Genomic DNA, 72,089 nt, shown 5'->3' with positions numbered 1-72,089 from the left:
TATATGTAGTATTTTCAATAAATGTATCATCTTGTCTTTGTTTTCCAGTGTGGGACACCCTGGAAAACTCACCATCGCAGACAACCACTCCCACACACAATCATGGATATGTCTATACATAACATGAGCTTTCCAGGGTGTCCCTCACCACCCTTTCTTTTTGACTGGATAAACATAGACAAGTTAATACATGTACTTAACTTACTTTACTTTACTACTAAGATGTAAAACAACATGTTTATGTTTGATTCATCATATATTTGTAAATGTAAAAACCTTTTTAAAATATATATAATCGTTTAATTATGGTGAAAATAATGAACATTATATATTTATTTTATTATAAATACATGTAAATTTTAAATAAAAAATGTAGTATATATTATGTATAGAAATATCCATGATTGTGTGTGGGAGTGGTTGTCTGCAATGGTGAGCTTTCCAAACCCACACTGGAAAACAAAGATGATACATTTATTAAAAGTACTCGCTTTGAGAGGTAAAATAAAATGTATATTTGTAACATACATATCCTTCAATTTTTAATACATTTTAATGTAAAACCCTTTTTTTAATATACATACAATTATTTATTTATAGTAAAAATAATGAACAGAAAATACATTTTATTTAAAAGAATACCATCTTTTGTATTTTTATATATATATATATATATATATATATATATATATATATATATATATAATTTACTTATACGTTTTAATTTAACATTTTAAACATGAAACATTGCTCTGAAATGTCCGTGATGGTGAACTTTCCAGGGTGTCCCTCACCATCTTACCCTTTTGTCTTTGACTGAAATATAAAGACAAGATAATAAATGTATTAAAGTACTCGCTATGAGATGTAAAACAACATGTTAATGTACGATTTATCATACATTTGGAAAATTAATTTTCTTCATTTAATGTTTAATATAATATATTTTAATGTAAAAACCTATATATATATATATATATATATATATATATATATATATATATAATACAATGATTTAATTATGGTGAAAATAATGAGTAAAAATATATATATATTTTTAATTTGTTAAATAACTTTATTTATTTTTCTTTATTTTTAAATAAAATAATGAATAGTTCTACTCATAGTTATACATATTATTAACAGATATATTGTGAAATATTTAAAGGATTGTTGTTGTAAAGAGTGTTTAAAATGAAATAAAACATGAAACACTGTCGAGGATGAAACTCGTCTTGACCTCCAGACGTGTTCGGTGAGTCTCAGCGGTTCTTAACTGTCACGGTCAACTGTGGCTGCAGCCGAGAAGGTCAGGATTATGAGTGTGTTTGCTGTGAGGGGCCCTCGTGACCTTCACCCTGCCCTCCACACACACACACACACACACACACACACACACACACACACACACACACACACACACACACACACACACACACACCGTCTAGAACAATTGATTGAAGTCAAGAACGAACTCGAGTCTTTCAAATTAACATCAGTAAATACACACATTTGGATTCTTCTGTCGCACACACGTCTGTTGGACACACACACATCTGTTGGACGCACACACAGGTCTATGGTAAACACACATGTCTGTGAGAACACACATGTCTGTTGGAAACACACATGTTTATGGGACACACGCACACATCTGTTGGACACACACATCTCTATGGTGCACACGGGCACATTTGTGGAACACACAAATCTTTCGGACACACGCATGTTTACGGTACACACACGTCTGTGGAACACACACACATCTGTTGGACACACACATCTGTTGGACAAACACACATTAGTCGGACACACACATGTCTATGGAACACACACAGGTCTGGTGGATGCACACACTATCTATTTTACGCACACAATTTTGTCGGATACACACGTCTGTGGGAAACACACATCTGTTGGCGACACGTGTCCGTAGGACACGTACACATCTGTGGGACACACACACTACTGTGTGAGAAACGCATGTCTGGTGGACACACATACACATCTATTTGACACACACAATTTTGTTGGATACACGCACAGCTATTTGACACACACATAAGTGGGACACACACACGTCCGTTGGACACACACACACGTCTGTGGGATTGTTGTGTGTTGATTATCAGGTACTTGTTTTCTTCATTTTCCCCTTTTGTGTTCATCAGTCTTTCATTCTTTTATTGTGTTGAATTTTCCTATTTTGCGTTTGACTCGTCAGTATTTTTTCTGTATATGTGTGTGTAGTTGTCGTAAAAATGTTGTGTGTTGTTCTGGACGTGTATGTTGGTGTGTTCAATGTTCTACATGGTTTTGTGTACCTTTTGTGTGTCTATTATCTTTGTCTTTGACACTTTTACATGTTGTGTTCTTTGTTTTATTGTGTCTGTTTATGAGATACTTGCTTTGTGAATTTTACATTTTTGTGTACATGTTTTTTTATTTTCAAGTTGATCTTTTTAGTATTTTTATTGTATGTTGTGTGTATCCAGCAGCCTTATGTGTGTTGGTTTTTTGTGCATGTTGGTTATTAAGCATCTTTTCTTTTGGTGTTTATGCATGTGTTTTGTGTGGGTTTTTGCTTGATCAACATTGTTGTGCGACCATTTTCTTGTTACGATCTTATGTGTGTTCGTTTTATTGTGCACGGTAGATAATAAGCATCTTTTTTTTGCGTGTTTTTGTGTGTCTTTTTGTTTTTGTTTTTGTGTGAGTTTTTGCTTGATCAACATTGTTGTGCGACCGTTTTATTGTTACGATCTTATGTGTGTTCGCTTTTTTGTGCAGGGTAGATATTAAGCATCTTTTTTTGCGTGTTTTTGTGTGTGTTTCTGCTTTTGTTTTTGTGTGTGTTTTTGCTTGATCAACATTGTTTTGCGACCATTTTCTTGTAACAATCTTATGTGTGTTCGTTTTTTGTGCACATAAGTTATTAAACATCAGTTTTTTGGTGGTTTTGCTTGTGTTTTTGTGTGTGTTTTTGCTTTATCAACATTGTTGTGTCACCATTTTCTTGTTATGATCTTATGTGTGTTCGTTTTTTGTGCACCTTAGTTATTAAGCATATTTTTGGGGTGTTTTTGTGTGTGTTTTTGCTTGATTAACATTGTAGTGTGACCATTAACTTGTGATGATCTTATGTGTGTTCGTTTTTTTTGTGAATGTTAGATATTAAGCATCTTTTTGTGTGGGTTTTTGCTTGACCAACATTGTTGTGTGACCATTTTCTTGTTACGATCTTATGTGTGTTGCTTTTTTTGTGCACGTTACTTATTAAGCATCTTTTGGGGTGTTTTTATGTGTGTTTTTGCTTAATTAACATTGTTGTTTGACCATTTTCTTGTGAAGATCTTATGTGTGTTGGTTTTTTGTGCACGTTATTTATCAAGCATCTTTTTTTTGGCGTTTATGTGTGTGTCTTTGTGTGTGTTTTTGCTTGATCAACATTGTTGTGCGACCATTTTCATGTTACGATCTTATGTGTGTTGGTTTTTTGTGCACGTTAGATATCAAGCATATTTTTTTGGGATGTTTTTGTGTGTGTTCTTGCTTGATCAACATTGTTGTGTGACCATTTTCTTGTTAAGATCTTATGTGTGTTGTTTTTTTTGTGCACGTTACTTATTAAGCATATTTTTTGGTGTTTATCCCTGTGTTTATGTACGTGTTTTTGTGTGTGTTTTTGCTAAATCAACATTGTTGTGCAGCCATTTTCTTGTTAAGATCTTATGTGTGTTGTTTTTTTTGTGCACGTTACTTATTAAGCATATTTTTTGGTGTTTATCCCTGTGTTTATGTGCGTGTTTTTGCTTGAGCAACATTGTTGTGTGACCATTTTCTTGTTGCGATCTTATGTGTGTTCGTTTTTTTGCACGTTAGATATTAAGTTTATATTTTGGGGTGTTTTTTGTGTGTGTTTTTGCTTGAGCAACATTGTTGTGCGACCATTTTCTTGTTGCGATCTTATGTGTGTTCGCTTTTTTGTGCAGGGTAGATATTAAGCATCTTTTTTTGCGTGTTTTTGTGTGTGTTTCTGCTTTTGTTTTTGTGTGTGTTTTTGCTTGATCAACATTGTTTTGCGACCATTTTCTTGTAACAATCTTATGTGTGTTCGTTTTTTGTGCACATAAGTTATTAAACATCAGTTTTTTGGTGGTTTTGCTTGTGTTTTTGTGTGTGTTTTTGCTTTATCAACATTGTTGTGTCACCATTTTCTTGTTATGATCTTATGTGTGTTCGTTTTTTGTGCACCTTAGTTATTAAGCATATTTTTGGGGTATTTTTGTGTGTGTTTTTGCTTGATTAACATTGTAGTGTGACCATTAACTTGTGATGATCTTATGTGTGTTCGTTTTTTTTGTGAATGTTAGATATTAAGCATCTTTTTGTGTGGGTTTTTGCTTGATCAACATTGTTGTGTGACCATTTTCTTGTTACGATCTTATGTGTGTTGCTTTTTTTGTGCACGTTACTTATTAAGCATCTTTTGGGGTGTTTTTATGTGTGTTTTTGCTTAATTAACATTGTTGTTTGACCATTTTCTTGTGAAGATCTTATGTGTGTTGGTTTTTTGTGCACGTTATTTATCAAGCATCTTTTTTTTGGCGTTTATGTGTGTGTCTTTGTGTGTGTTTTTGCTTGATCAACATTGTTGTGCGACCATTTTCATGTTACGATCTTATGTGTGTTGGTTTTTTGTGCACGTTAGATATCAAGCATATTTTTTTGGGATGTTTTTGTGTGTGTTCTTGCTTGATCAACATTGTTGTGTGACCATTTTCTTGTTAAGATCTTATGTGTGTTGTTTTTTTTGTGCACGTTACTTATTAAGCATATTTTTTGGTGTTTATCCCTGTGTTTATGTACGTGTTTTTGTGTGTGTTTTTGCTAAATCAACATTGTTGTGCAGCCATTTTCTTGTTAAGATCTTATGTGTGTTGTTTTTTTTGTGCACGTTACTTATTAAGCATATTTTTTGGTGTTTATCCCTGTGTTTATGTGCGTGTTTTTGTGTGTGTTTTTGCTTGAGCAACATTGTTGTGCGACCATTTTCTTGTTGCGATCTTATGTGTGTTCGTTTTTTTGCACGTTAGATATTAAGTTTCTATTTTGGGGTGTTTTTTGTGTGTGTTTTTGCTCAATCAACATTGTTGTGCAGCCATTTTCTTGTTAAGATCTTATGTGTGTTGTTTTTTTTTGTGCACGTTACTTATTAAGCATATTTTTTGGTGTTTATCCCTGTGTTTATGTGCGTGTTTTTGTGTGTGTTTTTGCTTGATCAACATTGTTGTGCGACCATTTTCTTGTTGCGATCTTATGTGTGTTCGTTTTTTTGCCCGTTAGATATTAAGTTTCTATTTTGGGGTCTTTTTTGTGTGTGTTTTTGCTCAATCAACATTGTTGTGCAGCCATTTTCTTGTTAAGATCTTATGTGTGTTGTTTTTTTTTGTGCACGTTACTTATTAAGCATATTTTTTGGTGTTTATCCCTGTGTTTATGTGCGTGTTTTTGTGTGTGTTTTTGCTTGATCAACATTGTTGTGCGACCATTTTCTTGTTGCGATCTTATGTGTCTTCGTTTTTTTGCACGTTAGATATTAAGTTTATATTTTGGGGTGTTTTTTGTGTGTGTTTTTGCTCGATCAACGTCGTTGTGCGTCTCATTGTCGTCTTGAACAATCGCCTCCAAACACGTTCTGAGTTCACGCTCTTTGTTTGCCGAGGCGCTCGCAGGCCTCCCGGCCCCGGCGGGGTCAGCGTGCCTTCCTGCCCTGGTGACCCGCGGGGGGTCGACCAGAGCAGCTTTTACAAATCCCGAGTTTATAAAAACACGGGGAGAAGGTCCTTGTGGGAATTATCTGTGCCCGGGCAACGGCAAACAGTAAATTACAGGGGGCTTACATGATTCCTGCGGCCCCCGGGGACATCAAACAGTCGAGGGAAGACTGCGTTAAAGTCGCTGCTCTCAGATCAGCTCCTCTCTTTTGTTCCGGCGCGTTAGTTCAATCCACGCAGCACCGCAGGGAGCAGAGACCTGTTTATTCCACTGTTGACGTGACGTCCTTCAAACGACCTCGTGTCCAGGAAAATACACAAATATATGTAAATACATGTTTACACAAGGAACCTGCTGCAGACGCACTGAAGACAGGAAATGAAAATTGTTTCTTTCTTTTTACTTCAAATAAATAAAACTAAAGGTGAAAAGAAAATGTGTAGCTTTCTTTGTCATCACTGTGGTTTGATTTTAGTTGAAAATTGTTTGATTATAGATGAAAATTGTTCGATTATAGTTAAAAAATTGTTTGATTATAGTTGAAAATTGTTTGATTATAGTTTAAAAATTGTTTGATTCCAGTTGAAAATTGTTTAATTATAGTTGAAAATTGTTTGATTATAGTTTAAAAATTGTTTGATTCCAGTTGAAAATTGTTTGATTATAGTTGAAAAATGTTTGATTATAGTTGAACATTTTTCGATTATAGTTGAAAATTGTTTGATTATAGTTGAAAATTGTTTGATTATAGTTTAAAAATTGTTTGATTCCAGTTGAAAATTGTTTGATTATATTGAAAATTGTTTGATTATAGTTGAACATTTTTTGATTATAGTTGAAAATTGTTTGATTATAGTTGAAAATTGTTTGATTATAGTTTAAAAATTGTTTGATTCCAGTTGAAAATTGTTTAATTATAGTTGAAAATTGTTTGATTATAGTTGAAAAATGTTTGATTATAGTTGAACATTTTTTGATTATAGTTGAAAAATGTTTGATTATAGTTGAACATTTTTTGATTATAGTTGAAAATTGTTTGATTATAGTTGAAAAATGTTTGATTATAGTTGAACATTTTTTGATTATAGTTGAAAATTGTTTAATTATAGTTGAAAATTGTTTGATTATAGTTTAAAAATTGTTTGATTCCAGTTGAAAATTGTTTAATTATAGTTGAAAATTGTTTGATTATAGTTGAAAAATGTTTGATTATAGTTGAACATTTTTTGATTATAGTCGAAAATAGTTTAATTATAGTTTAAAAAAAAATTAATATAGTTAAAAAAGTGTTTGATAATAGTTGAAAATTGTTTAATTATAGTCGAAAAATGTTTGATTATAGTTAAAAAATGTTTGATTATAGTCGAAAATTGTTCAATTATAGTTAAAAATGTTTTTAATATAGTTAAAAAATTGTTTGATAATAGTTGAAAATTGTTTGATTATATTGAAAATTGTTTGATTATAGTTGAAAAATGTTTGATTATTGTTCAAAATTGTTTGATTATAGTTGAAAATTGTTTGATTAAAGTTGAAATCTTGTACTATACTACTTGTACTATATACATTTATACAATAGTATACTTTTACAGACATATTGTAAATATATTTAAAGATCAATATATTCTAAAGAAAAATAAAATAATAATAATTAATTTAATCAAGAACATAACTTTTTTACAGTTTCTAATAAAGTACATAAGTATGTGTGATGTTTTTTTATTAATTTACAGTAAATAACTCAGACATTCTGACACGAGGGTTGAGAATACTATAAACTTGTTTTATTTAAACTTGCTAGAAATGACACAATCATGCCTAAAACACAGGTTTAATATGAGATAAAACCACTTGTCTTCACACTGAAGGATTGTGGGAAGATTTCTCCGCTGGTCTGGAGCCGCGACCTGGTCTTCGGGGGAAACAAAAGCTCGTATGTGTGAGTTTTGTTCTCAGCTCTTCATGGAGGAGATCCCACTGGGAGCAGATTAGCCTCTTCACGGGGGACGTGACGCCCAGAGAGGAAGTATCAGAGCAGGACAAACACGGGGACAAATTATCCGTCCGCCATTTAATATGCAGCTCAGACGGCAGGAGGTGAAGGGATTTCCATTTCTTTTCCTCTTTGTTGGCACTCGTTTATATCTCCATTAGGAAGTGACTCGAGGAGCCGCCATGTCTGTCGGGAACAGACGTTAGATTTCAACTTGTTTGGAAATTAATAAAACCAGTAAGAAGTTATAATAATAGCATTTAAAGCACATGATTGTTAGCTTAGCTTAGCAAACATTTAATAATACAAATGCTAGTTTCTCATTTTTACATGTTTATCCACCAAATACAATAACAAAGTTTAAATATTAATTTTGCGTTAAATATTTGAAGACGTACTTACTTACACAAAGTACACACATAGTACACTTGGATATACTTATTTTGCCAAGTGTTGTCAAAAGTAAACTTTAAGTAAATTATTTTAGTTTTAATATAAAAACAAGTATAATCAAAGTACGCTTAATTATACCTATTTTTGATAATGTCAAAGGTAAACTTCAAGTATACTACTTTAATTTTAGTATAAAAACAAGTTTAATCATAGTACACTTGGATATACTTCTTTTGCCAAGGGTTGTCAAAAGTAAACATATAAATTACAGGTACACACTTACACTAAAATTAAAGCAATATACTTGAGTGTATTGCTTTAATTTTATTATAAAACAGGTTTATTCATCATACACTAGAAAATACTGTTTCTTGCCAAGAGAAGCCAAAAGTAAACTTCAGGTTTAATACTATAATTTCAGTGTAAAACAAGTATACTCAGAGTACACTTAAATATACCTATTTTTGTAAAAAGTTTACTTCAAGTGATTAACTTCAATTTGAGTATAACATAAGTGAACACATATTACACTGAAATATACTTGTTTTGAAAGACATCAAAAGTAAACTTCAAGTGAACAACTTCAATTTTAATATAGAACAATTTTTCTCAAAGTACACTTGAATATACTTATTTTTTCTAATGGATTTCAAAAGTAAACTTCAAGTACACAACTTCAATTTTAATATAGAACAATTTTTCTCAAAGTACACTTGAATATACTTATTTTTTCTAATGGATTTCAAAAGTAAACTTCAAGTACACAACTTCAATTTTAATATAGAACAATTTTACTCAAAGCACACTTGAATATACTTATTTTTTCTAATGGATGTCAAAAGTAAACTTCAAGTACACAACTTCAATTTGAATATAGAACAATTTTACTCATAGTACACTTGAATATACTTCTTTTTTCTAAGGGATGTCAAAAACAAACTTCGAGTATATTACTTTAATTTAAATACCAAACAATTATACCAATAGTACACTTAAATATACTTCTTTTTCTAAGGGATGTCAAAAGTAAACTTTTTTCAAAACACAATCGGGTGTAATACTGCACTATGACCGACAGATGACGCTCAACACATTTCAAATAAAATCAGTATTTCATTACAATAACATTTAAAACTTTAAATCTAAACCAACGGGGTTGAAATAAACACCTGGCGCGCACAAATAAAAGTTGTATTATTGGAAAATATCCGCAGAGTTTGTCGCGGCTGCTTGAGAAAGTGATGGACAGGTGTCGAGGTCTGCTCAGTTTAGCAGATAATTAAAATATAAATCAGACAAAGAGCACTAAGTCGCTGGTTAGAGGTTACAAAGGAGGAGTTCACGTCCCCAGAGCCGGTAAACCGACACCGGATTATTCAGGCACAAAGACAAACATGGCCGCTGCTGCCAGCTGTTGACCGCCATTAGCGCCGAAGTTCGCGGGGTATCGGTGCTGCCTTCAGGGGCCGCGGGAAACTCTTGCGCAGGCAGAATGAATCCAAAATGACGGCGCGTTATGAATTACAAATGCATCTCAGCTGGATAGGATTAATATCAACATCCAAGCTACGGATATTAACCATTATTCCTGTGATATTAAATTAACTTAATTCCAACTTTTTAGTGGCGCAAAGATTTTTACATGTTGGCAACAAACTCAACAAAAGTGAAAATAGCTTTTAGCTAAACAATGAACTGCGTTATTCAATCAATTTAATTCAATTGTATTTTAATATCGGAAACCTATGATTTCGAGCAATAATATAACAATAACTATCACTTTTAGCACTTTCTGCAGTAACAACAAGTAACAACCTTTTCAAAAAGTACTACGGTACAGTATATTTATGTGTGGTGAACTAAATGTATACTTATTTGATACTTCTTCAGACTTAATTATAACATTTTAGGTTTACAGAAGAATACTCATTTCTATACCACCAATGTTCTAGGTATACACTCTGAGTCTATAGTCGACAGAAGTATACTTGAAGTACACTATTATCTATACTACCAATGTACTCAGTATATAATTCTATTATATATTTTCATAGAATGCACTACATTTATCAGATTCCCGTGGGACCCACCACTAAAAAAAGTATATTGTACTTAAAGTACATTTCATAAAGTATACTTGAGTATAGTATGAATATGCATCAGTGTACTATTTTAAAGTAAAATAGAATATACGTCTTTTTGCTATGGGATTTCAAAAGTAAATATAAAGTTTATTCAATTTTAGTACAAAATAAGTATACTCACAATACACTGGAACATACATATTTTTGCTGAGAGATCTGAAAAGTAAACTTCAAGTATACTACTTAAATTTCAGTATGAATTAAGTATATTCAGAGTACACTTGAATACACCTATTTTTGCAAAGGGATGTCAAAGGTGAACTTCAAGTATACTACTTCAATTTTAGTATGCATTTAGTATACTCAGAGTACACTTGAAAATACCTATTTTTGCTAAGGCTAAATATGCATCAGTGTACTATTTTAAAATATAGTATGTCTATAATACACTTCATGTATACTATGTATTAGGTGTAAAATAAGTATACGTTTAGTATACTTAAATATATTTATTTTTTTGGTATTGGTTGTATACTTCTTCAATTTTAGTATGAATTAAGTATACTCAGAGTACACTTGAATATAGCTATTTTTGCTAACGGATGTCAAAGGTAAACTTCAAATATAAAACTTAAATTTCAGTACAAAATAAGTTAACTCATAATACAATTTAATGCCTACAAAAAAATGAAGTATTCTGTAAGGAGAATATAAAAACATGTTATTTGCTATATATAAATATTTTGCTAGCTCAACGCCTCTTGCGCTAATGAGGACGGAAAAAAAATGTCCTGCTAAGCTAAGCTAACGACAGTGAAATACGCTTCATGTTTTCTCCGATACTTCGCCCGATGGTCGCCGGTTCACCCGCTCGGAGGGTGAGCGTGTTCTCTCCGGGGTCAGGCGGGCGGTCAGAAGTCTGGCATTTTAACTGGAGGGGCGAGAAAAAGGCGAGGCGTGATTAAGGTTTATAATTACTCACTTTAAACTGTAAGTGGTTCATTTGCACTCTGGTGCTTGAGCAGGATCCAGCGTTGGCCTCCCATCGACGTGTTTCTGTTGGATCCACACTCGCTGAGAGCAGCAGCTGTTGTGTCCTCTTGGCTCCATCAGGGTGTGTTTATAAGAGAGGGTTCAATCCCAGCCCTGCCGACTCCCAGAGATTATCCACTGTTATGTAACAGCTGTCGGCGATATGAATCTGCAGGCCTGATTAGAGGATGATTGACGGCTAAAAGCCGCAAATAGATGAGAAATATCTGAGGTGTTTGGCTTTGATGGGGGTGGTGGGGTCGGGGGGTGGATGGGGGGGTCTTTCTATGGAAACATCTCCATGATTGACGTGGATAATGTCTTAATTTACCAGATTAGTTTGTCAGAAATGACTTCTAAACATTGTTTTGAACATGTTGTACGTCTTTATGAGCCGCGGGCGGGAAGAGAATCTGCTCTTAGTTTACGATATGATGTAAAAGATGAGAGTTAAGCATCTTTTAATCAAAATAAACCATGAAAAAATGGTTTGAGTTTATATATTCTCCGATATTTGCGCTGGTTTCATCAATGGAAAAAGCAGGATAAAAATAACATAATAATACCACAAAAAGCAGGATAAAAATAACATAATGGAACCAAAAGGCAGGATAAAAATAACATAACACCAAGAAGCAGGATAAAAATAACATAATAACACCAAAAAGCAGGATAAAAAACATAATAATACCAAAAAGATGGATAAAAATAACATAATTATAACAAAAACCAGGATAAAAATAACATAACACAAAAAAGCAGGATAAAAAAATACAATAACACCAAAAAGCAGTTTAAAAAACATAATAATACCAAAAAGAAGGATAAAAATAACATAATTATAACAAAAAGCAGGTTAAAAATAACATAATAACACCAAAAAGCAGGATAAACATAACAAAAAGCAAAATAAAATGAAAATAAGAATACCAAAAAGCAGGATAAAAATAGCAAAAAGCAAGATAAAAATAACAAAACGCAGGATAAAAATAACATAATAATAACAATACATGGCACATTTTTAATTGAAAGAATCTGGTTTTTTTTGTCTAAAACCAGACAACCCCTTTTAAAGTGAAATATAATATGTTTGTTTTAAATAATAATATTTCCTATCTTTCCTTTTTTATCTATTAAAAAAAACATAACTTTCATCAGAAATGTAACTTCATACATTATTAATAGTAGTTAATTTATCTATTGAGTACTTATTCACTATAATGGCAATATAATGTTTTTTATTTTGCATTTGTATGTACTTTTCTTCCAGTTTATATACACTTGTAAATAAACATCATAGATACAAAGTGTATTAGACGAATATTTAGTCACACGTCACTTTTAACACAAAGTAGATGAAGGATGAAAGCACATATTATTTTAATTATATATAATTATAATTTTTTTTTTTTTTTATAATAATAAAGTCATAATTTTAAGTGTTTAGGAAGCAGCACGAATGACAAAATCGTTTTTTCCTCAAATTTTCCATTAAAGACCTTCTTCTTGGAGTCAATAGAGGGCGCTACAGGCTTCGATAGTGGCGCTTCACTGACTCCGAAACATGTTCTTTTGAAAATGGACATTCAAAATTTTTATTAAATAAAGAAAACGGGCACAAACACCTCTGGACATTTTTTAAAAATCCGACGATTTAGCTTTGTTATCTGAATTTTTATTTATTTATTTCTTCACTTTGAGCCCAAACTGAACTGGTGACTCATTCCGTAAAAAAAAACAAGTTCAAATTATTTTTCTGTCTCTAATAATTAGAACATAATGATTTAAAACTAGCAAAGAATAAAACGAGTAGCTTGTTTAATTTATTTTTGCTTTTATTTAATAAAAACAATACAGCATAGGATTTAAAAAAAACAAAAACTAAACGATTAATTCAAGAACGTGTTGGCTCAGGATAGTAAAGTTTTGATATTTTTAACTTTAGGTTTAGTGACGTCATATAGCAAAAACACATGTGTGTTATAACAGTCTTATTAATTTTTATTTATTTTAGAAAAGACCTTCAAAAAAAAAATCCTGAATCTAATTTATTTTTGGTACCGTCATCATTGAATCTTGATATATATATATATTTGGAGGTTTTTTATTTACTAAAAAATACCAAAAATAGTCACGTATTCATGTCTTAACCCTCACATTAAAAAACACGTTTTTTTCGGGATTAAAACATTTGTTTTTTTATGTTAATTAAAAAAAAAACTTAATTTAAAACCTAATTTCATTTTAAACTACATCGTGGCACATGAACGCCACATTGAACGTTGAATGAAGTGAAGGCTGGAGGCAGATATTCAACACGTCGTTGCTGTGCAGATGAAACAAGAAGTCCCAGGTGATCACAGGATCAACAGACTTGAGAAATTCCCACTTCATCTTTCAAGGGTTCATCACAGGAGGTGACGGTTCTTCGGGCTCCAATCGCAGGCTTGTTGAACTTGAGTCTTTAGCTCGAGTGGAAAATCTCAAGTGCTTCTGTCAAAATACCACCAACGTGTCTGCTTAAAGACGGAGAGGCCTCTTTGCAAATGATCCCTGGAAGATGAAAGCAATGGAGAGAAGAGAGAAAATACAGTTCGAGGTGTTAAAGAATTATTACTGAATGTGTTGATCTCCTCTCAACTCACGCTGGCCAATCACAACGAAGGAGGCGTGGCCAGGCGAGGTGTCTGACCAATATATATTTTTAACCAATTAACTAGTTCAACCATCATCAACAATGCAAGTTGATATCATGACTCACGAATAATTCATCTATAAAATTCAAGGAATATGTTGTAATTAAAATGGATTTATGTTTTAGTTTTAGACAGAATATAAAAATGTAAATGATAAATCAATATTTTTTCATTTAGACTCTTTTTTTTTGAGCCTTGAAACGTATTTTATTAGATGTTATGTGAGTGTTTAATGCAGAGTGAAATAGTCGTTCTCATAGTTGGACTAAGATGGTGTCAAACTGGCTGGCCAGGGGGCCAAATCCGGACCGTCAAGTCATTATATGTGGCCCGCAGGAGCTTAAAACAACTATTAACTTTTATTTATATATTTATTTTATTTTTACTCCTAACAACCAACAATATATTTGAATTTTTAGTCTTCAGTCACCAGTTAAGGATTTATTTTTTGGTGTTTTTCAACCATGGATGGTAACATTTTGATGAGAAGCCAAAAATAACGAAAGTTAAATAAAAAAGTTCTATTTAACCTCCTCCTAAATTTTTTGGCCCCTTTTGCTTGATGGAATTTGACGCCCCTGATATAAAATGTATCTCTTTTGGTTTGCGATTGTAATTTAGGATAAAAATACTTTTTATTTTGAGATTCTCCATAAAATAAACATTTGTATTTAGTTTATTTTAAAAGGTCAACTAATGTCAAACTCCAACTATCCTGAGTCTTCCTCTCCAAGATGCAGTACTTCCCTCATCTTGACCATGTTTTGAACTTATTACTTTAAATAGTTGCTATGAAATCTGGGCGAACGAGAGGTTACGAGAGTTCATTATGATGTAATAATGGCTTCACTCCTCCTCCAGCCAGCTGTAATCATGTCCCGCTTTGTTTATACAACGAGTCCCTCAGAGGTGGAGACTTCTGGGATTTAATGACGCTCGGTGACAAACCTCCATGTTTGACCAATCAAAGCAGAGTGGGTGTGGTTATGGTCAACAAGATTTAATTTCCAGAAAAACAAAGTGCTTTCAGTGGGCGGGGCTTAAGGTCATTTTCTAATGTCAATATTTTAATGAAAATAGAGTTTTGTGCAAACAGACACTGATGATACAATAGAGTCACACATCTATTTAATACACATTTAAATCAACACATTAGTGGTTTTCTATACCTTCACCACATCAATATACTCATGAAGTGACTGTCGGATCCTTATTGAATTGTCATTAAATAGATGTAGGTTTATTGGTTACAACACACATTGAAAGTCCTTCAGCACTTCATTGATTCCCTCACATGTCGACTGACGACTGCAGCGGCAACAACATGAACACGTCCATCAGTCGGAGTCGAGCAGAAACGCTCACTCACTGGCGGAGCCTCCAGCAGGTCAACCAAGTTCAGGCAGATTCAAGCTGACAGCTCAAGAGGGAACCAAAACCTTTTTTTATGCAACAAAGATCCACTGTTTTCAAAAACACAAGCCCTGACTCAGCACTTGTACGAGATAAAAAAAGAAAAACGAACATTTCAAACTTGACTGAATATCCTTTTTCAGATGAGAGGATACGTGAGTAAGAGCGAGGTTTACTCTACATCCTGGATGTTCAGTCCAGCGAGAGGAAGTAGGACGACGAGTGTCTTGACCCGAAGTCAGATGCGATTCGACTCACGAACCCGTGGAATCAGATACAGCCCAGGATTCATGACGGAAACATTAAACTACTTCTCTGACACGACGCTACACCCTCAACGTCTTTAAATGTTTCTTTATTTTCTCGCCACGACGTCGTCCACTCTTTGGTCTTCTGGATACGTTCCACTCTGGCTGCATTCTCTTCTTCGCCCGCGAAATGGTCAAGATTAACTTCAGAATTGTCCAAATCTTAAACAGGAAGTGAGTCACTGAGATAGCTGTTGCTAGCTTGAAAACTTAATACTCTGTTCATGGTATTTTTTAACAATAAAAATTCAAAAAACACACGAAGAATCGGAACTTCAAATTCTTAAAAGACTTTGTAAAGTTGTAATACTGACAAACATATGAACACTGTTGAATAATAACATGAGTTATTCAACAAAAACCCATGAAGCGGTCATTGTTTACATCACATATGGTTCGCGGGTCATTCTATTGTGTCTTTTTTTTTAGTGCCTTTTTAGTTTAGTTGTGTTAACAGCTGCATACGACATGTTTCAATGTCAATAGATAAAAAAAGATTGATTCACTCTTGATTCATTATTTCATAATCAAAATGTTATTCTTGATTTTATGCTTTGTTTTTTTTTAATAAAGTGTAATTTCTTATATAAGAATCATACTTACTTACCTGGGCCCTTGGAGAATCGTCCACTGCATATAAAAATCATGATTTACGCCAGTCCTGTGGTTTTAAAAAGGTAAACTGTTTATTGACATTGATGTAGCACAAACACAATGCTAGCTTCACTTAGCTTGATGAGGATTTTTAAAATATGAATGACTGTATTGGTTATTAAAACGTGCTATCAGAGATTCTCATCAATGTCAATTAAATAAATAAAAATATGACATGTGATTTGTGTTAATATATATTTCTAAAAAAAAATAGGTAGAGATGCTGTGCTTGCTAGCTTAGCTAAATTTCATTAGCCATTTTTTATATACATGGCTGTATTTCTCATTAAAATTTGAGTATCATGTTCTCTCAAGACGGTCATTTAAAAGAAGAATGTTAAATACGATGTGGGGTAATATATTTTTAAAACACCGAACAAAAACAGATGCTATGCTTACTAGCTTAGCTTAGCTTAATCATAATGTATCCATCTATCTATAACTGTATTTGTCAGTAACTTTCCGTTTTTTAATTAAAAAGGAAAATATTTATAATAAAGAAAATTGCAATACTGTAGTAACAAGTATATATGTGTAGTATTGTCAGGTACTTGACTCTGGTGTTGTAGAATTTACGGACCATATGACTCTTGACGAAGTCGTAACTGCTTTCATTTGTTTTCAAACCAAAATATGTCCAAACATTCGCTTTAAAAGCTGCTGGAGTCACTGTATCCTCTCGTCCTCAGTTGTATCTGCTTTGATTTATTTTCAAACCAAAATATGTCCAAACATCAGCTTTAAAAGCTGCTGGAGTCACTGTATCCTCTCGTCCTCAGTCATGGCGGGGATCTCTGGGGATTCCAGGGTTTCTTTTGCTAGCTTAGCTAAAATCTATATTTTATATACATGACAGTATGTGCTATTAAAATCAGAAGTACCTTTCGAATGAAGTTAATATGGATGCATGTCTTGCTAGCTTAGCTTATTTTATTTTGACATTTTTTAACCCTCTGGTTATCGCTTAACCCAGAGATAACACAAGGGATGAATATAAATAACTGTATTTTTTTGTTAACCATTTACTCTCAGAGACTCGCATGAAAGTCTTTTTTAATTAAAATGTTAAATATGATTTGGGTTACCAAATATTTATTAAAGTTAGTTTGGTCGCTATGCGTACTATCTTATCTTAGCTAAGACATTTTGAATATACATAACTGTATTTATTTAAATTCTACTCTCAGATACTGTCATAAATGTAATTTCGTATAAAAACACGAAATATGTGTTGGGTTATTTTATAAACACACACACATATATATATGTATATATACTGTATATATACAGTATATATATATATATATATATATATAAAGTTTATATGGATGCTCTGCCTTCTAGCTTAGCCATTTTTTTATATATGTATTTATTGTATGTATTTATTATCAGATACTATCATGAATTAAATAAAAAAAAAAAAAAAAATAGGTTTGGTTTGGTTAATACATATTTCAGAAAAAAGGTTAATGCAGGTGCTATGCTTACTAGCTTAGGTTATCTTAATTTAGATTTTTACATATATGTACAAAACTGTATTTGTTATTAAACGTTACTATCAGATATTCTAATAAATGTCATTTTGTAATAGAAACGTAAAATATGCTTTGGGTTAATCTATATGAAAAGATGGTCTGGAAAAGCACTGTATAAATACAAATTACTTACTTACCTACTTTATATGGATGCTATGCTAATTAGCTTAGCTTAGTTTTTTTTTTAAATATACAACTATATATATAACTATATTTATTATTAAAAGTTTACTCTTAGATACTCTCATACATTTTTTTTAATTTAAATGTTAAATATGATTTGAGTAAATATTCTTTTATAAAAAAATGTTTATATGGATGCTATGCTAATCAGCTTAGCTTAGGCATTTGTAATATACAACTGTATATATAACTGTATTTATTATTAAAATGTTAATCTCAGATACTATCATAAATGACATTTTTTCATTTGAATGTTAAATATGAATTGAATAAATATTTATTTAAAAAAAAAGAAGTTTATTTGGATGCTATACTTATTAGCTTAGCTTGTACTTAAAAAAAACAGATATTCTAATAAATGTCACTTTGTAATAAAAACGTAAAATATGCTTTGGGTAAATCTATATAAAAAAGGTTTATTATGGATGCTATGCTAATTAGCTTATCTTAGATATTTTTTAATATACAACTGTATTTATTATTAAAAGTGTACTCTCAGATACTCTCATGAATGACATTTTTTCATTTAAATATGATTTGAGTAAATATTTATTTAAAAAAATAAGTTTATTTGGATGCTATACTTATTAGCTTAGCTTGTACTTAAAAAATAAATAAATATGTATATATTTATATATATATACATAACTGTATTTCGAATTAAAACGTACTCACAAATACTCTCATGAATGTGATTTGTTTAAAATAAAAAATGAGAAATATTATTTTGGTTAATATATATCTTTTAAAAAAAAAGTTAATGCTATACTAGCTTAGCTTTAGTTCATACAGATGCTAACGCTAGTGCAGTTTATTGACAGATTCAGGAGTAGAATAATATAAATAAAAAGGTTAGTTTTCCATTTAAAACTCGTGTTCTCCGGGAGACTCTCTCTTCTTCTTGTCATCCGTGCAGCTGCTCAACTTCCTCCGCTGCAGGAGAAGGAAGGACGGGGAGAGAGAAGGCGTGACGTCGCTGCCCGCAGAGAGAGGCCCACACGGCGGGAGGAGCGGAGGAAGGACGCGCCGCTGCAGCAGCAGCAGCGGAAACTAACCGGCGGAACACGACAACTTTACACGCCGTAATGCGGCACCGCCCGCCGGCCCGGGAGCTGCCGTGACCCGCGAAGGAAGGAGAGGAAGGATAGGAGGGACATGAACTCGCTACACGAGGACCAGAAGTGGGTACCGACGCATGTCCAGGTGACGGTGCTGCGGGGCAGAGGACTCCGGGGCAAGGGCAAGCATGGCACCAGCGACGTGTACACCATCATCCAGCTGGGGAAGGAGAAGTACTCGACCTGCGTGGCGGAGAAGACCACGGAGCCGGAGTGGAGGGAGGAGTGTTCGTTCGAGCTGCAGCCTGCCGGGCTGGAGTGTTGCGGCGGCGGCGAGCTGGTGCTCACCGTCATGCACCGCGCGGTCATCGGTCTGGACGTGTTCCTGGGCCAGGCGCTCATCCAGCTGGAGAAGGTCTTCGTGGAAAGTAGATGCTTGAAAAACGAGTAAGTGCTTCTTCTTCTTCACCCACCACAGATGTCACGTGAGGTCAACGCTTATTTCCACGTTTAGTCACGAATGTAAACAATAGTTTCCCGGTGATGCTGCACCAGAGCTGCAGACACACCCTCCTTCCAAAACCGTGGCCCCCCCATTTTTTTTCCTTTCTAGAAACGTCCAGGAACCGGAGCCTCCACACAAGCCTAAATCCCCCAAAAATACTCCCACATGACAAGACCTTCCAACTTCCAAAACCATCTTGAAGAAACTTCCAAACATTTGCCAAGAACTTCCCACACTCCTCCTCCTCTGACTATTTTTGTTTTTCTAACTGGTTTTCTAGGCTAGCCTCAGGGGGGGTGGATTATAGCTCATCCCAAATCCAGGGATAATCTATCGGTTACATGTTCTTAGCGTGTAATAGTGTAGTATGTTTTTGTCTCGAAGGGATTCACTAGATTATCTTCCGCTGTCTGCATGTGTTTCATGTGAGTTTGTACCAGGAACTCACAAAAAAACGACATTTAAATAACATTGACATCTGTGACAACACTTTTAAGAAATACTCCTTGTGTAAGACTTATATTAACTATTGGTGTGCAACAATCTGGGGGTACTTATCAAGATACAGGGGCTACAATACAATATATTGTGATACTGTAGCGAAGTACCAAAATGTTGGTTGTTGTGACAACCCCTAATTTCTAGTAATGTCGGTGTACTTGACTCTGGCGTTGCAGAATTTACCCTTTTGACATAATTGTAACTGCTTTCATTTGTTTTGAAACCTAAATTTGTTCCAACATTGGCTTTAAAAGCGGTTGGAGTCCACTGTATCCCCTCGTCCTCAGTTTGAACTGTTTTCATTTGTTTTTACAACAAAAATGAGTCCCAACATCGGCTTTAAAAGCTGCTGGAGTCCACTCTATCCCCTCGTCCTCAGTTGTAACTGCTTTCATTTGTTTTTAAAACCAAAATATGTCCAAACACCAGCCTTAAAAGCTAGTGGAGTCCACTGTATCCTCTAGTCCTCAGTTGTAACTGCTTTCATTTGTTTTTAACACCAAAATATATCCCGACATCAGCCTTAAAAGCTAGTGGAGTCCACTGTATCCTCTAGTCCTCAGTTGTAACTGCTTTCATTTGTTTTTAAAACCAAAATATGTCCCGACATCAGCCTTAAAAGCTAGTGGAGTCCACTGTATCCTCTCGTCCTCAGTTGTAACTGCTTTCATTTGTTTTTAAAACCAAAATATGTCCAAACATCAGCCTTAAAAGCTAGTGGAGTCCACTGTATCCTCTCGTCCTCAGTTGTAACAGCTTTCATTTGTTTTTAAAACCAAAATATGTCCCGACATCAGCCTTAAAAGCTAGTGGAGTCCACTGTATCCTCTAGTCCTCAGTTGTAGCTGCTTTCATTTGTTTTTAAAACTAAAATATGTCCCGACATCGGCCTTAAAAGCTAGTGGAGTCCACTGTATCCTCTCGTCCTCAGTTGTAGCTGCTTTCATTTGTTTTTAAAACTAAAATATGTCCCGACATCGGCCTTAAAAGCTAGTGGAGTCCACTGTATCCTCTCGTCCTCAGTTGTAACAGCTTTCATTTGTTTTTAAAACCAAAATATGTCCCGACATCAGCCTTAAAAGCTAGTGGAGTCCACTGTATCCTCTCGCCTCAGTTGTAACAGCTTTCATTTGTTTTTAAAACGAAAATATGTCCCGAAATCAGCCTTAAAAGCTAGTGGAGTCAGCTGTATCCTCTCGTCCCCAGTCATGGCCTGGCTATATGTTCCTTTAGCTATATTGATATATTGACAATGGACAGAGGTTTTATTGCAGCCAGAAATAAGTTAAAAATAAGTTTATTTTAAACCTACTTTTTAAAGCAAAAATATTTTATTTTAAATATAAACCATACAGTTAATACTATGATAAAGTTATCATTGATAATGCGGTTGAATATCAATACAGTAACATAAAAAAAAATCATATATATCAGTGTATCATTGATTTTCTCTTTTTTCTTTCCATCTATGACTCATATCTGTATGAATATTTACTTAAAGGTGCCATTTTTCGTAACATATATTATATAACACATATTTTAAAAACTTTCAACCCTTTTTTCTAAAGAAATATCCTCAAGTTGAAGGTAAAAATTCAGAGATTCATAGAATATACATCCCAAAATATAAATATTATGTATATGTTTGACAGCAGCTAGCAACGTTGTCGACCAGCTAAGCTAGCAAGCAATTGTTTAACTAAGCATCCAAAAATGTCCTTATTGTTAGACAACTCTACCATTACACAAGCATCCTTCCACATTAGCAGTTCCTTTTAAGACAAAATCTACACTAATAATAATAAATCTGAATGTTTAAAGGGAACAACGGATCCTACAAGACTAACTTAAAGTGGTCGTGCCCTGAAGCTTCTCGACACCTCCTCAGGTGAACAATCTGAAGATGCTCGTCTTTGTTTGTTTTAAATAGAAGGTGAGATGATTTTTTAAAAAAGTAGACAAAACAATCAACACGTTTGCCAGGTGAGGCGGAGAAAATAAAGTAGGTGAAAAGTACAACTCTTGTCAGAGAATTGCCTTGAATTTATTGTATCTCCGACTGTCTGCCAAAGATCCATTTTGATATTTATGGATGTGCCTTTCACGGTAGCCTCGGTGTCGCTTGTATATCAGCAGGAAATGAAGGTGAGTCGAGCTTAAAATAACTTTTACTTTCGGGAACATCTGCCTCGTTTTTTTTTTGAAAGGATGCGTCCAGCATCTCTAAAGACGTTTTTCGGCAGTAAAAGTCATCATTTGGATCCATATTAGGCCAATACATTTCCTCGGGGGCCACATTTTATACACTGGCCTATACGAGGGCAAAAATAAAGAAGAGAAAACGATAAAATCAAGCTTAATTATGATTGTACTGTATTTTTCTACAACCAGTATTTAAAATAAGTATATATATTTATTCATATTCACTTAAATATTTTTGAGGGGCGATAAATACTTAAAATAATGACAAAAGCGGAAGAGATAAGTTTTACAAACCCTATAGTAGTTGACTAGTTATAAATAGAAAATGTTGATATGGCTGCAATTTCTTTCCTGCACAATATTGTATTAAATTTTAACAAAACTTTATTGGTTAAAAAATAAAAGCTATATTACAAATGTATAATTAAAAAAATGCATGGATGGATGGATGGATGGATAGATGGCAGGAGTCATTACGTCCCCAACAGCTACAGGAACAACACAATCTGGCGAGATCCTGTTGACTGAGGACAAGAGGATGCATTAGGCTCCACCAGTTTTTAAAGCCTATATTTGGACATATTCTGGTTTTAAAACAAATAAAAGCAGTTACGACTTCGTCAAGAGTCATGTGGTCTGTAAATTCTGCAACACCAGAGTCAAGTACTCGACAATACTACAAATATATATCCTTGCTACTACAGTATCACGATATATACTGTATCGTTGACCCTGTATTGTGTTTTGTTTCCCCTAGTAATGAATAATAGAAATAAATAAAAAATAAATATTTAATAAAATATATATATTTTTTATGGTCTTGGACCTCTTGAGGGTCACATAAATACAGTGAAGGGGCCGCATGTGGCCCTTGGGGCCACACTCCACGAGGACTGATTTTAAAGGAAGTTATGTACTGGTGGTGCCATTCATTAGAGTTTTACTGTTTATAAATATTTATGATGACATACGTTGGTTCTCTAGATGAAGATAGTGTCGTATTTGTTGACATTGCCTTCTTTCTTTTTTTTTTTACATTATATTTACCTTTTGGTGTCAGAATTTACAATTAATTATATATTTTTTCTACGTATGTGTCCCTTCAGTTCATGACCTTTCATCAGGACAACTTTTTGTTGTTGTTGTTGTTGTGTTGCAATTTTCCGAAAGAAATACATTCAGCATTTCTTTCATCTTGTCGTGCAAAGGTGCATTTTTACTTATTCGACAAGTTTTCCACCAGGTGGTTTGGAAACAAAACGGTGCAGCTGGTGGAAAATGATTGCATCGGTTCCGACCGGCCGCTTCTCCCGCTGCTGATCTAACATTAAGAGGTTGTTACTCCTCGTCGTTTTCTGTGTCGCGGCCACAGACGATGGATCTGAAAGTCCCTGTGAACTGGACCGTCGTGCTGACCCAAGCAGAAAGACTGCAGGCTTTCTGTCTGTGATGTGCATCCGCAAGTACATATCGGACCCAGAGACTTTCCGGAGACTCTTAATGGACGTAAGCGGTTGCGTAACAATGCGACCTCGGAGTTGACCCAGATTATATAAAACGAAACGATCGCAGATTTGTCAGATAATCTACCTTTAAATGTATTTTAGGTTCAATATGTTGTTACGGCTTTTCTCATATTTGATGTTAAAAGGTTCAATTCCCTGCTGCTGTTTCTGCTACATCAAATAATTTGCCACTTGTATGGTAGCTAGCTAGCACTGGCTAATGTAGCAACTGACAACCAAATTAATACTAGTTAGATTTAGTTATTTAGTTATAGTGATTTAGTTTAGATTTCAGTTATCGTTGACACCCAATAATAAATACTTTTGTAGTTTTAAAATCATGTTTTTAATTGGTAACAATGTTTTGAAATTAACTTTTCAAACAAATTATTGTTTGATAATTAAAGATGTTACTTGGACATGTAATTCTTATACTGATTTACATGGTCATTTGTGTCATTTCTGATGGTTGTGTGTACTAGTTACAATTTAAAAAAACAAATATTTACCTTTTGCTAGCTGCTATATATTTTTGGGAATTAGCGGATAGAGGCAATTGTTGTTACGGAAGATGCTAATGCGCCTTCAACCATTTTTTTTGAGATATTTAAATCCTGAAAATATGAACTATCTGATTTAATACATTAGCATTATACGTAGTTTTGCGTCTTTTTTAATCGGTTTGGATCATTTTGAATCTGATAACTGATCTACTTCTTGCTAGCTTTTAGCTGAATCAAGACTGTATGCTAGCATTAACCAACTAATACAGTTTCCTTGTGCACATTATTGTGTAACTTGTCTTAGATTAAGGTCTCACTCTATTGTTTGCTTTTTACGACCTGATTTATGTCGACATATCGAACATATCCTCCTGTTGACTGAGGACGAGAGGATTCAGTCAAATCCAGCAGCTTTTAAGCTGATGTTTGGACATATTTTGGTTTCAAAACAAATGAAAGCAGTTGCGACTTCATCAAGAGTCATGTGGTCTGTAAATTCTGCAACACCAGATTCAAGTACTCGACAATACTACACATACTGTATATCCTTGATACTGCATTATCACGGTATATCATATTGTTGTTTGCTGAAACTTAGAATGTTCTTTTGGCTCATTCGTAAAAAGGAGTCAAAGAGGAGTTTAAGAAACAAGGTTCGACTGTGTGAAAGTAAAGTTTGGAGCTCATCACATCCAGCTGTGGAATGTAGGTTGGCTCCGTGTTGCTGGTTCCGAGACCTCGGACCTCAGTGTCGCTACCGTCCTGCGAACGCTTGTCCGCCGTCGCTTCAGCTCAATGACTCCGTCGCGTCTCTCCAGGTTAGGCTCTGTTGACCTCAGTTTCTTACCATTTGTCTCATCTTGTTGTGTCTTATGTTCTAGTTGTAAAGGTTTATTTAGTAATTTTTTTTTTTTTAATCATCCCATTCTAAATGTTTACTTCCACAAAATATTTAAATAGCTCAGAAATAGGAAGATGGTACACATGAATACCAAATTAATTTTAAAACCAATTAATAGAGGTATATGTTTAAGAAAATATTGTAAGAATACACATATAATAAAAAGAAAAATTATAATAACTAGGGCTTTGTATTGGCAAGAATCTGGTGGTTTGATACGTATCATGACACAGGGACTACTACAGGATATATTGTGATACTGTAGTAACAAGTGTATATACGTGTAGTATTGTCGAGTACTTGACCCTGGTGTTGCAGAATTGACTGCCTCTTGACGAAGTCATAACTGCTTTCATTTGTTTTCAAACCAAAACGTATTCAAACATCAGCTTTAAAATATGATAGAGTCGAGTGTATCCTCTCGTTCTCAGTCATCGCGGGGATCTCGCGGGGTTTAATGTAATGACCGCTGCCGCTCTAGTGACCGGAAGTTTAATTGCAACAGAAAGAGCAACAGCGTGAATATTTTCATGTTAATTGCATTATTTTACTTCTACTTTTACATGCACATTATTGAACTATTAAACATAAATAATATTGTGACACAAAATATGATTTGCCAGAAATGAAAAGAAAAATATAAAAAATGATATACAGTGGTGTCTGATATCAAAACAGTTTTGTGGTAAATAATATTGCAATATTTCGCTGTATCTATATTTTCTAAGGCTCTTATTAATAACTGACATGCTGATGAACAACACCCTTCAAGACTAAACATAGTCATTTAAAAACATTTATCTACAATAATAGATTTATTAATTTGATAAAGTTCATGTTCACATGTAGCATCTAAGCTAGCTACACAGCCACATTAACTATTAATGAACTAGCTTATGTTTAATGACTCTGAGCCGGCTGTTGTTATTCACTTTTACTATCGTGTCAGTTCAGGCATTTTTATTCGTCCACTTCTGGTTGCGGTTCTGGTTTCATTGCAGAGCTTCCTGCAGTTATATTTCGGAACTATTCTTGGCAACCATCTCCACAACAGCGTTAGTCTGCAAAACAATAGGAACAGGCTGGCGACTGGTCAGAGGGCAGACATTTCTGTCTTTATTTTTAAGAGCAAAAATAACTCCCAAAAAAAACCCCAACTGTCTATTTCTGTGTCGCAATTCTCTTCTGTCCGACTCAAATATCTCTCAGGCCTCCACGGAGACGCCTCCCGGCTTCATAAAATAACCTACTTCACGAGTCACTGTCGGCCTCGAAGGCTGGTTTCTCTGGCCTGCTCTTACCAGCGGAGGCGTGAATATTGCGAAGCGAACCGTCGGCTTTTGCCAAAATACATTCCGGAGTGAGTCTCTGAGGTGAGCGGCAGATGATGGTGTCATGCAGGGATGGGGTGGAGAGTCCAGATTTCCTGTTTTCGTAAGATCAGGGAAGCAGATATGCTGCTGTTATGCTCGGTTGATCAGGAGTGGGATTGTGTTCTGGAAGTTCGTGCTTTGCCGGGAGAAAATTTCTGCTTGTTTTAAATGGTTTACGAGTCGTTATTTGTTAATGAGATGTAAATAAGCAAGTAATATTTGTAGAGTGCTTTTCTAGACCAGGGTCACAAAGCACTTAAACAATTAAAACAATACTCAATAAAATATATACTTAAAATATCAAGATAACACAGAGACAAACCCAGGTGTCTCAGAGAATCAGGGAAAAGTACTTTAAATGTCTTAAGATGTTTCTTGAAGGAGTCAGTAGATCATCAAACACAGAGATGGTTCCAAAGCTTAGGAGCAACAGTCTGGAAGGATTTCTCTCCTCTGGTCCGGAAGCGTGTTCAGGAACCATCAGTAGATTCTGATCCACAGACTTCAGAGCCCGAGCTGGGGTGTAAGGCTGGATCAGATCACTGATGGAAGGTCTGACCATGAATAGATCTGAAAGTAAGAACCAGAATTTTAAAGTTGATCCTGAAAGAAACTGGCAGCCAATGAAGAGTTTTAAGTATCAGAGAAATGTGAGTTCTTCTACTAGAGCAGCTCAGAATTCTGGCTGCAGAGTTTTGTATGAACTGCAGGCGAGACAGATCCTTCTTGTTTAGGCATGAAAACAAACTGTTGCAATAGTCCAGACGAGAAGACACAAACACATGGATTATAAGATCCAGATCTTGTTGCGACAACATTTTCCGATGTGAGACAATGATGATTGATTGTCATTACAACATATGTGACCTGAGCTAAGTACGGCACACTGGCCCTTTGACTGCATTTACTCTCCCCTTGTAAAACTGATTCCTTACAATTATTATTATTTTTAAAATTTCTATTCCTCACTTATCCAGCTATAAATGAAATATACGGGTTAAAGTACTTAATAATAGGACTCTTTTTTTCATGAGTGTTTGTTCTGTTAAAATTACAATAGAAAATTGTTTGAAAATTCGGTAACTTCATGGTATTGTTCATGATTATTTGATGATTCATGTAATGGCTTTTGTCTCTAAGGGATTTTGGGTGTTTTGGAGTTGATTTACTAGATTATCTTCCACTGTCTGCACGTGTTTCTGCATAACAGTTTGTACCAGGAACTCACAAAAAAACTACATTTGAATAACATCGATGTGTCCGGTGAAGAAAAGTAAAATATATTTTTAAGACATTCTCTTTATGTAAGTCAGACTTGTATTAACTAGTGGTACGTTTTAGCAAGAATCTGGGGATATGTATCACGATTCAGGAGCAACTATACAGTATATAGTGATACTGTACTGAAGTACCGAAGTATTGGTTGTTGTGACAACCCTACTTTCTAGTTAATTCTGAGTACTTGGCTCTGGTGTTGCAGAATCTACAGACCAAATGAATTTATTGTTTTGAAACCAGAATATGTTCAAATATCAGCTTTAAAAGCTGTTGGAGTCCACTGTATCCCCTCATCCTCAGTCATGGCCAGAATCTCGCAGCTATATAAAAATTAAAATTACATTAGAAAATTCAGTAACTTCATGGTATTGTTCATGGTTATTGAATGATTCATACAAAGGCTTTTTATCAAATGAATTATAAAATATTTTACAATATTTTAGAATATATTATATATATATATATATATATATATATATATATATATATATATTTTCACTTCCATCAGTTCTTCTAGTGCACTTTAATAACCAAAGCTACAGCAAATAATTTGGCCCCTGGGAATATGTGATTTCTAGAAAAGCACAATGACAGCACATACCTCTGCCAAGGAGTTTATTGCACTTTGTAATCAAAGAAAAAATTCAAGTTGGTTTTCTAACGGGGACTCAAGTGGGTTAACAAGTGGAGTTGGGTAAAAAAAAAAAAAGTCCCTCTGCATTGTAAGGATCTAGATCAGGTGACATAGACTTTTTTTTTTTTTTTTTTACAGATTTCCTCTAAACGTTTTCCCGCTCTGAGTTGTAGACGGACCACCTAAGCCGAGTCGATATCCATTTCAAATCTGGCACAGGAACACTTTGCTAATTCTCCCTGGACATAGAGGAGAGGTTTCTTTTTTGGGGGGGTCAAGGAGATGTTGGGAGTTATTGCTGTAGCTTCTAGTGTGAAATAAGTACAAACTTTGAAACATCTATGGATGTTTTTTGAACACTTATGCCGATGACACTCTCATGAGCCTCACAGTGTTGACCCAGGAAATACCACTCATGGAGCTCGAGTCCTATTTCCACCTGTAAATGAGAAATGCATTGGAATTTTATTCAGATAATAGACTATTTTTCTGATCATTAATATCACCTAGAGCATAAATTAATAAGACTTTTACTCTGGAATTGGTTGTTTACTTTACGGAATTCCACTCAAGTTCAATTTACTTAAGGTTTGAAATCTGATTGTATCATAGCCCGAGCTCAGTAAGGAATGCTGATATCAAAGCCAGTGAGCCATGTGTAAACAAGATTTCTGTCAGAGATAAAAAAGTGTCTTAAAAATACAAACTCCAGCAGCCGTGGAGTTTCAGTTTCCTCTCAGACTCTGGTCTGCTGGAATGTGAACCCCACCTCGGCTGCAGGGAGGAGCAGAAGGACGTCTGAGACTATTGTTGGATCATCGATGTGAAACCAGAGTCCACACCTAAGAGCCATCCGAGGTGGAAAACGCATCCAGAGCCGGGCCGAGGAGGGGCCGACTGGAAACTAGTTGTGTTGCTTAGAATCTGCACCAGAAGGAATTTTCTCTCTTTTATGTTTTGGAGCTTTTTTTTAAAAATACGCAGCGAATCATACGATTGAGCTTAAGTTCACACTTTGATTTGTTTGTCTTGAATCAACACGGCTCAATTGTGGAACTTGTACTTCTGCTCTGTTCTTTTCATGAATGGTGAAAAGAAGCAGTTGAAAAAATAAAAGAAGGTGTTTTCCTTTTTCCTTTTTGTTCTCAAACGCTGGTTGATGTTTGAGTTGCTATAAATAGCAGCAGGACTTTCCAAAAGATTCTCTGATTGTTCTTCCCTCTTTTTAAATCATGATCACAGATGACAGGAACTAACAAGATCATTGGCGGTAATTTTAAAATTGAAGTCTATTAAAAGTCTGGTATACACCTTATTAAAATTTCAAATCTTAAATCTATCAAGCTCTTATTTAGATTAAATAAATAAATAATAATAATAATAATAAATAAATAAATTGGGGAAAGCACTGAGACAGTATATACCTCCCCCAAGGAGCTTAATTAAATAAAGAAAAATTAAGGAAAGGTGTTCAACAATAGTTGCTAAAAAATTAAGTAAAAAACATATTTATTTGAATATATTTGAGCTGGAAAACTTCCTGTTTTTGCACGGCAACAATCAAAGGTATTAAAATGGTTTACATTTACAGTTAAGCGATGTTAAAAATAACAATTTATTCCTGAAAAAGATTCAATAATCATGTTCGTAGAAGATGTATTTATGGTTTTGTTTCCTCCTGAGTCGCACACCTCTGAGGGCAGGAAGCTGGTGTATGTGAGAGTCACTCTATGCTGATGACATCCTGCTAAAACAGGACGTGGCTTTTCTTAGAAACGCCTGCTTCGCTATATGTGTAACTTTCAATACTGATTCAGTCTCTGGGGTCTATCGTGTCGCACACCGTCGTAGTTGCGACTTTGTTTTTTTTGCTGACTCTTGGTTTTTGATCACAAAAATTCCCATGAGTCATTTAAGACTTTCCACCGGTCGAAAGCAGAGAAATGCATCATTTATATCATTTTTATTCTCAGAATTATTTTATTTTAATTTAGTGTGACATGCTGGATTATTTTGAAAATTGTAATATTTTATGTTAAATGGAATGTTATGGTTACATTTTGATTTCCTGCTATCGTTGTTCTTACCTACTGTAGCATTGTGTTTTTGCAACACCGTCACTCGACATTCTCAAATTGTTCCCTGCAAAGTTTTTAATCTTATCCTGGTTTAATTCCTCTATATTTATACATTAAAATACATTAAAAGCACCCACGAGGAGTGGAAAGTTTTGCTTTTTGGAACCATTATGGAATCTGGCGATACGATACAAATCGTGATATAGCGACAACCATACGATATATATTGTGATACTGTAGTAACAATGATATATTTGTAGTATTGTCCAAGTACTTGACTCTGGTGTTGCAGAATTTGCAGACCACGTGACCAAAATAAGTCCAAACTTCAACTACTGAAGACAACTGTATCCTCTAGTCCTCAGTCATCGCTCGATTTTCGAAGAATTTCAGTGTTGCTTCGGGAACTTAATGACGGCTACCATCCAGTGTAATTGGAACAAAAAAATGAACAAATGCTGAAAATATTTGCACGTTAAATTTAAATTTAAAAGAATATATATAGATTTTTTAAACACAACTTATTAAACTGTTAACTATTAAAGAATAATGGTAAAAACATTTTAAAGCACAATAAAATAAATACAAAATGTGTTCTTTTTTTCAATTTAATTTACATTAAATCGACATAGTGCTGTCAAATATCGATTTTTGCGATATATGGCCATATCGGTATTTTCAGACACAACTTTTTATTTTGTATTTTCTTTTAGCTTTGACTAACAAACCAATAAAATCAAAACATTTCCCACATTCCAGCAAAATGTCAACAAAAGTAGCTATAATAATTACTAATAATTACAATAAAAAGGTGTATAATCCACATTTTAAACACTGTAAAAGTAGTAATACTGATCATTTTTGTAATACGCCAAGTTCTGACATTCAAGGTCTTCTTCCCATTAAAAAAAATAAAAAATAGAGGAAAGCTCTGGACATTCAGACTTTAAAATAATAAGTGGGTTGAGAGTCAAAGACGAATGAAAGGAAGTCAAGTCAAGCGTAAATATAATGTTCTGGTCCACTGGGGAAGAAGCAGCCAACCAGCAACAAGGGTTAGCGTTAGGGTAACTTTTGTTTGATTGGATCCAACAGTTGACCTACAAGACGTAGATAAAGAACAGTCAGGCTTATCTTCTAGGTCTACTGAACAAGAGAGCTAGTGGCTACATTAAAAATCCCCCCGATTGTTCAAATGAAACTAGTTTTTCTTCTTTAAAAACTGTAGCGTTTGATATTGTTTTAGAAAAATAATCTGATTTATAAAAAGTGGTCTCAGTTAAGTGAACGTTTGTCCTTTTTCAGGTGGTACCGACTGAACTCCAAGACGGGGAAGAAGGAGAAGGAACGAGGAGAAATCCAAGTCACCGTCCAGTTCACCCGCAACAACCTGACGGCCAGCATGTACGACCTGGTCATGAAGGACAAGAGCGCCTCCACCTTTGGGAAGCTGAAGGAGCGCATCAAGGGGAAGAAGAGGTGCGAGGAGGAGGACTCGGCCTCCGCCGTCCTGCCGGGGGGCTATGGCTCGCTCTACCGCATGCGCCAGCGGCTGCCCAGCGACGGCGGCGGCGAGGAGGACTACGAGGACGACGAGGGCGGCGAGGCGCGCCGGAGCAAGATGAGGACTTTCTTCCTGAGGGGGAAGCTGAGGAAGTCGTCGGACACTCGCTCCAGTACGTCGCTGGGCTCCGAGAGCAGCGAGTCGTCGTCGCGGGGCGGCAGCTTGAGTCCCACCGCCGGCATCAGCGTGGTGGTCTCGGATCTGTCCAACTCGCCCAGCAACAGCAGCAACCTGACGGCCGACAACAGCCCGGGTACGTCGTCGAATCGGTTGAATATCGGCGTAAAGAAGTATTTTCTGGTCTCTGACAAAAACGTATTTGCACTTAAGTGGTCGGTTTATCCGTCAAAAGTCTCCCAAAAGTGAAGCCACAACTATTATACGTCTATTTATAGCTCTTGTGAAACAATTCGAAGATTTTAATAAAGCATATTCTGGGCTATAATCAAAACTAGTTGGATCTTAAGTACCATATACATATTATATTTTTTATATTTTGATCCAGGAGTTGTATTTGAGTAGATTAATTAATCTGTACCATCCTGTACAGATTAATTAATGTAATAAAAAAAAAGTGTAACCTACAAAAAAGTTTAACCTACAAAAACAATGTCCGGTATTTAACATTACAAAAAATAAGGTTTTATATTTAATCAGAGAGTCTTTAAAATATATTAAAAAAAACATCATAATGGCCGTAGCTAGCACTGTTTACGAGCTAAGCTACGAGCTAGTATAGCATTCCGTTTACATTGTATTTCACTTCAAAATATAAAATTAAAAACAAAAACATATTTAAAATGGAGGCTATATATAATCTGTTACAGGGAGGTAAAGAAATGAAAATAATCTATGAAGAGGTGAATAATCAACAAAGACTTTGACCGATGCTAGCACTTTTTCAGCTAAGCTATAGCATTCAGTTTACTGTACTTCACTTCACTTCACTAGATAGTTAAAAACAAAAAAATGATTAAAGATTCTGTCTAGTGTGTTACGAGGTTCTACGGTTACACAAAGCCCAGCTAACTAACAAAAATAGACGAATGAATCAATGTAAATTATTTATTGTGTAAGAGTTTGAATGATGTCATCTATGATGTCACACATTATACTTTTTCATGATACTGTATCAATATTCAACAGCTATTTATGTTTATTTTCAAAGTAGCTTTATAAGCATGATAGTCATTAACTCCTTTGTGGCTAAAGGAACAATAAGACCCCAGCGATGACTGAGGACGAGAGGATACCCCGGACTCCATCAGATTGTAAAGATGATGTTTGGACATATTTTGGTTTGAAAACAAATCGAAAACAAATTAAAGTTAGTAAGAGTCATGAGGTCTGTAAATTCTGCAACACCAGAGTGAAGTACTTGACAATACTACACATATAAATACTTGTTACTACAGTATATATGTATCGAATAACCAGATTCCTGCCAATACACAACTGTACTCTTATTAACAGACATGAATCATACATTATATATTAGAACATTTTAATTATACCTTTTTAAAGTTAAGGTAAGAATTTTGAATTTATATTTGATTTATATTTACTATTACGTCTTGTGGAAATTTTCTATGTCCTTCATGTTCGTAATGACCTACTTCAGTCGCAGTTTTTTTTAGTTAGAAGGAGGTTCATGTCGTCGTGACCGCACGTTGTTGTTAAATCACACATCTTGTCTGACGGAACCTTTTGTTGTCGTGACCAAACCTGCTCGACAGGTTGCGTCAGTTAATCCGTGCGTTTTCTCACAACGCCACCTGAACCTTCATCTCCGTCCTCCTCCTCCTGCAGAGCACCTCGGCGACCCGTCGTCCCTCCACTGCGAGTTCGGGGACGACATCAGCGAGATCACTATCGCCGTGCCCGAGCTCCCGCCGTGCACCAACGGAAGCCATGCGGTCCGGCCCGTGGAAGCCGACACCCTAGGCCTGTCGCAGAAGACTCTGCCCATATCCACGTCACTCCAGAACCTTAACCTCGCGGACCTGCCCAAGGGCGCAGCAGGGGACGGGCGTCGCTGGTCTTTCGACAAGCCGGGCGACGACGAGAAGGCTGCCATAGCCGCGGCGCTCCAGAGACGGGAAGAGGACGGCAGGCAGACCCCTCTGCTCAGGATCCCCTCGTACGCCTCCGCCAAGGACGGTCAACAGAAGGAGAACCTTGAACGGTGCGAGTCCACCGAGGTGAAGCACAGGGGGTGGTTCGGATCCAAGGAGAGCAAACCCAGGTGAGCGCCCTCGTTTTATAGTTTTATTATTTTATTTATGTTAAAAATGGTACGATAATTGTGTCAAAAAACTAATGAATAGGTGGTAAAAATGATCCAGAACAAATATTAAACTTAAAAGAGTAAAAAAAAAATTACTTGTACAATATAATTGATTTAAAAAAGGCACTCTGAGAGCGCAGACCTCTGCCAAGACACTTTATTTTTGTCTCCAAAATGTATTAATCAGCTACTTTTACTGCTAAACTTTACTGAAATATGCTCATTAGTTTTGGATTTGGACAACATGGACAACAACATTCTCTTCTTGGGCGAGGTAATAAAGTAGAAAGGACACACAATCTGCAATAACAATCTAATATCTATTATTACGCTCAACTGTATTTTTAGTATTTTAAGTTATTAAATGTTTTAAATAATCAGATTTTTTTTTGCCTTGTTTTCTCCTCTTGCTGCTTTCTTCCTGCACAATTCATTGGGAGTTTGGCGAACCTTTACGTTTGGGCCACAATCTATCTCTAAACATGATCTTATAAAAGCTGACACATTCTCCCAGAAAACACCAGCTGGGTGAATCCAGGTCAGCTATTCCTGAGCAAAGAACACGTTATACTTTGCTGGCAGCTCGGTTACTATATACCGCTCGACAAAAAGCACACAGATCCTCGGGAAAAATGCCAAACTGGCATCGCAGGCTCTTCTCCTGCATCTGCTTCCCTTTTGCAGGATTACATCATGACCACTATCTGGATTGTTTAGGCAGCGAGATACACATGATGGAGCAGCGTCACTTGAGGGAATGTGATGCTTTTAATACCGCGGGTCATTGAGTTTCAAATGGAAAAATGACTGAACAATGTTTAAGAATACAAGAAGATTTTTTGCATTAACAGCATACATTCACAAAACAATTCCCATAATTGAAGACTTGTTTTGGCTTACGGCAAAAAAAAGTAGAGTTTAGTATTACAGTATTTTGCCTTAATATGGCACTTTCACTGTCAGAGTATATTTAAAACACTTTTAAATGTATTTAATTTGGTTCTCACTTTCAATATTGATTATATTATTATTAAATGTAAAAGTGTAACATGGTCTTTGTAGTTGTTTCCCTCATTCTTCTGCCTTTCTCACGGATAGATGGATAGATAGATGAATAGATAGATGGATGGATAGATGGATGGATAGATAGATAGATAGATAGATAGACAGATAGATAGATAGATAGATAGATAGATAGATAGATAGATAGATAGATAGATAGATAGATAGATAGATAGATAGATGGATAGATAGTTCACAGCAGACGATAGAAGGTACAGCAAGTTTCATAAAAACAAGAACAAAGTGCAAGGGATGACAAAGTGCAAGTATAAAAAACATAGATCAAAGGAAATAACACGAATTATAATAACACAAATAATAATAAAAAAGAGTTTTAAAGGTTTATATAATATAAAACAGTTCTTCTAGCTGTTCTATTCAAATAAAAAATACAATCTAATAACCGATGGCATAATTTAACATTTTTATATAGAGTATTTAATTACATTATCTGTTCTTATTTCTTTTGTTTGTTTTTTACCATAATTTATCATTCATCATAATTGGCTTTTTTCAGTGACCTACTAAGTTTTGGTTTGACAGAAGTTAGTTACATCTGTATTACAACCTCTTTAAAACCTTCTTAAAACAACAAATAATAAGTGCTCTGTTCCTTCTGCCATTATAGATCATTGCTCAGAATTCAATTTAAACACTTTTGTGTGTATTTTGCTAACAAGGCTGGCACTTGCGTTGCCTCTGGGTCAAGGTGAACGACCTCCTTGGCTTCCATAAATACATTTGCCGTGTTGGAGGTCACCTTAGCTCAGAGACAACACAAGGGATACAACAAACGCATTTTCTCTCAGGCCACCGGTACACCTTGACCCTGAGATAAAACAAGGGTTAAAAGCATGATTTTAATGTATAGTTCCATTAAGATTCTCTTATTTTGTTCATTGAATATGTTCTTTTGGGGTGATAAGGTCTAAAGGTACATGATGTACCATTAATAGACTCTTCTCAGGTGGTTTGTATCAACGATTTTAAATCTCCTTTTCCTTTCACAGCCTGGTGTTTCCCCCTAAACTAGATTGCGGCACTGAACCTCCCCCCTTTGGTCACGCTGTAGACCCGGTCACCCCTCTGCACCACACTAACCCCTTTTCACACATCACACCTCCTCCTCTATCCTCCTGCAACCCTTTCTTCCCTGCCCTTCAGCAAAACCCTTTCTATGAAGACATAAACAGCACTCAGCCACTGAAACCTCTGTTGCCTCCTCTACCCTTTCTCTCCAGCGCCCGTCCCCCTATTACACAACTCTTCCCGCAGGCCAGAAACACTAATCCCACCCTGGTTCCTGACAGCTTGAATGCTCCGCCAGTCCTAAGGTTTGACGCAGGGGGAGATGAGGCTTTCCCTGAAGAAGAGAAACAACCCAGCAACTCGTCCAACCTGTTTGTTGAGGAACAAGAGCTAGACTTGGATGAATCGTTTGACACGTTTGCCGCCGGAAGATTTCACTCGCCTCAAGAGGCGGGACTAGAAGAGGAAAACACGGCCGTAAAGCCAGGAACGGATCAGAAAATGAATCCTTCTTCAAGTGATGCCCCTGATTCCTCAGCTACCCCTAAACTCACCAATGCCCATCATCTGGACTCGTTTTCCTGTAGTCTTGATACGATTCCAGAGGATGAAAGTTTTGAGAACAACAATGAAATGTTCAACCCACCAGAAGAACTGATCACTATATCCGTCCCCAGCAAGATCGGCAGCGGTTCCCCAGATCCGAGTTCCTCGGGTCTAGGCAGTTCAGAGGAAGATTTTCTTTCCTGCAACTCATCAGTGTCCGAAAAAACGTCTGCTTACTCATCGGACGAGGCTGTAGATATTCGTCCTGGCTTGGCTCTGGAATCACCCGCGATCTGTTCGGTAAATAAGTCGGAAGAAGAGATCGCTGATAAGTCTCATGAGTGGTCTTCCTTAGGTAGACTTCAGTCAACAGTTATTCAAAATCTGGACATTAATGAAAAAAATGATGACGTAGCAAAAGGGACAGACAGTGTGGTGGGACTTTCACTAAGCCTCACCTCTGAATCTTCAGACCCTCTGCCTGAACTTTCTGTTTTGTCAGAGCCACAAACCCGACAAGAATCCAGCAACTCACCAGATGAAATCACCAAGGTGGGGGATAATGGCACTTTACAGGATTCTCCAGCTCCAGATCTGTTTTCCCACCAACCATCCCTGTTCGTCACAACATCCTCGCCGGATGCCAAACATCAAGGCTCGCCTTTTGAAAGCACAACCCTGGACAGCAGTCCAAAGCAACCGGTGATGTTTGACCTTCTTGAATTTCAGACTATCCCTGGGCTAGATCTGGACAACCCGCTCTTGCACACTAGAACATCCGATCACGGCAACACTCTCCAAAGTCTATACACGAGCACAGATTCGCAGAATTTCCACAGCTGCAACTCAAATCCGTTCTCAAGCAGTTTTAACCCGTCTGAGGTACCGAACTCGGCCAACTCGACGCTCCGTGGAAACTTAAGCGAGGTTGTTTCTGGGACAGAATTTGGTGTTGAAGATTTTACCGACTCAGAGGCAACATCTACAGGGGAAAACCAAAAAACGGATAGCCCTGTGACACTAGTTACTGTGACACCAGGACCCACCAATGATGCTAAAAGTTCAGGTGGATCATTGACGGAATCCTTCGATGATAAACCCATAGTCGATCAAGAAAATGACCTACAGGTAACAATTACTGGAGAAATTCACCAATCTGAGCCGAATTTCAGGATTGCCCATGATTTCACTACACAAGACCCTTCTGTGTTGAGTAATTTCAGTGGCACATTGATGGAAGCTGATGTTGAAAAGGACCTTAAGGGAATGCCTTCTGAAATGCAGCAATCTGAATCTGGTTTTGGCAAAACTAGGGAGCAAACAGCAACTCCTGAGCAAAGTTCAATTATGAACAATGACATATTCAAACAAGAACCCACTGATAAATCCAGCCACGTGGCCAGTACATCGACAGTTATTGATAAACCTCTGGATGTCTGTGACAAAGACCTAACATTCCAGCAGTCTGAGAGTTTTGGCAATCTTGTGGATCAAACAGTACAGTACATAGACACCAGTCACTTACTTTCACTAGATCCCTTTGCTCCTTCAACAAGTCTTGGTGGTATGATCACAGAATCAATTGTTGAAAAGCCTTGGCCATTTAATGAGGGTGACGCCTGGGGAAGGCCTACTGGAGAAGCCTTTAAATCGGAGAGTCCTGGCATCCTTGTGAACCAAACAAAAACTCCTAATCCACAATCCATGGACTTACTTCGAGAAGAACCTGCTGATCCATCAACCACTTTCAGCGGCATGGTCTCGGAATCGCTTGTTGACAAGCCTTGGCATGTAATCGACAGTGACCCCTGGGGAAGAAGTACTGGAGAAATCCAACAGACCGAGAGCTTTGGCATTGCTATGGACCTGAAAGGTACGTCTAAGCCAAGTGACATTGTTACCAACGACTTTTTTCCGCAAGAACCTACTGCTTCATCACACAGTTTCGGCGGTACGGTCACAGAATCGCCTGACAATAACCCCTGGACAGCAGTAAACCGTGTTGACGTGGAACGAAAACCAAGTGTTATAATGATTAATGACATCCTTCCATTAGAACACATTTCTACCACGACTATCGTCGGTGAAACGGCAACGGATTCGGTGGTCGAAAACCCTTGGGGTTTCCAGAACAGTGACCCATGGAAAATCCAACAGTCTGATGGCTTTGGATTTGCCATGGACCCACCTACACAGCCGGGTGTGATGCAAACCAATGACCCATTTCCGCAAGAAAACCAGAAGGATTTCACAGAATTAGTTGTTGAAAAACCTTGGGTCGTCCATGATGACACCCTCACAGAAAGCGGGCGACAGCGCTCCCAGTCATTTGGAACACCATCAACCACTTTCGATAAACATCCACGCTTGCGTGCGTCCGTCATGCTCCAAGAATCTTTCTCCTCCCAGCCTGACCTTGCCACCTTAACCTCCCCCGCTCCTTCTTTTATACCTGAAAATGGTCGTTTCTCCCTTCCCTCCAATTCTAACACCTCGACAAGATCGCCGCCCGACATTGCGACGGCTCTCGAGCAGCAGCATCAGCAGCAGGAAGCCAATCAGCGGACGAGGTGAGGCTACAGCTGCTCGGTTCTCTGAGCAAGAAGGTGGAGGGAATACTTTTTTTTTTCTTCTTCTTCTTCCTGAAGTCTCTTTTTTTTGCTGTACCCGTTTTCCCTTAAGCATTCTGCTTTCACCTGTGTTTCTCTGCTCTCAAGGACCCTTGATTGTCGGTCACACGCTCGCACAACCACACACACAAATTGGGTGTTAACAGGACGCCGCGGCGGCGGGTCTCGTATGTGTCCTGGCTCTGTGGTAACAGGATGGAAAACCGAGCCTCGGGCCAATTAGCAGTTATTATTTTGCCCCGATTCCCTCCACTCACACACACCTCCGCCCCCCCATCCATCTCTTGTTCATACGCACTTGTTTTGCCAGAAATCTCAACCCGGGCCAGTGTTGTTTGGGGAAAAAAAAAAAGAAAAAAAAGGTGTTGTTGTGCCACCGCTAACATTTCCGCTCCACCCTCGGGGAAATGTGCATGTTTAACACCACTCTACATGTTTTCGTCATGCGACGGAACCTAATTAAGTCTTTCGGGTTTTCGTCTAATTCAATTTCAATTTTCACCAGCGTCTAACACCTGTCTGAAATTCTTTATCCTTGGGTTTTATTAATAACCGATGGGAGTACTGGGAGGTGGATCTGGTGTCATTTGTAATGAATATGATATGGTGTTAAAAAGACTTTTGTTGTTTAAGATGAAGTGTTTCTGCTGGCGACGAAACTAATTACATTAAAGCCCCTTTTTACACACTGTTATTACCTCAATTAACATTTGTATTCCTTTATTAATTCAGTATTATTGTGCATTTTGTAAATGTTTTTTCATAGAGGACTTGAGCCTATCTTACTCACTATAGACAGTAGATCAATTATACGTATGTGGCTGAAGAAGGACACCGGAGACACTTATGCAAACACAGGGAAAATATATTAAACACAGTAAATACTCAGGTTTCCTATGAAGAGTAGCACCTGAAGAAAAGCCAGTTGAAATGTAAAGAACTCAACTTAATTGTATCTTAAAGCTGCTCAATACTAAATTGAAGTGATGGTAAATCAGACTTTAAGAATTAAGTTAAGAATTTAAGGAACAACAATACACTGAAAATGTATTTAATTTGTTTTTAAGTAAACAAAAACAAAACAATAAATAACTCAAAACTACAACTACTTGTTTCTACAGTAAATGTAAGATTTCTTGACGGATACACTCATGATAAGATTCTGTTTTTCCTGATATAGGATTAAAAAAACCTTAATGTCCAGTGTCGCTAATGGTGAATTTTAACCGGCAGCCACTCAAAAATGTTGACAGAATATTGCTATAGTTCCCATTTTCCAGTGAATCGGAACCAGCAGAACATTTTTTCTTGGACTGTGGGGGAATTATTTTATCTTTGCCCTGTTAAGATTTAGCTTGACCTCCAAAGTGGCGTCTTGACTCGTATCGTTTGACAATGTCTGGCTAATTATCTTCTTCTGGTTCAAGCCCCCACCTCGTGAAGCCCCTCACGTCTGAAGAGAAGCGTGGCGAGGGAAGGTCCGTCCTGGGAAAACTCAAGTCCAGCATCAGTCCTGGGAAGAACAGCCATGTCAGCGAGCAGGAGGCGGAGAGGAGCAAGGTAAAGTTCTCTCCTTTTTCATAGCCTTATTAATCTTTGTCTGGTATAAAAGTGTAGAGAAAAATGAAAACACCCATCAGAGCTGATGATCGAGGACATTTCTCGGTGGTGCAACACCAACTACTGGTGGAATGTTGCTACTGCAGGTTTCTGTTTATTACACTTTTAAATTTTTAGTGTATTTTGATTTTCTTTAAGTGTTCAAATAAGTCATTAGAATAATAAATGTTTGGATTTAACAAATGTTGATTTATTCTTTTTATGTTGTTTTTTTAAACATTTTTTTTTTACAATTAAATTGAATAATTTGTATATTCATCGGTAATTTAATTAAATTTATTTTCAAACGTATTTAATTATCTTTTTACACGTAGAGTTTGATATTTTAATTCCGAAAAATAAAAAATAAATTCTCTATATTCAATGTTATCCAATTCGTAAACTTTTAAATTCAATATAACCACATGACACAGTAGAAACGCACAGTTTACACAGAGTTTGATATTTTTATTCCAATAATTACACAATAAATCGTGTTAATTAAATATGTTTTAATTTGTAGCCTTTTTTAATTCAATATAAAAATAGTTGCATTGACGCCGTTTCTTCGCGTGATTGGCTAAAATCGGAACTATTATTCCAACATTTTGATATTGAATTAAAAAGACTATGGAATAAAAAATATTGAATTTAGAAAATTTATTTTTGAATCATAGGAATTAAAATATCAAACTCTATGTGTAAAACAATTTAATTTTTAAATTATGCAAATTATTTTAGTGAATTCTTTTAAAGAACAAATTCAGATTTAAATGATCGAATTAAACTATAAAAAACACAATTCAATGCATAATAAAGAAAAGCTACAACATTTGAAAAGCGAAAATCAGCTCAATTATTCTGATCTCCGTCCATATTTTAACCGTCCGGTTCCCCTCAGACCCTGACGGGAGGAGCCGGGTCGTACTACCACCTGACCCACAGCGAGCTGGTGGCCCTGCTGGTCCGGCGGGAGGCGGAGATGGAGCGGCAGACGCTGGACTTCCAGCAGCAGAAGACCCTGCTGGCCAAGCGGGAGGTGGAGCTGAAGAGGCTGAAGCCTCAGCTCCGCGACCTGGAGGACTACATCGACACGCTGCTGGTGCAGATCATGGAGCAGAAGCCCACGCTGCTGCAAGTGCGCACCAAGATGAAGTGACCACCGAAAATCGAAAACCCACTTCACGACAACTTCACAACAGCTCGTCTTTTTCACCGCTCCGCTGTCGTTTTTTGATACAGACATTCAAGCACCGAGAGATGCTGAGGCGGCGTTTTTTCCGAGCCCCGGGCATGCTTATAAACAGAAGAAAAAAAGAAAAAAAAAAGTGGGGATGTTTTTTTTTTTTGGTTATAGCGAGTCCTCAGGTTGTATTCAGGTCACTCACTTTTGTTTGACGCTCACAGAGAAGTGAGTGAGTGTGTGTGTGTGTGAGAGAGAGAGAGAGAGGGTTAAAAAGCTTTCAGTTTGATTGTGGAACGGTTTCTTAAATCACATTTCACCACTTGTTTTTATCTTTTTCATTTAAGGATGTCACAAATGGATCGATTATTTAACTTTCAGGCACATTCAACTACCACTTCTTTTTTTATATATATACTTGGGACCTTCAAAATCCTCCCGAAAAAATACTTTGTTTAAAAGTATGAGTGGATTAATTTTGGATTATATTAGTATAACTGTCTGAAATCTTAAGTATTATTATTGAAATTGACTTCAAAAAAGGCTAAATGATGGTTATAATAATAATATAATACATTAATAAACTAAATTGATTATTTGGGGGAAAAAAATCAAAATTTTGTAATAATGAAGGGATTTATTTTTGATTCTTTAGCACCTTTTTCTATTCAACATGATTGTTTTTTGTTCTAGTCGCCACATCTTCACGGAGTTCTCACAGCGATTCTGCCTCTCTTTGCTCTGGACCTCGTGGTCGTCGCGACACCAACTGTTTGACGCCCTCGCGACGTGCTGCTACTTGACCGCGCTCCCTTCCTCGTTTCCCTTCTTTTCTTCATCCCGCGTTCTGCTACTGTTTCAGGTGTTACAAAAGGAAGATTAAACACTCGTGTAAGTGTGTCACGTTTCACAAGCCAAATGCTGCCTTATTTGAGTTTAAACTTTCAAAAGTCACCAACTTTTCATTCGATCTTGCACTTCATTTTACATGTTTGGGCATGTTTTTAAGAAAAGCCTTTTCTTGTCTTATGCACAGTGATACATTAAAGGCATCGTGGTGATGGGTGTAGATGCCAAAAAAAACAAAAAAACCTTCTGTGGAGCAGATTGATCGACCACTTTGTACAACATTTGTGGATGTCATTGCACTAGAATCCAGAAGTACCCGTCTCGTCGTCGGTGGTGTAGTTAGAAGTCCGTGCACTTTTTCCCTGACACGGCTTGTGTCGAAATAAAGATAATAGATATTTTAAAAATGCCAATCAGCACTTAAGAAGTTTTTTTTTTTTTAAGTCCACGTCTTCCATTTTAAAGTAGTTTTTAATTTGGATATTCTCGACCGTGCTGCCCGTGGAACGTGCTTGAGATCGTGTGAAAGGAGCGAAAGTTTACAATTCTTGATGCAATTCTGTTTCACAAATTTTGTATATTTAATAAAGAGTATTTTGTGTTTCTTGCGCACCGTATGTTTGTCTAATGATTGTTTTTAATGGGATTTTCCTCCTTTTTTTTCTCCAAACCTTCATGCCAATTACTCGGAACAGGTGGTGAAGGACATTTCTTTTGCAAGACTCTTGTTTCATTAATTGCTTAATAACTGATATAATAATAAGAAATTACATTTTTATGGATAAAAAACCGAGATAATTTTGTTATAAAAAGACACTTTAAATAAAATTGAACTGAATTGAAAACATTTTGATTTACAAATTATAGTTAGTTGTTGGTTAAACTTATTTAATTTCCCGGCTTTTAATCCTGTATATTGAAGTATCACAAGTCAAACTTGTAATAATAATATTAGTATGGATGTAAAGGCAAAAATAAAATTGGTAGTTGATAAAATAACCTGTAAAGATTCCTTTATCTCCTTCCATTACAGATTTACATATTAGCTCCGTTTTTTTTAAAGCTATATTAATTGTTATTTAACACAAAAAGGATAAATGATTAATAAACAATAACAGTTTTACCAAACAATAAAGATGCCACTAGATGGCTACATTCCCCTCTTCCGTCCGCTTTCACGAATTGTAACTATATTAATTAAAATATAACAATAAATAATTAAATCCGCTGAGATGATTATTTATTGGTTAAATAAAATGTATTTTTAAAACAAATATATATTTTTAAGCAGGCAAATGTCGCTTCCGGGTCCGAGAGGCATAGTGAACCACATTACCCAGAATGCACGGCGGCCAAACTAACTTTTTTGACAGCACTCTGAAGGAAGCAGCCACGGATATATTCCAAACATGACAGAGTACCCGAGATTCCAATATGGAAAACCAAGATTCAACCAGGTAACCGATGCAAAGTCTGCGAAAAGTGTGCAAAAATATCAAAATATACATATAAAAGTGACATTTTAACGCAAACAATGCCGTGTAAAGTGAAAGCCACATCTGGTTATGCTAGCAACTTTAGCCCTTTTATGGTGCAACTTCCTAGGTGTCTTACATTTAACTCTAGTTATGTGCAACCTTTGTCAAAGTTTATTATTGTTTATTATATGTTATTTCAAATAAGTATAGAAATGTCGTGACGTATTTTACAGAAACTGAGATTTACGTCAATTTGATTGGATGCAAAAGTCACGTTATAAGTTACGTATTCGGTTCAACTTTATTGTTGTCAAATATCAGAATAAATAATGAAATGTGTTTAAATATTCTCAGCCCAGCCACTAGTCTGAAAATGTTTTTTTAAATATTGGTTTACTTATTTTATTTAACACTTTTTTTGTGATATCGAGACATTCTGTGATCAAAATTATTAGTATTGAATTTCCCAAAATAGTTTAAAATCAACACGTGAGCAGATGTGGCCATGAAAGAGAGCAGATTGTAATTAATATTAGCAGACATCATGCATCCAGGTTGTCTGGACCTTATGTTCCGTAAACGCAAATTAACTTCTGTCATTCTATAAAGTTAGTTACTAAAATTTGATGAGGAATAGTTTACGGAGGACTTGTTTAGAGGCGGCACCTGGTGTGTGCTGAAACATCTGGAGATGCATCAATTTTTACTTCTCTTTTAGAAGTTGCGGATGACGACAATCTGAAGGGTTTTTAATAAAAATAATTTGCTTCTATGTTTTGTACTTCTAGGATACATTCGTTGGTCGTCTCAGACACTTCCTGGACGTGATTGATCCCACCACACTTTTTGTGTCGCAGGTATGATTCAAACACATCAACTAAATAAACATTTTCCATTGACTGTTGCAATCTTCCCTCTTTCTTCCACACTTTAATGATAATTATCATGTTATTTTTAGAGTACTTAGTGTAGTGTATTGACAAGAATCTGTCCGATATGATATGTATCACAATACAGGGACAACAATACGGTAAACTTTAGGAACGAGTATGTATTTGTAGTATTGTCTAGTACTTGACTCTGGTGTTGCAGAATTTACAGACCACATGACTCTTGACGAAGTCGTAACTGCTTTTATTTGTTTTCAAACCAAAATATGTCCAAACATCAGCTTTAAATGATGCTGGAGTCACTGTATCCTCTCGTCCTCAGTGATCGCCTGGATCTTGCAGATTTTGATCGTTACTACAGCTTGGGCGTATTGACTGTGACGGCAGCTAGTGGCAGGAGGTTTAAATAAACGCCTGTGAAATGTACATTAAAAACAAAATAAAATAATTTTTAATCACTTTATTGACCTGTAAACCATAAAATAACTTGTAAAATAGAATACCATACGATAGATTATTATTAGGGTTAGGTTAGATATGATTATTACGTCCTCCGCAGCTACAGGAACAATACAAACTGGCGAGATCCTGTCGACTGAGTACAAGAGGATGCAGTCGGCTCCACCAGTTTTTAAAGCCTATATTTGGACATATTTTGGTTTCAAACCAAATGACAGCCGTTACTACTTTTTCATGTGGTCTGTAAATTCTGCAACACCAGAGTCAAGTACTCGACAATACTACAAATATATACTTGTTACTACAGTATTACGATATATGGTATTGTTGTTTCCTGAAACTTAGAATGTTAATTTTGCTAATACATAAAAAAGGAGTTAGAAAGGAGTTTAAGAAACAAGGTGTTCATTTAATTATTTTTATTATTTTAATAAACACTGCTTGAACATGTTAATAAATAACCATTTTAAATCGTTTAAGATCCTCAACTTATATTTTCATTGTAAGTAAAAAAAAAAAGAAGTCTGGATTTGTTGTGGTAATTCTGCTCCTGGTGTCATCAGTACCTCGGCACTGGGGGGGTAATGAAGCTGTTAGCAGCCTCTGTGACAGTAATAACGCAGTTTCTGCTTGAATGTGATGAGGTGTGGACGTGTGGGGCAGATGGAGGGAGCGTTCTCTCACACAACCCCGCTGAGCCGGGCCCGGCCTGGACTTGCCCCTAATGACGGCGGCGGAACAGGGACCGTCGGGCTCCGGCGGATCATATCGCACACAGATGTCAGGCTAATTTGAGCAAATTGGGCCACATGATTGGGTATTTGACTGAGAATGAGACGATGATCACAGCACATGACGCTCATTAGCTCTTCTTTTTTTTGGAAAGTCATTTGTGGGCATGTGTGGTTTAGCTCATAGAAACAATCTCTTTATTTCTATTCATCCTTCTATTGTCTTTTATCTTCCTGTTTGCTAGTTGTATTCACTGTATTGTTTTACCATCAGAAACGACTCCGAGAGTCGGTGGAGCTGCTTGAGAGCTTCAAACAAAGAACTCTTGCTCCAGGAGTGACAGACGAGCAGGTAAACACAGATGCACCAGCACCGTTTAAAACTCTAAGCACGACCCATTATTATTTCACTGAAAAATAAAACAGAAAACAATATAAAAGTATATATGTGGTACTATTTATAGAAAGATGGATGGATAAACTTTATCGATCCCTCTGGAGATCAAGATGTATGTATACAAATCTCTCTCTCTCTCTATACATATCTCTGGAGATATATACTGTATATATATATATATATATATATATATATATATATATATATATATATTATTGCAAAATGTAGTAGAAACTTTTAAATTGAAATTTTGTTGTTTGAAATATCTTTTTGATAATTCAATTCAACAGTTTCTATGTTAATAGGTTTTTGTTTTTTTCCGATTGAGTTAAATCAAAATTCATTTTAATTTTTGTATTGATTAATTCAAAACATTTTCACGTCAAATTTTCTAAATTAATACTTTATTAAACATCACACTATCACCAATATATATGTATGTATATATGTATGTATATATAAATATATATATTCATATATATATGCATATAATAATATCATATATATGTATCATATATATGTATGTATATTAAATGTATGTATATATAGTACATGTATATACATGTATATATGTATATATATGTATGTATCTAATATATATATATATATATATATATATATATATATATATATATATACATATACATATACATATATCTACCGTGTTCTAGTGTGTTTCCCCCTGGGGATGAATAAAGCTTTTCTATTCTATTCTGGCCTATAAATCTGTCCCATTTGAGGATATATTTCCTCCAAACATAAAAATGTACTGCGAAGAGCCTTAAAGTTTTTTTTACTCTTCACAACTCACAGAAGGATATACTTTTAAGGTGACATTTTGAGTTATTTTCAAGCTTATTAAACAGACAAAAACAAAAAATATATGGTATAATGGACAAAACTTCCCTCTAACAAACATCTTTCTGTATTTTTTAAATGATAAATTATCAGGTTCTTAGTTATTGATTTTTTTTAAAAAGCCAAAAAACAAAAATAATGTTTTTGTCCGTCATTAACTTGAACATTCATATTCACTGAAGCTATTGTTTCCATTCATTCTCTGTTGCTAATTCTTTTTTTCTTCCCATGGTAGCTTTGGAAGGCTCAGAAAATAAAACAGGTGAGGGATTCTTGTTAATTCACTTTCCCTTTGTAAGACACAGATGAATATCTCCTCCAGTTGTTGTGATTTAGTGTCACTCTGACTTTTTTTTGTTGCTACATCCCATTACCTTTCTGTTTATACAACAAATAGCAGCTGCAGGAACAAAAGTGTAACATTTCCAGAGCAGGAAACGGAAACAGAGAATGACAAGGAGTCAGCATTAGTCCAATATACAAGTATTGTGCTTTAAGTGACCAATAACTAGAGAGTTTGGAAAGTATATCAGTGTTATCAGGATATTAAATGGTTTTAAATGTTGAAACTTTTTATTGTTTTATTTAATTATCGTTGTTTTTTGTTTTTTTTAAACCTTTTGAATATTTTTAAGAGTATTTTATTCAATTAATTCTATATTGAAAGTTTCGAATTTCTTTTTTTTCTTTAATTACTAAATGAAAAATATTTTAAAAAAAATTCTAAATGAATAAAAGATTGTATATGTTAAGTTTGATCATTTTATTCCATTAACACTTCTATAATGTGATCATTCAAAGCCTTTTAATCAATACAGAAATAATGGTATAATATTGCCAATATGTTTATAATTCATTTTATTGGCTAAGAATGAAAAAATATCGATTTAGAAATATTATAATAATAAACAATAGGTGTACAATTTAAAATATCCTAATCTTTCAATTTAATTAATAGAAAATAATGAAAAAAATAAATACATTTTAATATACAAATAATATAATTAAATTGTTCAATAAAAAAATGTATTAAAGAATTACAAAAAAAAAAAAAATTGTCAAAACAATAAACTAAAGAATATTTTAAAACTTTAAACATTTGTTAAATCCAACTATTCAATATTCAAGCAGTGATATACATGTATGCATATTTTCTCTGCAGCAACTTGATGATCAAAATCATTAAAATAAATTATTAAAAGTTATTTATTTGTTTGTTTTTTTATTATTTTTGATCCTCCTCCTTAATGTGTATGATGCGAATTCTGTGTTTGTCCTACCTGGGCGTGGCTTCTGGGGAGAGTCTGAAGAAAGTGGGTCGAACCTTTGACTTAAAAATGCAAATTGCTTAAAAAATAGTTTCCCTACATCACCTACCCCTCCTTTAATATTTAATATCCAACTCCATGTCTAACCCCTTCAACACCTTTCTTCCAGGCCATCATCCACCCTGACACCGGGGAGCAGATCCTCATGCCCTTTCGCATGTCAGGTAAGGGACGGCCGCGGTCGTTTAGCTGCTTGTTATGTGTTCCAACATGGAGGTGTATTTCACCCCGGGGATCTGTCACATCTCCACGGGACGTCACGGATCCTCACGGGCCCGGAAAAGGTCACCCAGCCAGGCGCTGATTAAAAACCTCTCTCCCGTGGTGATCGGGATATTTTTTTGGCTTCAGAGGAAAGTCGTGTAAAAGAAATGGCCAAAGAAAGATCAGAAAGTTATTATAGTCGTAAAATACGTACGTCATGTGGCGAAAGCACGGCTTGTGATGTAGAATGTTTGTCTCACGCAGGATATATCCCGTTTGGCACACCAGTGGTAAGATGGCAATACATTTGATCCCTTCATGGCTTATTTTTAACATCTATTTTAAAAAAAAAGGTGGTTGGACTCCTTCTTCCACATCAAACTTTGTTATCCACCATCTTCTGGCAAGTGAGTACAAGTGTCTCCAGCTACCCATGTCCCTAGATAGCTGGGAAATGCTATTTATGACACTTTTTTTTTTTCTTTTTTCCCCTCTGGTCAGTGGTTGAACCAGAGCCACAACGCTTGTGTTAACTACTGCAACCGCAACGCCTCGAAGGTATCGACTTTCCATGTAAACACGTGATATCACTGTGTAGACACTGAAGTACATGTTTAAGAAATTCAATTAAATGTATGTCTTTTTCTAAAATTCCCAAATTTAGGAGAAACTGTTAATTTATTTATAAATATGTTGTTTTTTTTCAAAAATGTAATTATCTTTTTCATAATGAAATTGTCCGTATTTGCTCTGCGACAGATTGCCATCCTGTCCAGGGTGTCCCCTGCCTCTCGCCTAATGAAACTGGGATATACTCCTGTCTCCCAGCGACCCCCATAATGGATAAAGCGGTTTAAAATAAATAAATAAATAATTCAATTCAACAATTTCTATGTTAAAAATTATATGATTAATTAAATAGAATATTATTGTATTGTATTGTATCAATTATTAAAAAAACATATCCATGTCAAATATTCACTATCACCAATAGTTCACAAACACATAATTAAATATTTTTTTAACATGTTGCCTTTTAAAATTCAATATAAATATTGTTGGTAGCGACAGCCAATTAGGCGACACACAGATGATCATGTGACCAAAGGTATCCATTGCTCTACTATACCAACATTTCTATATTGAATTTTAAAGCCTACAAATTAAAATGTATGTAATTCAGAACACTTATTTTTGAATTAATGGAAATGTAATATTAAACTCTATGTGTAAAAGAAAATATATTTGATTTAATTATTGAAAAAATCAATTGGAAAAATGTTCAATGCATTAAAAATAATATAATAATTCAATATTCTGATGGTATATATAAGTATATACTTCTATACATGCTGCTCATTCATTACTTTATCCTGAAGTTTTTATAAATAAATATTTAAATACATCTGAACCGAGCCTCATGTTTTCTTCTCCATCAGCCGACGTCCGCCCTTAAATTCTCGCAGGGATACCTGGGAGCAGTGACCAGCGCCGTCTCAATTGCTGTGAGTTTCCTGTTGTGCTCGTTGAACCGTTCGGTGTCTGAATGGTTCCCATTAACAGGGTTTCTTTTGGGATCCCCACGTTCCGCGTCACGGCTATTAGGAGAGGCTAATTCCCCACACTAAAGAAAGTGAGCATAATGGGGTCAAAATGTCCGCGTGGGAAACACTTGTGCACTTGATGATTTGACAGTGGGACGGAACGGAGGCTTTAATGATTGAGTCCTTCAAAGTGTTTGAGGTTCGCATTAAGAGCGTGTCAGTTTACAGATTAAATCACTGCCACTTACATTGTTAGGACTTTTGTTTGTGTTTCGGGCAAAACAAAATTTAATTTAAACACACATTTATTGAAATTAGTTATTGAAACTGTATGTCATTTACCTGAATATAACCTTATTGTTTCCTGATTTAACACTGAAGCAGCTAAGGACAGTAGCTAACTAACTGTACCGGTTCTAGCACTAAAATGACAACATAGCTTCAGCAGTAGCATTGCTAACCAAGCTACTTTCAGCATCAGCAACAAAAAAAAACTAACTACAGCACTAACATACCTAATGGTGCTAGCTTCAGCACTAACATCAAAAACACAATAGCTCCAACACTTACATTGTTAATGGAGCTAGCTTCAGCACTAACTTTAATAACAGAATAGTTCCTGCACTAACATCGCTAAATGAGATAGCTTCAGCACTAACATCAACAACACATTAGCTCTAGCACTGGCATCGCTAAAAGAGCTAGCTTCAGGACTAACATAAAAAACACATTGCTAATGCAGCTAGCTTCAGCACTGACGTAAAACATCACATTGCTAATGCAGCTAGCTTCAGCAATGACATAAAACATCACATTGCTAATGCAGCTAACTTCAGCACTGACATAAAACATCACATTGCTAGTGCAGATAGCTTCAGTACTAACATTAAAAACACATTAGCTCCAGCAATGACATTGCTAATGGCACTAGTCTTAGCACTAAGATCCACTCTGTGAGCTTTAACACTGGCAAGACTATAGATTTGGCAATAGCTTTACAAGGTCTAAGAACATAAAAGAAATTAGCAAAAGCATCAGTGACACACAACAAATGCAGCAAACAAATCCTTGGCACAGACACTTGTTGGAACATTCTCTTGAATCAAGCGCTAGGAAATTATGCTGCGAAACTTTTCAAAGCGTTGCAATGTCTCTACATCAAACATGGGTCTGGAGAATACCTTCATGGACTGAGCACTTTTTAATGGTGCCAAAGACCCAAATGTCAAAGGAGTCCAAAGCGAGTTCACACACACCTGCCCACTACCGGCCTTGTATGGATGCAGAGCTCAAACTGAGCCAATTACTGGGCCTGCTGAGCGCTGATCCAGCAGCTGCCCTCGGGCCACGCTATGCCACTCAGCAAAGAAAAAACTAGCGGGGTGTCAGGAGGGCGGGACAACAAGCCCGGAGGGGGCTCCAGCTCTCCAATTAAACGTCCGCTCTGGTGACGACCCCCTGCGGGGCCGAGAAGAGCTGCGCTGGAGAGAGACAAGGTGGCGCTATCTCCACAGTCACAATATTTAATTATAATTCACAAAACCGAAAAACTCATTTTCTCAATTTAGCATCAGTGTTGACATTCAATTTGTTTTTTTTTAAAAGCAAATCTAACAAAAAATTTTGTTTGTTGTTTTCCAATAAAGGTTGGACTGAACGTGTTGATTCAGAAGGCCGACCGCTTCAGCCCGGCCAGCAGACTCCTGATCCAGAGGTTCATTCCCTTCCCGGCAGTGGGTGAGTTCAAACGCTGCCATTTAGGTGCTGTTGACTCATTAATAGAGTTAAAAAAAAAAAAATTACAACTTTACTAGTGACTAAGTTGTAAGCAAACAATAACTGTAATAGAGAAAGAATTGCCTCTACTAATTATTACTCAACCTGGAATGTTTACACAGGATCTTAAAAAAACAGATTACCGATTTCACTGAATGTTTTCGGGAAATGTTGACAATGGAACAAGGAACGACAAGTCAAGCAACTACATTACTAACGCATGTTGCATCAACATCATCAAAAAAACTAGCTTCTGCACTGACATCGCTAATGGAGATAGCTTCATCAGTGAGATCGCTAATAGAGCTCACTTCCATACTAACATCGCTAATGGAGCTTGCTTGAGCACTGACATCGGTAATGGAGCTAGCTTGCTTGAACAATGACATCGCTAATGGAGCTAGCTTCAGCACTGACATCGCTAATGCAGCTAGCTTCAGCACTGACATTGCTAATGGAGCTAGCTTCGGCACCGACATTGCTAATGGAGCTAGGTTCGGCACTGACATTGCTAATGGAGCTAGCTTCAGCTCTCACATCGCTAATGGATTTAGCTTCAGCACTAACAACGCTACTGGAGCTAGCTTGAGCACTGATATTGCTAATAAGAGCTAGCTTCAGCACTGACATCGCTAATGTAACTAGGTTGAGCACTGACATCGCTAATGGAGCTAGCTTCAGCACTGACATTGCTAATAAGAGCTAGCTTCAGCACTTATATAGCTAATGTAACTAGGTTGAGCACTGACATTGCTAATGGAGCTAGCTTCAGCACTGACATTGCTAATGGAACTACCTTCAGCACTAACATTGCTAATGGAGCTAGCTTCAGCAATTACATTGCTAATGGGGCTAGCTTCAGCAATTACATTGCTAATGGGGCTAGCTTCAGCACTGACATAGCTAATGTAACTAGGTTAAGCACTAACATTGCTAATGGAGCTAGCTTCAGCACTGACATCGCTAATGGAACTAGCTTCAGCACTAACATTGCTAATGGAGCTAGCTTCAGCACTTACATTGCTAATAGAGCTAGCTTCAGCACAGGCATCGCTAATGGAGCTAGCTTCAGCACTGACATCACTAATGGAGCTAGCTTCAGCACTGACATCACTAATGGAGCTAGCTTCAGCACTGACATAGCTAATGTAACTAGGTTGAGCACTAACATTGCTAATGAAGCTAGCTTCAGCACTGACATCGCTAATGGAACTAGCTTCAGCACTGACATCACTAATGGAGCTAGCTGCAGCACTGACATCACAAATGGAGCTAGCTTCAGCACTGACATCACTAATGGAGCTAGCTTCAGCACTGACATCACTAATGGAGCTAGCTTCAGCACTGACATCACTAATGAAGCTAGCTTCAGCACTGACATAGCTAATGTAACTAGGTTGAGCACTGACATTGCTAATGGAGCTAGCTTCAGCACTGACATCACTAATGGAACTAGCTTCAGCACTAACATTGCTAATGGAGATAGCTTCAGCACTGACATTGCTAATAGAGCTAGCTTCAGCACGGGCATCGCTAATGGAGATAGCTTCAGCACTGACATCTCTAATGGAGCTAGCTTCAGCACTTACATTGCTAATAGAGCTAGCTTCAGCACGGGCATCGCTAATGGAGCTAGCTTCAGCACTGACATCACTAATGGAGCTAGTTTCAGCACTGACATCGCTAATGGAGCTAGCTTCAGCACTGACATAGCTAATAGAGTTAGCTTCAGCACTGACATTGCTATTGTGGCCTACTTCACACCATAATTTGTTGTTTAATGTTATATAGGTTTTTGTACAGTTTAATTACACATTTAACCAATTTCTGTCTAATTTTGTGTTATTTTATTTTGTAAATCCATTGCCTCGTAACTTTATAAACAAAGCTAAATAAATGACAACAAAAATGTGACGATCCTGAATCATCTAAACAAATATGGAGTCCCTTTACTCTGCATGCACTCGTAAAAAAAACGTAGACAATAAACGGAGCAGCGCAGAATATATCATCTCAGAGGCCAAAGTTCGAGAGCCCGGCTCTATATGGAATCATCTCGTCTACAAAAGATGTTAACAGGACCCTTCATTTTAAAAGGATTTCGAGGTAGATCCGGTGCCGGCGTGTGATCTGTTTTCATCAGCCCGGTCATGCCTTGTTGTTGGCTCAGTTTGTCAAGAGGTGATGTCGCCACATCGCACACAAACACACACACACAAACACACACAAGTCTCACCCAGGGGTGCAGACCGTTGTCCCAGGGAAGCCTCGGGGCCACTGGCTCATAATTAAATTGTTCGCCTGCCTCCGTGTCCGTACCACGTCTAATTAAATCAACAGGTTTCCACAGTGCAGCCTTTGCCTGGTAATTGGCTGCCGGTTAGAAACTCTGCTGCCGCAAACAAATCCAGTAATTACCCTCAATTGGCGTCGATGTCAAGGCCTCATTTACCTGATTTCTGTTTGTTCATTGTTGTCGCCGCCGTTGTGTTGCTAAGCTCGTATAATACGGTAATTAAACGCGGCTAATTGACGGCAGCTAAAGCAAAGTGCTGTTTGGATTTTCACCTGCTTCATTCTGTGTACTTAAGGCAGTACATATTTATAATAACCTAATCACTGCCGCTCATTTAAATTCTAAAAGACCTTTACTGGAAAAGAAGGTGCCACGGGTTGCTTAATTAATGTTGTCTTTTGGGGGACAATTATTTGTATGTTTAGAAAGCAATTATGCTCAAATTATTAGATGTATTTCCTCAAATGAAGATTCAAATGAATGTGATTATGAAAAATATTTACAAGCCATTAATATATTCAGGTTTATAATTACTGGAGTGTCTTTATTCAAGTTAATTTGAACCATTTTACTGGCTTTGTGATCAGTAGGCCACCTTTTGTTTTCTGGCAAATTTCCCTGTTATCTGGTCAGCGGTTAATTGGTTTTTGAAAAAAGAAGAAATCCCTGATAGGTAAAAACAGCTATTTGCTCTGACAATTAAATGACAGAGGGACCTGAACGCCCCGCGGCTCTTGGCTCAGATAAGTCTGAACGCTGTTGTCTTAAATTAAAATGGCTGCCGGCGCTACCGCTAAACTATCTAAAATGACTTTTTTTCCCCCTTATTACTATTAGAGTTAAGGAGAAATGTTTGCCTTTATTAACATGTGCAACGTTGTGTTCATATGCTACACAAAGTAAGTTATGATTTAAATGAGACTCTAGTAGCTGTTTTTGAAATGTATGAATTGTAAGAACAAGGTTATTTTCTTTCCATCACTTGCTGCTGCCTTCTTTCTATTAGAAAGTTCTTGTTGCTGCTAAAAAGTTTCTACGTCAAGTTTGACCCAACAAACCAAAAGAAAAGTCTCTGAAATGTTTATTTTCCCTGGACGTGTTTTAAGATGTACATGTACGTCTTTCCTAATACTTCCATCTACAGAGAGAGAACCCTCGACACATGTTTCTCTCTGGACATTAGTCGTTTTTTTATTAATACGAATCCAGTGACGATTATTACGTTTTTTAATCAGTTTTATTTATCATTCTACGGGTGTTAGAAAATATTTATACGGTAATATATCGCAAAATGTTTTTCAGGATACTCCATATACACATTTTTTTTACAATTAACCGGCAAATATTGACAGCATTTAATCGTTTGTTTGTCGCAATCAAGCTTCCGTCCACTAGATGGAATAAGTCATTACGTCCTCCGCAACCTAAGTTAGAATGTAATCCCGTAAGATCACAGCGATGACTGAGGATGAGAGGATACAGTGGACTGCAGCAGCTATAACAGCTGATGTTAGGACATATTTTGGTTTCAAAGCAAATGAAAGAAGTAACAACTGAGGACAAGAAGATACAGTGACTCCAGCAGCTTTAAAAGCTGTTTTTAGGACATATTTTGGTTTCAAAGCAAATGAAAGCAGTTACAACTGAGGACGAGAGGATACCGTGACTCCAGCAGCTTTAAATGCCGTTGTTAGGACATATTTTGGTTTCAAAGCAAATGAAAGCAGCAACAACTGAGGACAAGAGGATACAGACACTTTAATAAAGGTGCGGAAGTCGTTGTTTATTATATTAAAAATTATAAGAAAAATGTTGATATTCTATTGGAGGCCAACTATAGCTATATATTGAGTATCAAACATGTTTTATACCTGTATTTATCACTTGATTGTACTTTGTTTTATATACACTCTTTTAAAGCAACTAAAAAAAAATGTCCTTAAAATGGCTGTTATGCCCTTTATAGACAACGTAACCATAGATTATACTGCATGTAATAAAACACTCATGTTTATTCAATATAAAGTTTATTCTCCAAGACAGCATGGAAATCTGTAGTTTCCACTTTTTCTGGGCTAAATATACACAAATGAACTATTGTTTGACTGCGTAACAATTAACACCTGATCTCAGGAAAAGATTAGAAAAAAAGTCATGTTGAGACCTTGTTATTTAAAAGAAAAAAAAACATTACATATCGCCTACCGATGTGATATCTTGAGAAATACCTGCTGCAAGAACCCCTCTGGGAACGATTCCTCCAGGCTCCTCCGCTCCTTCACCAACGGCTCTGAGGGTGAAATGACAATTTGCTCATTTGTGAAATTATGAAATATGTCAAATTCTGTGAAGTGAGACACTTCACTTGCACCCTCATAAATATTCACACCTTTCCACAGTGAGTGCAAACGTCTGCAACGTGGTGCTTATGAGACACTCGGAGCTGTCGGAGGGCATCGCGGTGCTGGATAACGACGGGAACGTTGTCGGGGTATCTAAAGTGGCTGCTCGGCATGTATGTGACGCATGCCATCCTTTTGATAGGTTGATCTTTCCACTTGACGATTCCTGTGTTAAATGCTATTCTGTGTTGTGTTGATTGACAGGCCCTCCTCCAGACGGCCCTCACCAGAATGGTCCTTCCGATGCCAATACTGTTGCTCCCGCCTCTCATTATGACTTACCTGGAAAAGTAAGAACATTCCACAAATTTTCTCTCAACCATTTACTGTATATATATATATATATATATATATAAAAATCTTTTTTTTTTTTTTTTGGTTTACAGGTCAATAAAAGTTTGTTTTTAAAATAACATATTTTTGGTTTGAGAACAATTGAAAGCAGCTACAACTGAGGACGAGAGGATACAGTGACTCTAGTAGCTTTTAAAGCTGATGTTTCGACATATTTTGGTTTGAAAACAATTGAAAGCAGCTACAACTGAGGACGAGAGGATACAGTGACTTGAGTAGCTTTTAAAGCTGATGTTTGGACATATTTTGGTTTGAAAACAATTGAAAGCAGCTACAACTGAGGACGAGAGGATACAGTGACTCCAGCAGCTTTTAAAGCTGATGTTTGGACATATTTTGGTTTGAAAACAATTGAAAGCAGCTACAACTGAGGACGAGAGGATACAGTGACTCCAGCAGCTTTTAAAGCTGATGTTTGGACATATCTTGGTTTGAGAACAATTGAAAGCAGCTACAACTGAGGACGAGAGGATACAGTGACTCGAGTAGCTTTTAAAGCTGATGTTTCGACATATTTTGGTTTGAAAACAATTGAAAGCAGCTACTACTGAGGACGAGAGGATACAGTGACTCGAGTAGCTTTTAAAGCTGATGTTTGGACATATTTTGGTTTGAAAACAATTGAAAGCAGCTACAACTGAGGACGAGAGGATACAGTGACTCGAGTAGCTTTTAAAGCTGATGTTTGGACATATTTTGGTTTGAAAACAATTGAAAGCAGCTACAACTGAGGACGAGAGGATACAGTGACTCGAGTAGCTTTTAAAGCTGATGTTTGGACATATTTTGGTTTGAAAACAATTGAAAGGAGCTACAACTGAGGACGAGAGGATACAGTGACTCGAGTAGCTTTTAAAGCTGATGTTTGGACATATTTTGGTTTGAAAACAATTGAAAGGAGCTACAACTGAGGACGAGAGGATACAGTGACTCAAGTAGCTTTTAAAGCTGATGTTTCGACATATTTTGGTTTGAAAACAATTAAAAGCAGCTACAACTGAGGACGAGAGGATACAGTGACTCGAGTAGCTTTTAAAGCTGATGTTTGGACATATTTTGGTTTGAAAACAAATGAAAGCAGTTACGACTTCGTCAAGAGTCATGTGGTCTGTAAATTCTGCAACACCAGAGTCAAGTACTCGACAATACTACACATATATCCTGGTAACTACAGTATCACAATATATATTTGAATATCTATCAAATCATAGTACAGGTTGTATTGCCAGATTCCTGCCAATACATCATATTAGGTACTTATTGTATATTCAATTTTTTATAATTGTCCCTGTCTACGCAAAACGTAACATTGTAACGGCAAATAAAATAATATCTAAAAAGCATATCAAATCTGTAGTCTTTTAGAGTTCAACAATAGATATTTATAATTTAAGCGTGACCAGCAGGATTTCAGTTAGTATATCAATGATTGCGAAACTTCTAACCTGGTCGGAATAACTTAAACTCACGAAAAAAAAGGTGTCAAAATATTCAGTAGGTGCATTTAAAAAAAAAAAAGTCGGATGTCGCAGCCACAAAAGTTAGTAATTGATGTTAACTTCTCTATTACCTTTTCTCTCGGCACCCTTAATTGAATGTGGCAATTAAATTAAAAATAAAGCTATTTAATACAATTCTGTAAATTAGCTTTTTCATCTGTAGTCAAAGTGTTTAACCTCCTGCATGGCTTGATTAATTAGATTCTGCGGGTGTTTCTTAAGATGAACATATAGACACACTATTTTCCTCTCCAGTTGCGATGATGATCCGATATATTCATTAAATGCTCCCGACAGAGATGAAGTGTTGTGTGATGCGGCTCGTAATGATGTCACAGCGAGGCTCCTGTGATCGATGAGCAGATCTAGGAATGTAGCTCTTTCTAGTCCTCGACTACACTCGTCCGGACCGACGGGAAGCGCCGGGCCGAGGCGCCCAGGTGTGTTTACGATTCCTGGCAGCTGAGTAGAAAGTCCTCTCCTCCATGTCAGCTTCCTTCACTGGCAGTCAATGGAGCGAGAAGGAGGGAGACACAGGCGGCTGGACGGTCAATGATGGATCGCACTGTTGAGAGCCTGTGAACTCCTTGACAGCTGGACAAGCCCTCCTGTGCTTTTATTGTGCTTTTGCAGGAAAATAGCAAAATAGTTTTTGTTGGAAAGAAATGTTGATGTTAAAGAGAGGTATGTAATGAACTGAATTTAAGTGGAGATATATGGTACTAAATCAGTGGTTTTACAGAATAAACCTCACTTACAGTGCGAACGAAACTGAACTCCCATGATGCCTTTCTACACACTTCTCTATGTAGTGACTGCTAATTGGTCGCTAGAATACTGTATTTTACCTCTGGGACTTTGTCAGAAATGGGTCAACAGTTGAGCTGTGTCTCAAATCGCATACTTGCGTACATAAAATGAGTATTTTGAGTGCTTAAGTGCGTCTCAATTCTTAGTATGCGAAATGTAGTACTCCATGCACACTTAATTGTCGTACTAAAAGACCCACAAAACTGAGTATGGATCGATGGACACTTTCTACACTTTCTCCATCTTAGTGACTTGTTGTTGTAAAAGGAAGTTACGTCATATATACTATATATATATATATGTATATACTATGTATATGCATGTACTTACAGGTGCATTTTCAGCCAGCAGTAGGAGGATGACTCGTTTTCGGTGCTGATACCGGCGTAAATATCTTGCGAATAACACTGGTACCGGTTGGCTGGGCGGCAAAGCATTACGTTACTGAGAGCAAGTGGGTCTCATATGCAGCATTCGGTATCCCGGGTCAAGTTAATGTTATTAATTTAGGCAAAAGTGAAAAAATGCTAAAAGATTTTTGGCTCCTTGTGTGATTGAGTTTTATGCTTAAACAGTAGAAAAAACACGACATTTGTCCAAAGTACATAGTATAACAAAGTAACATGTAGTATCGGCTAGTTATGAAGGACGATAAATGACATGAGTATAAATAACCAATCCCCGCTTTTGGACTGATGTTCGACCCGCCTACTAAATTTGCATACAGACAACAATACATTTATACATTTATTTATACTCATGTCATTTACTGTCGTTCATAGCTAGAAGATTACATACGTATTCCAGGACCCCAATTTATCCAGAATTACCCCTATTATCCTGCTGGCTAAGCTAACGGTAGTGAAGTGTAGACGACAACGTGCCGACTTTCTCTTTACGTCCTCCTGACTGTGTCGTTCCTTAATTGCACTTCACACATACACATTAAATATTCATATTAAGCCAATCTTGTTGACACATTTCTCTGAAGTCAACAGAACTCCTCAAGCCCCTTAAACTCATCACAACGGCGTTTAAAAAAAAATTGTGGTGGGGGGAGTTAAAGGAGTGCCTCAAAGCGGCGACTCGCACCAGAACTCCACCTCGTCCCTCTGCTCTCGCATACCTTCTCTGCTTTCTCCCATTCACTTTCACCCTTTGTGGAGCCGCTCTCTCTCTCTCTCTCTCTCCCCCGTCAGTGTGTGAGCGAGGCCTAATTAAAGCATGGCAGCCATACGTGTTAATGAGCTCCCTCATTAGCCAGTGGCTCTCCTCGTTAGGGGTGAAGGCGTCACTGGCGGAGAGGAGACGGAACGGCTCTTTCTCAGGCCCCTGCTGGGTCCACTGTCCCGCACGCTGAACAGGGGGATTATCCTTCCAGAAGGGCCAGGATGGGAGGACCGGTAGATTCCGAACCCGGCTCCTGGTCCTCCCTGAAGACCCCGGGGTCTGCTCACAAGAGTTTGTCATGAACACAAGATAAGACTGTGAAAGGTATCTTTAGTAGATGGGGAAGTTCTCACCTTGTTGGTTAATTACTCTCGCCAGCTTGTATTTGACAAAACTTAACACCTTACCGCATCATCAGAGGCTGTATTGTGTTTCTTGTTAGCTCCACGCTCGTGGTGTGTTGATGGAAATACTCGCGAGGACCGACGCAAAGTCAGACGAACCAAAAGCTCTTAATAAACCGGGTTTAAGTACATTTTTTTCCCTTTTCTTTCCTCAAAACTACTCATATTTCCTGGAATTCACCTTTTGTGAACATTTTCTGCCTCTCAAGACTCATATGTGACTTTTTTAACCCTGATATGTGCTAGAAAAGTTTCACATATTTATTGATTGATAATGACACTGTGATTAACTATGGCCCTTAAAGTGATAGTTCTCCCATAAAACACTTCTTTTCTTCTCACCCTCACGTCGACTAATGGTATTCTTTTAAGCATTTTTTTTAGAGTTATAGACAAAAATGACGGTACTCACTTTTCTTAGTTAATATTAAAATAATCCAAATACGTTCATACTGCACGTCTGAAATGTTTTGAACCTTGACTATATGAAACCCCCAAACTAGTTTATATTTTAAGCTTGTTTGTAGCGGAAGCTAAATGGCTAACATGCTACGCAGAAAGGAAAACACTAAGCTAATGGCTAAGTCTTGCGCGAGCTCCCAGTGTCTACTGTTTTGTTGAAGTTTTTTTGAGGAAGTTTTCATGTCATGGCTTCAATGGAATGACTTGTAGTTTTAATTCGGAACTCTGCAGCGAGAATTCTGAACCGCTCTAGTAGAAGAACTCACATTTCTCCGATCCTTAAAACTCTTCACTGGCTTCCAGTTTCTTTCAGGATCAACTTTAAAATTCTGGTTCAACCCTGGTCTGGAAAAGCGCTCTCTAAATATAAATTACTTACTTAGTTCCCAATTTTCTTGTGTCTTTTTGGACGAAGAAAAACGAGAAAATGAGTGTAGTTTAAATAACGGGTGAATTATCCGTGAATGATCCGTTTGTCGCTCTTTACTCTACCTCTTTTCTTTATGTATTATGTACTGTTTTAATGCTGTAGTCTCAACAACAGTTTGTTATCATGCCAGATGCTGTATAATTACAGTAAAGGCTCTTTGATCTTGAGGCTCTAAAGCTAAAGCTTCGTAAGACAATGCTTCGTAAGAACCTCCTCTCGCTGTTTAAGTAGTTGTCGTACGACGGAGCACATGATGAAACCTGCTGTGAAGAACAGTGTGTGACACGTCGAGCAAGAAAGGGTGTGAATAGACGAGGACTCGATCTAAATATGCTTGTATATAAAAATACTAACAACGAGATCACTTGTATCCTTGATGTCTATGAACCCTCCAGACCATTTTAATCCACTTTTCTTTTCCAGGAGGGTGCGAGCTCTACAAAAATACCCGCGGCTCGTTCTTCCGGTCCACAGCCTGGTGTGTCTCGCCGCCTTCGGTCTGGCTCTGCCGCTCGCCATCAGCCTCTTCCCACAGATGTCGCAGGTGTCAAAAACACTTTTAATCTTTCTTTTTTTTTCCAATAAACCCCCTGACTTTATCTCACATCAGCAGCTTCAACATCAAGGTCTGTTGAGAATTAACAGTTGGTTAAAGGTTCTCTAATTGAATGTTGTGGGAATACAACAGCGAGCATGTAGGCGGCGCACACTTTTGAACCCGATGTATATCATTTAAATGTGTTTGTTTGTTGATGAAACGAATCCTTTAAATATTTTACAATCATACTTTAAAGTTGTTTCCATTCAGGTGTTTTCTCATGATGCTAACAACCTTTATTGTGATCTGCCAGTATTATTTTGGGGCTTGCTTCAGACAGTTTATTTTTTCAAGATTTTTTCTACGGAAAATCCGCAACGAAGCCTCAAAAACATAATGCTACCATTTATGAACCCGGGCTGAATTATTATTTAACATAAATAAAACACCATTCAGATAGTAATTGGCAACACATATTCAATTCATTTCTTTTTTCGTTCTCTGTGTGGCCCAGTAACCAATGGCTCACACACTGGTACCAGGCACTGACCCATCGGTTGGGGACTGTCACAAAGATCGATCAATCAAAGCACTTCAATAAAAAAGAATTCAAGCAATAAAGACGTCAAAATGTATAATATTAATCGTAGATGAAAGCAAATGTTTCATGCAATCGTAGTTCTTGAAATAGAGAGTTTGGCACCAGAACTTTGTTGAGTATGCAAGTTGCTAATCGAGTTGATGCATAAAGTTGTTTTTAATCTAAAATATTTTGGAATCATGCTTCAAATTTAAGTCCTGTTAAAATGAACATTTGTCACCAAACAAATCAAACCAAATGGATTTTTAAACCCTTGTATTATCTCCGGGTTCAGGTGTTGTTGTTGGGGCCTGTGGGGTCACCTTGACCCGGAGATAACCGAAGGTTTAACGGATTCACGTGTTGATGATCAATAATACACTATAAACCTATTCTAGACAATCATCTTTTCATCAACTACCTGTAAAGTAATTGAATACCTTGAGGTCCACCACGGACGCCTGAAACCTCAACGACTGTAGAGTCGACGGTGTTTAACTACGTCGGTCCTTCTCTCCTCGTACGGAGCTGTTTTGTATTTTTTCGTCCGTCTCGTTGCCGCGCCGCACACTCGCCAAATGACTTGCTGACACAAGCCCAACTAGATCTGGCTCTCGAATGTTTAGGATCTAATTACCTCTGGAAATAGCTCAGACAGCCATATGGCGTAATACTTCAGACATATGTGCCGCCAACAGTCCTGTGAAAACGCTGCCTCCCGTTCCTCCGGGCGGACTGTTTTTCTCTCGCGTCTCCTTCTTGCACTTTCACGTTGGGAAGAAGAAAAAAAAAAAACAGAGCGAGCCGCCCGAAAAGCAACATGAATGCTGCCCCCACTCCCCGGGACCCCCCCCCCCCCCCAGCCCCCCCTACACTCCTACTCAATTTGTCCCACTTCCCTGTTTCACACCTAGCAAGATGTCTTATTAGGATTCCTGCATCCGTCTCCAACAGCCATCTGTCTCTGGTTCAAATATTAGATTACACACCTCAAATGATACTTTAATACGCCAATTTGGACGGCGCGGTTAACAACTATTATTAATTCTCAACGGCGTCTTTGTGAGGAGCGTAAGCACGACAATATGTCTGGAACCATATTGACACTGCGGGTTTGTCTCCCACAGATCAGCGTGGATCAGCTGGAGCCAGAGATCGCCATGGCAACAGATTGGAAGACGGTGACTTACAATAAAGGTCTTTGAACGACCCCATCAAGGTTAGAAACGCTTTGAAAATTAAAAAAAATTAAAAAGCATATGGTGGGCGGTGAGCCAGCGGGCGTGTTTGACCACGCCGACGTCTCGTGCGGTTTGAGATTTTTTTGGTTTTGGAAAAATATCTGATCCCCTCCGGAAGATTTTTGTGAAACTCATTAACTCGTTAATGGAGCCGAGGTAAACTCCAGGTCTGTGGGGCCACATCCAACAAGCATGTAATTGGACATGACCCTTGACATTTAATCGCTCCTTCTACGATGAGTCCCATGATGCACTGCAAAAATAAAAAAAGAGCCAAAGTTTTCGTAGCTTTAAAACGTTGTACACTTCCGATGGCAGTCGTGGCCATCCTACCTCTGACACCAATTGGTACGAATTTTGGTGAATACCCACCAATGTCAAATCTTAAGCCAAAAAAAAAAAAAAATCATATACATAATAATGAACGACTAAATCAGTATTAAATAACCGAAATGTGAATTTTATATGACCACGTTGATACTGTGATTCTCTTACCTGTAATCAATCTTATGTCGAAAGAACAAAGTGACTATGAAGAGTGTTCTTGTGCTAGATTGTGAGTACTTTATATACCAGAGAATAAGCCTTGTGTGTATTTGTTGATTCTCGAATGATTTGTTTACTCTTATGCGACTGTAACGTGTTTACTACAGTTGAACCTTTGTTAATAAAAATTAGTCCAAAACGCCTCATTTCGTGAACATCTTGTCGACCCAACCTTCACCGAAGCTTTCGCTTGATTTACTGAAGCACGTTGACCTCGTGTAGATCATCTGGAGTTTTACTGGAAAAGAGTATTTCTAGAATCGTATAATTCAGTTTTGCATGTTTTTCCACCATACTATATCAATAATCAAAAGCACTGTATGGATTTTTATTTCATTTTATTGTTTGGCTTTTAAATTATATGTATGTATGTTTTTATCATGTACATTTTTGGTCTATTTATATCAAATTATATAAATATATTTTATTTTTTTTATTTAGAATTAGCATGCAAATATTCACTGCGTTTGTTTTTGGAGTTGCATTTAAACTTCCGGCCCTTAGATGGCAGTAGTCATTATGTCCTCCGCTGGTAAATCCTGCAAGATCCCAGTGTTGACTGAGGATGAGAGGATACAGTCGACTCCAGCCGCTTTTAAAGCTTATGTTTGGATGTATTTCAGCCTTTAATTCTATTAATTAAACCAAAAGGGAGTAGAACAATCATAATTGAATGTTGTGTCTCCTAGAATTGTCAAAATTGTGTCGAAATATATCGTGAGCTGAAAATATAAATCGAAATCTGAGTATATCCAGTCGTATCGTGAATGGGAAAAATCATAAAGAATTGTATCGTGAGCTGAATATACCGAATATACTGACGCGTTAATGTTTCCAATTTAGAAAAATACATTTTTATCGAGATAAAGTCAGTAAAACCGAAAAATAAGGCACACAATCTGTACTTCCTATACAGGTCTGGTTACTACTGTTCATGTGAAAACTGGTGCCGTAGAAGTATTTGTATAACATTCATAACATACTTGTTCTGAATCGACAAGAGCTAAACGCACCTGCAGAATTAAGGAACGAGAAAACAAAACCTCACAAGAAATGCAGTCCAATAGTAAAGTAACGATACACACGATATGGCTAGTATCGTGGATGGAAACTATAGAATCCTGAAAAACAAAAACTGAACCTAATGGGACAAAATAAGTCTAAAGGGAAACAAGAAACCCATCTCAAAATATCTCCATCTAAAAGCTAATTTTGGAACAACAAGTAGGAAAGTTTGGTTTTGTATGTATTGGCTCACTTTTGTTGATAGCGGATTTAGGCCTTGGAAAATGAAACGTCGTAATTTTGGGCACTTTTTGTTTTACCACGTAAAGGTAGATGTGGCTAATATCAGAAACTATCTTTTCTAATTGATTGTTTTTTTTTTACAATAAAATAATGAAAAAAACAAATGTATTAGCTTTAGCATGCTAACATCATGTTGTTGTGTTTTCCATTCCGTGTACTTCCTCGTGTACTCGCCATATTTACCGCTCATTACCAAAATGTAAAACCAACACCATCTGTCGATGAACGTGTCGTCGACGACGACGTCGGCTCAAAACCCTTCTCTCCCGCCGCCCTCCAGGCAAGAGCAATCAAACCGACTCAACACCCGGTGACATCACTCGTATCGAGATTTGCCAGTAACTCCAATACTTTTGCAAATCATCAGGTAATTACCCGTGACATGATTAAAGCGCTTCCACGGCGGAGCTGCGACTTGTAGTGACGGAGGATTTGCCAGGGGGAGGAAATTCCATTGAGTCCAGGTGAACTGCATCATGGGGATGTTTAATAATTATAGTTAGTAAAAAAATGCTTTTTTGTCCTCTTTGATGTCGAAGCATGAAGCGTTTGTTTGTATTTTGTTCAAACAAATGAAAAAATCATTGTTACTCACTTTTATTAGTCTAAACAAAGTTACTGTCATAACCTAGGATTTCATGTTTGTGTGGTTGCTATGGCGACGCCTGCCCGCACCGCGGCAGGAACCTACACGTCCGATCGGTCGAACACATGCAGAAGAACACGCAAAAAAAAAAACCTTCAAAATAAAAGCCCCACTGTAATTTTTCCTCTCTTCTTCCTCTTTTCAACATTTTGGATTGAAAATGATAGTTTAATGAGTTTCCCTATCTCAACTATTAATCTTCATTAATGAGTCTTTTACGTGCCAACTGTGAACTCGCTGCATGTTTTATCGCCTCGACGTGTTGCTTTACTCCCAAAAACAAAAGTCTTTTCTCATCTGGGTCGAAGAAACAAAACGGTCGCGTCTCCGGTTTCGTGCGGCGTCTCGATCCTCTGGAGAGACGCCTTGTTTTTTTGTTGTTTTTTTTTCCCCCTTCTCCTCGCTGCTGACACGGGCGACAAGAGACGTGGCGTTTAGGGAAAACGGTGTGATTCGTCCGCTAATTGTTTTCCTAACAGCCGGGCTACGAGGTGCGCGGCGTGCTAATTGAGTCGACCTTTGACCCCCGACGAGGTGCGGCGAGGCCCTCAAAAAACGCACACCTGCTTGTCAAGAACTACTTTTGTTTAATCCCAGATATACTTGTCTCGGATCGTCTTGTTGGCTTTTCTACACCCCCCCCCCCACCACACCCACCACCTCTTCGCTTACAAAACAAGACATCAAGGTCAGACATCAGCGCTCCTCTCAAAAGCCTCGGGGTCATTACCTGGAGATTCCTTCCGTTTCTCCTGACAGGTGATTACTGAGGCGGTTGGTTAAAGAGCTGCCGCACAATGGCGACTACTTTCCCTGTTTTTATTTTTTTTTCTTCTCTCCTTGAAGGTTGCAGCCTCTGGAGGGGGAATTATTGGCCCTGTCCCACTTCAGCTGGAGCTGAGCGGAAATACCGGCCTACAGGTAACACACCTGACACCTGCACCGCTGTGCTGCAACATTCCTGACGTGTTGCTCTGAAGCGGGAGCTGCCAGTCAGCAGCAGGAAGAAGCTTCAGTCCTTCTTTTCAACAACTGCTACAATTACACTCAATTTGTGTAGTTTCTTAAACGTTTAAATCAACATTTAATAGGGGTGTGTTTTGGCAAGAATACAGTGTCAACGATACAATATATCGTGATACAGTAGTATCAAGTATATATGAGTAGTATTGTCAAGTACTTGACTCTGTTGTTTTAGTATTTACAGACCACATGACTCTTGACGAAGTCGTAACTGCTTTCATTTGTTTTCAAACCAAAATATGTCCAAACATCAGATTTAAAAGATGCTGGAATCCACTGTATCCTCTCGTCCTCAGTCATCACCGGGATCTCACATGGTGTAATTCTTTCATGTGGCTGCGGAGGGCGTAATCACTGTCGCCATCTAGAGGCCGCTCGTTTAATTTCCACACAAAAATGAACACGCTGTGAATATTAAAAATAATAAAATTGAACTAAATTATTTGAGACACACTTTATTTAACTAAAAACCTTGGTAAAAAATGTGGTAAACGATAAAATAGGATTATCAACCCAAAGCCGAAAAAAGATCGATATTTTTTTGCACCACTAACATCTAATGACATTATAACTTGTTAAAATGTAATCGTAACTTTTCTTACCTGTATTTGTCTTTTTGCAATTCAAAAGTTCCACCAAAGTATTTAAAAATAAGGCCCACACTCTTTTTCAATGAATGATGCCTAAATTAGTTGCATTTTGAAATGTTACATTTTTAAATAACCTGATATTGAATGCTAATATTTCATGTCCAAGGCGTTAATGTGTTTAATCAGCTCTTAAAAATGTTTCTAAATGTATTTAAAAAAGGATCAAAACTGTAAATTCAAGTGTCGTGAATGACTTAATACTTTTTCTTATTGCCAGTAGTAAATATAAATTAACGTTTAAAATCAAATGAACAAGAGGTTCTTTGACTAATACCTCAGAAATTACCTACAAAATTTTTTTTTTTTAATTAACACAAATAAAATCAAAATTCTGACCTAGATAGTTTCTTTATCATATGAAAATAATCATTTATGCTCTTTGACTGAGTGGAAATTTCACTTAAAGATAAAATATCAACCCTTGTGTTGTCTTAGGGTCAAGGTGACCCGAAGGCCCCATTAAAACATGTGTTTGTGAACGACCCTAGCTTCCTTAAATACATATGCAGTGGTGGGAGTTGTTCATCTTGACCCAGAGACAACACAAGGGATACCACAAACACGTTTGTTTTTTGGGCCTTCGGGTCACCTTGACCCTTAGATAAGACAAGGGATCATTTAAACACATTTGTTTTCGGGCCTCCGGGTCACCTTGACCCTGAGGTAACATAAGGGTTAGGGTGGTTTAAATCTTTGTCCATATACAAGTTTGTTTTTTTAGGATCATCCTTTTAATCAACACAGCTAGCATAGCTTTTTTTAGAGTATTAATCCTATCTTAATAAATTAACCCTGTTCCAGCTTATATTTGACATGCATTGCCTGACCATGAATAGATCTGAAAGTAAGAACCAGAATTTTAAAGTTGATCCTGAAAGAAACTGGCAGCCAGTGAAGAGTTTTTAGGATCAGAGAAATGTGAGTTCTTCTACTAGAGCAGGTCAGAATTCTCACTGAAGAGTTTTGTATTAACTGCAGGCGAAACATATCCTTCTTGTTTAAAAAACAAAATAAACTGTTACAATAGTCTAAACGAGAAGATACAAATGCATGGATTATAAGATCCAGATCGTGTTGTTTAGAGATTTTTCTCAGTTGAAGGAATGTCATGTAGCATCTCAGGCAATAAAATTGGATTTTAAACCACTTAAAAGTTATGTTTTAAAGGATGTAGCCGCACAGTTTTGGATGATTAATGTTAAAGGGAAAACATTCTAAACCCCTAAATCACAGGCGTCAAGCTGGTCCAGAAAAGGGCCAAGACGGTGCAGGTTTTGGATCCAACCAGTCAAGCACATATAGTTGAACCAATCAGGCGTCTGAAGACAGTAATCAATTAATTGTCAGTCAGGTGTTGCTTGTTTAAGCCGACGCCTGATTGGTTAACTCATGTGTGCTTGACGGGTTGGAACAAAAACCTGCACCGTCTCTGCCCTTTTTCTGGACCAGTTTGACACTAAATGTTGTGTTTATTTGTTAGCACTGTTAGCAAGATTTCGTGATTGGCTCACTTTTCTTCCAACTTCACCTAAATTAATTCATGTTTTGTCTTTGGTTATAAGAAAAAAAAAAGGAAAAAAAAAAAAAATCTCTGAATGAAATGAATTTATTTCTAAAACATGTTTTGTTGTGTCTCAGGTTTGTTGGAAGATGAACACGGAACAAAAGCAGAAGCGAGTGTCCGTCAATCTGCACTTGTGGCTCGACCCCCCCTCACCCACCCTCTCCCGAAAACCTCCCACCATCCCTTCCCCTCCGGGCTCCTCCTCGGTGAGTATTTCACATCATCAGTCAGTCTTCATCAGGAGGCGGAAACGGACACGAACAACCGCACAAAAAAAATCATTTTCAAATTCCTTCCTCACAATTTCCTGTTTTGTTCATCCAGCCAATCAGCAGCCGGTTATTAACAGCGTCAAAGCGGTTAATGGAAGCAGCTTTAATGGAACATTAAAGAAAAAAAACAAACAAACAAACGTCGTATTTACAATATAAACATGGCAGAGGCGTCTCTTCATTTGTCACTTCATCATGTGTGCGCTCTATAAATAGATGTGTTTTCTCCGTGTACGAGTGAAGAGATGTTCTCCTCTACTGCGTCTAATCATACCGCTACGTAATAAATAGTGTTGGTCCTCGACTGAGGGGTCGGACTCGTTCCGGTAGTTCGTGGCTCAAGTTCAGAGTGCAGGGGTTTTTAATCCTCAGAGGTCACGTCTATGTCCTCGTTGTTGTTGTTGTTGTTGCTGGGCTGCTTGGTGGCCACGCGCCATCTGTTGATGTGGTGGTTCCCCTTCTTCTTCTGCTGGCTGTCGGGTCCTTCCTCCTCCAGCTTCTGTCGCTTGTACTTGGTCCTTCTGTTCTGGAACCAGACCTTCACCTGCAAGAGACCACATGTCGAGGGTCAAGTCAAACTTTTGTTTTTGGCAAATATCATTGGAGCGCCGATTTTTGGTGGTTGGCGTGTCCACTTACACTTAATATTTTTGAGTACACAAGTGCCTTCACACTGAGCAGTGTGCGAACATGTAGTGCGCACTCAATTGGCGCACTCAAAGCGGCCAGAAAATTGAGTGTGGATCGACGTACACTTTCCAAACTCGACGCTAAACCAAAAGCTACATCTCTGACGACGCGGTTTCGGAGCAGATACCGGCGTAAATGTCTTGAGAAAACACTAATTTTACACACTAAACAACAATAATAACA

The 72,089-nt window shown here is 36.9% G+C and overlaps 3 protein-coding genes across 5 annotated transcripts in view; 2 read left to right on the top strand and 1 right to left on the bottom strand.

The window, feature by feature from the left end:
- The first annotated feature begins 19,043 nt into the window (after nucleotides 1-19,043).
- rab11fip5a (RAB11 family interacting protein 5a (class I)) lies at nucleotides 19,044-43,973 on the top strand. 3 transcript variants are annotated; one of them, XM_087779253.1, is made up of 6 exons: nucleotides 19,044-19,574; nucleotides 31,913-32,424; nucleotides 33,981-34,416; nucleotides 36,762-39,665; nucleotides 41,153-41,285; nucleotides 42,226-43,973. In XM_087779253.1, the coding sequence occupies exons 1-6, from the start codon at nucleotides 19,225-19,227 to the stop codon at nucleotides 42,481-42,483; spliced, it is 4,593 nt and encodes a 1,530-aa protein (XP_087635379.1). In that variant the 5' UTR covers nucleotides 19,044-19,224; the 3' UTR covers nucleotides 42,484-43,973. The 3 variants fall into 3 exon arrangements, with proteins under 3 accessions (XP_087635379.1, XP_087635378.1, XP_087635380.1); XM_087779252.1 differs by having other exon boundaries at nucleotides 36,531-39,665; XM_087779254.1 differs by lacking the exon at nucleotides 36,762-39,665 and having other exon boundaries at nucleotides 19,048-19,574.
- A 729-nt stretch (nucleotides 43,974-44,702) lies between these two features.
- On the top strand, nucleotides 44,703-65,899 carry sfxn5a (sideroflexin 5a). Its single transcript, XM_087779920.1, has 14 exons — nucleotides 44,703-44,813; nucleotides 45,623-45,691; nucleotides 47,189-47,266; nucleotides 48,405-48,431; nucleotides 49,607-49,661; nucleotides 49,966-49,991; nucleotides 50,055-50,108; nucleotides 50,203-50,259; nucleotides 51,141-51,206; nucleotides 52,892-52,982; nucleotides 57,717-57,832; nucleotides 57,924-58,009; nucleotides 63,272-63,392; nucleotides 65,094-65,899. The coding sequence occupies exons 1-14, from the start codon at nucleotides 44,766-44,768 to the stop codon at nucleotides 65,169-65,171; spliced, it is 972 nt and encodes a 323-aa protein (XP_087636046.1). The 5' UTR covers nucleotides 44,703-44,765; the 3' UTR covers nucleotides 65,172-65,899.
- Nucleotides 65,900-70,813: 4,914 nt separating this feature from the next.
- emx1 (empty spiracles homeobox 1) overlaps nucleotides 70,814-72,089 on the bottom strand; it is a 6,088-nt gene continuing 4,812 nt past the window's right edge. The window contains exon 3 of the mRNA XM_087779921.1: nucleotides 70,814-71,760. Coding sequence (XP_087636047.1) covers nucleotides 71,578-71,760 — 183 coding nt within the window. The 3' untranslated portion in view covers nucleotides 70,814-71,577. The remainder of the gene's footprint in view (nucleotides 71,761-72,089) is intronic.

The sequence above is a fragment of the Callionymus lyra genome, chromosome 18 (genome assembly GCF_982586985.1).
Source record: "Callionymus lyra chromosome 18, fCalLyr1.hap1.1, whole genome shotgun sequence".
NCBI classification, from domain to species: domain Eukaryota; kingdom Metazoa; phylum Chordata; class Actinopteri; order Syngnathiformes; family Callionymidae; genus Callionymus; species Callionymus lyra.
Note: the sequence above shows the minus strand (reverse complement) of the source record. Positions and strands in the feature narration are given on the sequence as shown.

Excerpts from the sequence above, each read along its gene's own strand:
- rab11fip5a (XM_087779252.1), top strand. The coding sequence starts at position 19,225 with ATGAACTCGCTACACGAGGACCAGAAGTGGGTACCGACGCATGTCCAG. Across the intron at positions 19,575-31,912 it reads AGTAGATGCTTGAAAAACGA|GTGGTACCGACTGAACTCCA; the intron begins GTAAGTGCTTCT and ends GTCCTTTTTCAG. Across the intron at positions 32,425-33,980 it reads GACGGCCGACAACAGCCCGG|AGCACCTCGGCGACCCGTCG; the intron begins GTACGTCGTCGA and ends CTCCTCCTGCAG.
- sfxn5a (XM_087779920.1), top strand. The coding sequence starts at position 44,766 with ATGACAGAGTACCCGAGATTCCAATATGGAAAACCAAGATTCAACCAG. Across the intron at positions 50,260-51,140 it reads GCAACCGCAACGCCTCGAAG|CCGACGTCCGCCCTTAAATT; the intron begins GTATCGACTTTC and ends CTTCTCCATCAG. Across the intron at positions 52,983-57,716 it reads CATTCCCTTCCCGGCAGTGG|TGAGTGCAAACGTCTGCAAC; the intron begins GTGAGTTCAAAC and ends ACCTTTCCACAG.